At 44.2% G+C, this 72,089-nt stretch overlaps 2 protein-coding genes across 2 annotated transcripts; one reads left to right on the top strand and one right to left on the bottom strand.

The window, feature by feature from the left end:
• Positions 1-39,751: 39,751 nt before the first annotated feature.
• Positions 39,752-43,794, bottom strand: LOC123450602 (GDP-mannose 3,5-epimerase 1). Its single transcript, XM_045127770.1, has 7 exons — positions 43,637-43,794; positions 41,607-42,023; positions 41,113-41,206; positions 40,886-41,015; positions 40,685-40,817; positions 40,317-40,524; positions 39,752-40,152 (listed from the first exon to the last, which is right to left on the bottom strand). Exons 2-7 carry the CDS (start codon positions 42,020-42,022, stop codon positions 39,997-39,999), a joined length of 1,137 nt encoding a protein of 378 aa, XP_044983705.1. The 5' UTR covers position 42,023; positions 43,637-43,794; the 3' UTR covers positions 39,752-39,996.
• A 1,335-nt stretch (positions 43,795-45,129) lies between these two features.
• LOC123419911 (mediator of RNA polymerase II transcription subunit 10b-like) lies at positions 45,130-56,090 on the top strand. The gene is made up of 5 exons (XM_045107234.1): positions 45,130-45,359; positions 45,478-45,558; positions 45,656-45,758; positions 55,472-55,561; positions 56,019-56,090. The coding sequence occupies exons 1-5, from the start codon at positions 45,130-45,132 to the stop codon at positions 56,088-56,090; spliced, it is 576 nt and encodes a 191-aa protein (XP_044963169.1).
• The last annotated feature ends 15,999 nt before the right edge of the window (positions 56,091-72,089 follow it).

The raw sequence follows: 72,089 nt of genomic DNA, 5'->3' as shown, positions 1-72,089 counted from the left end.
CAAGGAAGTTGAGACTATCTCATATAAAATGGATGTAGAAAAACTATGTACACCCAAAGGAAAAGCTTACAATGAGGTGTACTCTCAGACTAAAGCTTACAAAGATAAAAAGAGAAATGAAAGCACATCCCCTATATTTGTTCAAAAGATCTATTGCTCTGGCTTACTGCAAGGCCATGATATTTCACACTCTGATACTGAAAATGAAGATGGAATTGAAGCCTCTGACATGGAGCTGTCAACAATTGCCGAACCTGTTGCTCAAGGATTGAAGATGTTAGCTCTAGAAAGATGCAACACTTCTCTATTTCAGGCATCTGGTGTGTCAACTCTAGAGAAAAAGAGGAAGGGAAATGATAGCCAGTGGGGTCCTCTAATCTCTCAAAGGCTAAGCACTAGGTTGCAGATATTTTTTTACGGAAAAAGGTGCAGCCTACAAGATGAAGAAAAACCTGGAAGTTCCTACTACTTCTAAAAGTAAGTCCTTTACCTCTGTCTCATGCTCTACTTTGGAGGAATATGTTGCTGCTGTGAATTTGAAAATTGGTGATAATGAAGAAGAGAAAGACTGTATTGTTAACAACATTATTAGGATTGAGAGTGAGAATTGCTTAGCTTTTACGACTTAGAAACATGAGATATCTTTACCTAATAGTATAGATGAATTCTTTTGTGATTCGGATGGAGTTTGTACTCCAGGAAAGGATAACAACTCATTTTCCCACATGCCAGGGGGCACTATTGGTTCATGTGGGGACTCTGGTGCTGTTAAGAAAGTTGGGCTATGTAGCTTGTCACACCCTTTTAAAATCTCATGATAGGTCTCGTCCGGAACATTAGAGGTGTGAGCCAAAAAAGGAAAATTATAGTGCCTATCTAACATTATTAATAAGAACAAACCAGATTTTGTTGGCTTTTAGGAAAAAAAGAAAGAAAAATTTGAGGATTCTTTCCAAAATACTATTGCTGGATCTATTCCATATGTATGGCATTGCCTACCTGCTATAGGCTCTGTAGGTGGTATTTTAGTTGGTATTAATAGTGATATTATGAACAATATTGGTGTCATGTGTAAGTGATACGTCCCAAACATATCTATGATTTCTGTTTGTTCCATGATCTTTTGGGTGACATTGTTATATGTTTTGCTACACTTTCATACCTTTTTACACATATTTGGACAAACCTACTAACTTAGTGCATCCAGTGCCAGTTTCTGTCTGCTGATGTCTTTCTTTGCAGGGACTTTTACCCCAATTTACCGAGTCCCAAAAATCCCGAGAAAAATATATAAAAATCAGCGTGACGGAAGCTTCGATAGCACCTAAGGCGGGCAAGAGGGGAGCCAGGTGTCGCCCTAGCGGCCTCCCTGCGCGGCCTACCCCCTGGCCGCGCCCACAGGCCGCTTGGGTAGGTCCCACCTCCTTTGGTGCCTTACTTTGGCTCCTATTTTTACCCCCATGGAGGAAACGCTGATTCCGGAACCCTTTTCTCTAGAAACAATTCCGATCTCCGTCGCCATCGCCAACAAGTTTCGGGGGACCAGAATTCCTGTGCCGGGACGGGGAAGTGCCCCCGGATTCATCTTCATCGACGTTGCTTCCTCCCTCCATGAAGCGGGAGTAGTTCCGGGGCTGAGGTCTTCTACAATAGCTATGTGGTTAATTCTCTCTCCCATGATGTGATCTTGATTGTGATCATAGGCTACTTTAACCTAGGATGATCTCATGATGTTTCCCCTTCTTCTATGTATTGGATTGATGTACTCACTTGATCTTATCTAGTATAATCCCCGAGACCATGGTGACAACGATCTATTGGACATGGATTAGTAGAATATTTTCATGAGTGATTTCCTCTTTTGTGAATTGATTGAAGATTGAGAGTCTATTGGTGCTTGTATTTGACTATCCTTGAGATACGTTGTGGTGATTGTGGTACTCTCTTTGAATGGCTGCGGTGACATTGGGAAATCCATAGATCAGAACTACGAACTCTGAGGTGTGCTTTTGTAGCCCTACATAATTCTCGTCCTCTCTTGATCACAAAGGAATGACCTTCGATTACGTCACCATTGCATGTTTTAGTGGAAATATCATATGATTAGACTATGTTAATGTTGTTGGGAGTTGCCACTAGTGAAAGTATGAAGCCTCGGCCTTGTTTCTCACCATTGTTACACCGTTTATGCTCACTTTTGTCACTTGCTACCTTTCTGCCATTTTTATTTCAGATTTACAATACCTTGTTTTACCATCCATATCACTTGTCTTTGAACATCTCTTCGCCGAACTAGTGCACCTATACAACTGACAATTGTATTAGGTGTGTTGGAGACACAAGAGACTTCTTGTATCTTAATTGCAGGGTTGCTTGAGAGAGACCATCTTCAACCTCTACTTTCCTGAGTTCGATAAACCTTACATCATCCACTTGATGGAAATTTCTCCTGTCCTACAAACCTCTGCGCTTGGAGGCCCAACATAGTCTACAAGAATAGAAGCATGTGTAGACATCAAGCTATTTTTGTCGCCGTTGCCGGGGTGGTGAGTGCTTGAAGGTATATCTTTAGATCTTGCAATTAAATCTTTTCGTTTCTTGTTTTTATTTTCGCTAGTTAGGCTTATGGAAAACTCTGCTCTTGGTTTGTTGCTTGCGGGGAACTGCCCCACCGCTATTGTGGTGGAGAAGCCTCCCCCACCTACGGAAATTGTGCCCTTTAAAATACCAACCGGTATTATTGATCGTGTCTTGGCTAATCGATATGCAGGAGATAGACACCCAGGCGAACACTTGCTATATCTTTCACAACTATGCTCCTTATTTAAGCTTGCAGGTATATCAATGGATTTTGTTATGAGAAAGTTATTCTCTCTATCATTAAAAGATAAGGCTTTGGATTGGTATAGGCTTCTTGATAACTTTCATTTACTAAATTGGCAAGATCTTATGCCTCTCTTTTACTCCAAGTTTTATCCTCTTCATGAAGTCCATGAGAATAGGAATTATGTTTATAATTTCTATCCTCATGGCGGAGAGAGCATAGCTCAAGCTTGGGGAAGACTAAAAACTTTAATGCTAAAATGTCCTAACCATGGGCTCCCCAAAGATTATGCTTATGTGGAGAGTAAGAGTACCTCTTTGCATGTGGATCATGGTAACAATGCTTTATGTGATACTTATATTGTTGAGTTTATTCATGATCCCACTAAAAATTATTATGAGAAGGGAACATATGCTTATAGATATTTCAATAATATCAAGTTCCCTCTCTTTATGTTGAAGGTTTTGAAGCTGCACTTGTTTTCCCTTCCTATGCTTATTTCTTTGCGCTTCAATGAATTATTCTATTGCAATATTCCTATGCATAGGAAGCATGTTAGACATAAATATGTTTGGTATTTGCTTCTTGCTGCTCTCTTTTGTTCTACAACTCTTATTCCTACGAGAGCATCATTAAAATCTTAAGCCTATCTTTATGGCTATAAAGAAAGAGCTCTAGGGAGACAACCCTTGTTATCTTTATTTTGAGTTTTTTACTTTCAGTTTTAGTGGTATTTATGCGTGTTACTACTATAGCAACATCATTGTATCTTTATTTTTAAGCTTTGTGCCAAGTTTTAGCCTCCGATTGCAAGAAAGTTTAAAAGTTGTGACATGCTGTCCAGAAACAGATTCTATGTGCTTAACGGACAAATTTGCCAAAAATCACCATATCATATTTTTGATCTGATTTTTTTTGAAAGCATGCTCTATATAATTGTCTTTCAGGCGTCTGTTCTGAGTTTTTTGATTTGAGTTGCAAAAGTGCCCTGAAAAAATTATTTACTACCTCCTCGTCTGTTTTTCACAGATTCTGCCACGTTTTGCGTTTTCATCGTTTTGCAAATCTTGAACTTGCTTTTCCTTTGCAAAAATATTTTGGCAATCACGAGAAACAGTATATTTTCATGAAAATCTTTATTTCCAGTAGGTAATAAATTATTTTATTATGGGTACTAACCACTCTAATCAGCTTATGATGAGTTTCGTATGAAGGGAGTTTTCAAGTATGCGATGGAAGATGATGAAAGAAGATCCAGAAGTGTCAAGCGCTCAAGCTTGGGGATGCCCCCATGCACCCCCAAGAAATAGTCAAGGAGACTCAAGCGTCTAAGCTTGGGGATGCCCCCATGCATCCCCTTCTCCATCAACAATCATCAGTTCGTCCATCTCCATGCTATATTTTTATCACTTCGTATGTTATGTGCTATGCTTGGAGCGTCCCGCTCTTTACTTTTTAGTTTGTTTTAGTTTTGCTTGCTGATCATAACAAGTCGGAACCTAGCCTTCTTTGTTTGGGACAGAAACACGCTCCACTCCACCCTAGAACACAACATAGATTTGCATGCTTATCTTTTTGTGTGTTCTTTATCTTTTCATAGGTACTGTCATGCTTAGCTCTTAGTTTTCATGCTTTATCTTTTAAGAGCTTTTATTTAGGTTTCTTTTGGAACTCTCTTGATTTATCATGCTTATCTTGTTTAGAGAGTTGGCTTGTTGCAGTGAGTTGTGTGTCTTGCATGAGTAGGTAATTAAGGTTGCTATTTAAGTATAGTAGTAACTTGCAATAGTTTCGAGGTATTGATTTGAGTAATGTTTGGACTATTGGTTCCAAGAGCTTGAGCCTATTAGTGATAGGTGTCGTATTTTGGAAAATCCGTGTGTTTTTCAAAAACTAAAAAAATAGTTGAGAACTCTAGCTGCTAAATTGATCGCTAACCTCTGAAGGGGTTGGAATATATAGAGTACCCTCACGTTATCATGGGTTGAGGACGCGCAAGGATAACCAAAACCCCAAACACTCCTCCTCGGGGTACTTGTCTCTTTGTGAATCACCTGACTAGATAGAGAGTTATCGATAATAAGTGCATGAGTTCTTCGGACTAATGTGAGTATTCGATTGTTGGCACTTCCACCATCCATATTTTGCTAGCCTCTTCGGTACGGTGCATTGCCCTTTATCATCTTGAGAGTTGGTGCAACCTTCGCCTGGTGCATCCAAACCCTTGGCATGATACTCTCTGTCATCATAAGCCTCATTATATCCTTCCTCAAAACATCCACCATGCCTACCTATTAAGGCATTTCCATAGCCTTTCCGAGATACATGGTCATGCAACATCCACCATCTCATGACTTGATCTTCATGTCATACATTCTTTTGCTTGATCAAGGAGCCGCATGCTAGTTGGGCCTTGCCCTTATTATTGCTACATGATGCGCTAGTATCATTGCATAACTTGCTACACTGGCAGAGGCATACATTTGCATGCATCATGATAGTTTTCATTTATCTTTATGTGAGTACTTCTTATAAAGTGTGAAGAATTTATTTTAATTATTGTAAAACATAAAGTGTTGCCCTTAAGTGAGGAAAAGATCCCAAAGAGGACAAATTAAAAGAACCCAAAGAGCAAAAATGAGAGATAAATAGAAAGAGCCGAAGAGGCCACAAAAAAGAAAAAAAGAAAAAAAAAGAGAGAAGGGGGCAACACTACTACTCCTTTTGAAAGATCCACACTAGTACTCCATTTTTATATTTGTACTACATAGAGATTATCATTCATGCATAACTATGTGGGGACCCTTACACTATAGAACTTGGCTTGTATATTCCAATGATGAGCCTCTTCAAATGAGCTCTAGGTCTTCATGAGAAAGCAAGTTGGATGCACCCCCACTAGTTCCATTGGAGAGCTTACCTTAGCTCATATGTGCATCCGTTGCATGGCAATCCCTACTCCTCACATCATATCTATCATTTGGATTTCTCTCGCCTATGGTTGTCCTCATTGATGTGAGCATTTCACACCTTTTTGTCTTCCTTCCTCATCATTATTCTCTTTGTCATCCTAAGTGCCAACATATCTTGCTTGCGCTCATCCATTGCATGAGTGCTCAAAGTCAAAAGGGAGAGGATCATTTTGACTTGTGCCTGACTAGCGGTCTGGGATGAGTCAAAATAAGATTCCGAAGAAGACCAAGTGTGAAGTTTAGTAGATTGAGTTCTCAATTAAAAAAATATGCTCTAAACTCATCTCCCGCTTCTTGCATGCAAACACCATTTCGAGACATTCGAGTCACGGACAGCGAGAGCTCTTGCACCTTTATGTTCTTACTTTGCTATTTTCAATACTAGATATAGACTCTTGCTTGTTATTGTCTTGACTTGAATTGCATATCTTACTTACTTTACTTTGAAGTTCTTATATGTGTTTTAGCATGTCACCACAGAAATTATTTGTGTTATCATTTACCTACTCGAGGACGAGCAAGAATTAAGCTTGGGGATGTTGATACTGTTGGGGAACGTCGCATGGGAAACAAAAAATTTCCTACGCGCACGAAGACCTATCATGGTGATGTCCATCTACGAGAGGGGATGAGTGATCTACGTACCCTTGTAGATCGTACAGCAGAAGCGTTAGAGAACGCGGTTGATGTAGTGGAACGTCCTCACGTCCCTCGATCCGCCCCGCGAACAATCCCGCGATCAGTCCCACGATCTAGTACCGAACGGACGGCACCTCCGCATTCAGCACACGTACAGCTCGACGATGATCTCGGCCTTCTTGATCCAGCAAGAGAGACGGAGAGGTAGAAGAGTTCTCCGGCAGCGAGACGGCGCTCCGTAGGTTGGTGATGACCTTGTCTCAGCAGGGCTCCGCCCAAGCTCCGCAGAAACGCGATCTAGAGGAAAAACCGTGGAGGTATGTGGTCGGGCTGCCGTGGAAAAGTCGTCTCAAATCAGCCCTAAAACCTCCGTATATATAGGTGGGAGGGAGGGGACCTTGCCTTGGGGCTCAAGGAGCCCCAAGGGGGTCGGCCGAGTCCAAGGGGGGAGGACTCCCCCCCAAACCGAGTTGGACTTGGTTTGGTGGGAGGGAGTCCCCCTTCCTTCCCACCTCCACCTCTTTTTTTTTTCTTTCCTCTTGATTTTCTTCTCCTTGGTGCATAGAGCCCTTTTGGGCTGTCCCACCAGCCCACTAAGGGCTGGTGTGCCACCCTCAAGGCCTATGGGCTTCCCCGGGGTGGGTTCCCAACCCCCCCCCGGTGAACTCCCGGAACCCATTCGTCATTCCCGGTACATTCCCGGTAACTCCGAAAACCTTCCGGTAATCAAATGAGGTCATCCTATATATCAATCTTCGTTTCCGGACCATTCCGGAAACCCTCGTGACGTCCGTGATCTCATCCGGGACTCCGAACAACATTCGGTAACCAACCATATAACTCAAATACGCATAAAACAACGTCGAACCTTAAGTGTGCAGACCCTGCGGGTTCGAGAACTATGTAGACATGACCCGAGAGACTCCTCGGTCAATATCCAATAGCGGGACCTGGATGCCCATATTGGATCCTACATATTCTACGAAGATCTTATCGTTTGAACCTCAGTGCCAAGGATTCATATAATACCGTATGTCATTCCCTTTGTCCTTCGGTATGTTACTTGCCCGAGATTCGATCGTCAGTATCCGTATACCTATTTCAATCTCGTTTACCGGCAAGTCTCTTTACTCGTTCCGTAATACAAGATCCCGCAACTTACACTAAGTTACATTGCTTGCAAGGCTTGTGTGTGATGTTGTATTACCGAGTGGGCCCCGAGATACCTCTCCGTTCACACGGAGTGACAAATCCCAGTCTTGATCCATCCTAACTCAACTAACACCTTCGGAGATACCTCTAGAGCATCTTTATAGTCACCCACTTACATTGCGACGTTTGATACACACAAAGCATTCCTCCGGTGTCAGTGAGTTATATGATCTCATGGTCATAGGAATAAATACTTGACACGCAGAAAACAGTAGCAACAAAATGACACGATCAACATGCTACGTCTATTAGTTTGGGTCTAGTCCATCACGTGATTCTCCTAATGACGTGATCCAGTTATCAAGCAACAACACCTTGTTCATAATCAGAAGACACTGACTATCTTTGATCAACTGGCTAGCCAACTAGAGGCTTGCTAGTGACGGTGTTTTGTCTATGTATCCACACATGTAAATGAGTCTTCATTCAATACAATTATAGCATGGATAATAAACGATTATCTTGATACAGGAATTATAATAATAACTATATTTATTATTGCCTCTAGGGCATAATTCCAACAGATACATCCCAAACGTATCTATAATTTCTGTTTGTTCCATGATCTTTTGGGTGACATTATTATATGTTTTGCTACACTTTCGTACCTTTTGCACATATTTGGACTAACCTACTAACTCAATGCACCCAGTGCCAATTTCTGTCTGCTGATGTCATTTTTTGCAGGGACTTTTACCCCACTTTACCGAGTCCCAAAAATCACGAGAAAAATATATAAAAATCAGCGCGACGGAAGCTTCGAGAGCACCAAAGGTGGGCCAGAGGGGAGCCAGGCGTCGCCCAGGCGGCCTCCATGCGCGGCCTACCCCCTGGTCGTGCCCATAGGCCGACTGGGTGGGGCCCACCTCCTCTGGTGCCCTACTTTGGCTCCTATTTTTACCCCCGTGGAGGAAACGCTGATTCCGGAACCCTTTCTCCAGAAACTATTCCGATCTCCGCCACCATCGCCAACAAGTTTTGGGGGACCAGAATTTCTGTATCGGCACCCTACAGGGATGGGGAAGTGCCCCCGGATTCATATCCATCGACGTTGCTTCCTCCCTCCATGAAGCGGGAGTAGTTCCTCCTCGGGGCTGAGGTCTTCTACAATAGCTATGTGGTCAATTCTCTCTCCCATGATGTGATCTTGATTGTGATCATAGGCTATGTTAACCTAGGGTGATCCCATGATGTTTCCCCTTCTTCTATGTATTAGATTGATGTACTCACTTGATCTTATCTAGTATAATCCCCGAGACCATGGTGATAGCGGTCTACTGGACATGGATTAGAAGAATATTTTCATGAGTGATTTCCTCTTTTGTGAATTGATTGAAGATTGACAGTCCCTTGGTGCTTGTCTTTGAATCCTCGAGATATGTTGTGGTGATTGTGGTACTCTCTTTGGATGGCCGCGGTGACATTGGAAATCCATAGATGAGAACTACGAACTCTGGGGGTGTGCTTTTGTAGCCCTACATAATTCTCGTCCTCTCTTGATCACAAAGGAATGACCTCCGAGTACGTCACCATTGCATGTTTTAGTGGAAATATCATGTGATTAGACTATGTTAATGTTGTTGGGAGTTGCCACTAGTGAAAGTATGAAGCCTCGGCCTTGTTTCTCACCATTGTTACACCGTTTATACTCACTTTTGTCACTTGCTACCTTGCTGCCATTTTTATTTCAGATTTACAATACCTTGTTTTACCATCCATATCACTTGTCTTTTAACATCTCTTCGCCGAATTAGTGCACCTATACAACTCACAATTGTATTAGGTGTGTCGGGGACACAAGAGACTTCTTGTATCTTAATTTCAGGGTTGCTTGAGAGAGACCATCTTCAACCTCTACTTCCCTGAGTTCGATAAACCTTATGTCATCCACTTGAGCGAAATTTTTGTTGTCCTACAAACCTCTGCGCTTGGAGGCCCAACATAGTCTACAAGAATAGAAGCGTGCGTAAACATCAGTAAGCAATATTGTCTGACCATCACCCTTAAAAATAAATTGGATCAGATGCGTTGGCACATTGTGGTGGTATATGGGACAACTTATGTTGTAGATAAGGTGGATTTTACAGCAGAACTTCATTCGGTGATGGAGGGGTTGTCTTATCTAGTCCTTCTGGGGGGTGATTTCAACCTAATCAGGGAATCTAGGGATAAATCTTCTGGTATTTTCAATAATTCTTGGGCTTTTATTTCTAATGATTGGATAAATAAATGGGGTCTCTTGGAGACTGCAAACAGGGTTTTTACGTGGAGCAATAATCAAGACAATCATGTTTTTGCTGTGATAGATAGAGTTTTCTCTTCTATTGATTGGGGCAGCCATTTTCCACTTACTACATTATGTGCCTTACTAGGGGTAGGGAGTGATCATGCCCCCCTCCTACTAGATACTGGTGCTAGGCGCAATAGGGTGGACAAAACTTTTAGGTTTGAAAAGTGGTGGCTAGATCAACTTGATTTTCCCTCCTTGGTGGAGAAAACCTGGTCTACCCTTTCTCCCTCCACTTCTGCCATTGACACTTGACAGTTTAAGACTAAATTATTAAGGAAAAGGTGAAGGGTTGGAGAATTAATATAGGTGTTGCTATGAATAAAAGAAAAAAAGATTTTCTACAAGAATTTGAAGTTTTCGATGTATTTTCTGAACAAAATAGAGTTTCAAATGAGGATGTCCTTACGATGAGAGAGATTAGGGCATAATTAGACAATATCTAGAAAAAAGAGGAGACTGCCATGTGGCAAAGATCTAGAGATAGGAATATTTTAGAAGGGGACAAGAATAGTGCATATTTTCATGCGGTTTATAACCAACGCAGAAGGAAAATCATCTTTGTGTGCTGGAAGGCCTGGATGGACGTGTTCATTCCACGAATAAGATATTGGGAGTGGCAACTATTTTTTATAAAAAGCTTTCTCGCTATGAAGATAAACCTAATCTACACCTTGATGACCATTTTTGGTTAGCAAAAGAGAAAGTCTTGGATGAAGAGAATGAGAAGTTAGAGAAACCTTTCTCGGGGGAGAAATTAAGGAAACCATTATGGGTTCGTATGCCTGCGGGGGCCCTGGCCTAGATGGCCTTTCTTTTCTTTGTTACCAAAGATTTTGGGATTCTTTATGGACCTGGTTAGAGACATTGAAAATGGTTCTTTACATATACAATGCCTCAACTTTTCCATTGTTACTCTTATTCCTAAAGAAACACATGCTAGACATATGAAGAAATTTAGGCCTATCTTTTTAAGTAACGTTTCGCTGAAAATTTTCAACAAGGCCATGGCAAACATGATTTCTCCCCTTGGCCAGCGACTGCTCTCACCTTGACAAACTGCGTTTGTCCAGGGTCGTTTTATTCTTGAAAGTGTTGTCACATCACATGAGGCTATCCATGAGGTGCATAAATCTAGGAAATCCGATGTTATCTTGAAATTAGATTATGAAAAAGCGTATGATAGGGTCAACTGGGTTTTGATAAACAGTTTTCGGCAAGGTAATAACTGCAAGCACTGAAAGTAGCGGTAACAAGTGATGGTGTAGTTAGGTGAAACGTAGCAAGTGAAAAGTAACAAGTAGTAGCAACGGTGCAGCAAAGTGGCCCAATCCCTTTTGTAGCTAGGGACAAGCCTGAACAAAGTCTTATAGGAGGAAAAACGCTCCCGAGGACACACGGGAATTTCTGTCATGCTAGTTTCATCATGTTCATGTGATTCGCGTTTGTTACTTTGATAGTTTGATATGTGGGTGGACCGACGCTTGGGTACTGCCCTTACTTGGACAAGCATCCCACTTATGATTAACCCCTCTCGCAAGCATCCGCAACTATGAAAGAAGAATTAAGACAACGTCTAACCATAGCATTAAACTAGTGGATCCAAATCAGCCCCTTACGAAGCAACGCATAGACTCGGGTTTAAGCTTCTGTCACTCTAGCAACCCATCATCTACTTACTACTCCCCAATGCCGTCCTCTAGGCCCAAATATGGTGAAGTGTTATGTAGTCGACGTTCACATAACACCACTAGAGGAAAAGACAACATACAGCATATCAAAATACCGAACGAATACCAAATTCACATGACTATTATCAGCATGACTTATCCCATGTCCTCGGGAACAAAAGTAACTACTCACAAAGCATAATCATAATCATGATCAGAGGTGTAATGAGTAGAATCAATGATCTGAACATAAACTCTTCCACCAAGTAATCCAACTAGCATCAACTACAAAGAGTAATCAACACTACTAGCAACCTTACAAGTGCCAATCGGAGTCGCGAGACGGAGATTGGTTACAAGAGATGAACTAGGGTTTGGAGAGGAGATGGTGCTGATGAAGATGTTGATGGAGATGACTCCCCTCCGACGAGAGGAGTGTTGGTGATGACGATGGCAACGATTTCCCCCTCCGGGAGGGAAGTTTCCCCGGCAGGATCGTCCTGCCGGAGCTCTAGATTGGATCTGCTCAAGTTCCGCCTCGTGGCGGCGGAGAATCCACGAAAAAGCTCCTCCTTGATTTTTTCTGGAACGAAACCCTTCATATAGCAAAATAGGGGGGCCAGTGGGCCGTCAGGGTGCCCACAAGCCCTGTAGCCGCCACCAGGGGGGCGGCGGCTACTAGGCTTGTGGGGCCCTGGTAGCTCCCCTCTGGTACTTCTTTCGCCCGGTATTGTTTATATATTCCCAAAAAATTCCACGTTGATTTTCAGGGCATTTGGAGTTGTGCAGAATAGAGGACTCAGACTTGCTCCTTTTCCAGTCCAGAATTCCAGCTGCCGGTATTCTCCCTCTTCAAATAAACCTTGCAAAATAAGAGAGAAAAGGCATAAGTATGGTACCACAAGGTAATATAACAGCCCATAAAGCGATAAATATCAACATGAAAGCATGATGCAAAATGGACGTATCAACTCCCCCAAGCTTAGACCTCGCTTTTCCTCAAGCGAAAACCAAGTTCGATAAACATGTCCACATGTTTAGGGATGAAGGTGTCGACAAAACATAATACGGTCATGAGGGCATCATGATCACACATAGAACAGCAATACATCATAAAGATTCTTATGGAAAAGTAACAATTCCTTCTCAAGGCAAAGTATGAAACAAAAACCTTACCGAGAAGTAGCCAACAACAGTCCATAGTCATTGAAGCAATTGCAATTTATCATAACATCAGAAAAAGTCAAATAAGAGCTAGTAAAGCAAACCCACATACTCAATCATCTCTTTTGTTTTCCACAATTGTTACAACTCACGTGGTACTAAAGGTATCAAAGTTTTAGCTGGACACAGAGGAAGATAGGGGCTTATAGTTTTGCCTCCCAACCACTTACCTCAAGGGTAAAGTCAACAATAATAAAGTATAAGTACTCATCTCCAAGTTGATATATGAATATAGATCTTTCCCAAGCATGCGATGGTAGCCAAGACAAAGGAAAAATAGGGAATTGGTGAAGATCACCATGACTCTTACAAGGGCAAAAAGTAAAGGTACAAGACAGGCCCTTTGCAGAGGGAAGCAGAGGTTGTCATGCGCTTTTGAGGTTTGGATGTGTGTCCTCTTAGTGCGGAGGAACATCACTTTATATTGCCTCCTGTGATAAAGAACTTTATTATGCAGTTTGTCGCTTTTATGTCTTCCTCAATAGCGGCAGATATTCGAGATGTATTAGTGATATTATATGATAATATTCGAGATGTATTAGTGATAATATTCGATAATATTCGATGAGGCATTAACTGGGTTATTCAAGATGTATTAGTTAAGCTATGGACCATTTTCTTATTGAATGCATTCTAATTTTATTATGGAAAGCATTCTAATTTGAATACTAAATTGTTTTATCTTTCTTCTGGATTAGTTAAGCTATGGACGATAGCGGCTAATACGACAATGATCAAGAGGATCTCCTCTTCGAAATGATACCCTCCCAAAACCCATAGAATGAAGTAGTAGATGACGACATACAGTATCTGAACGATTCCGGTGGGGGATATTTGAGGAAGAACAAAGAGACGAAGGACACACAAACAATGATGGAGAAGGATATGTTCTTCAATATATAAGGCCTCTCGTGATCTCATTACATATATTAACGAATATTTCTTCTTTTAGTCCTTCAGATCGAGCAAATCTTCTACACTCGTAGTACGAGGCCAGGCCAAAAAGTTGCCCGATGGCATAAAGTACAACGCCGATCAAGTCAAAGCAGATGGCCAACCGATTGGTCCTAAAAACAATACCTTAAATTTATAGGTCAGTGTGAAGTTATTGTTAGGGACAACATCGGGATCACCATTCAAGGATGGAATAAGCCAAGGGAAGATCGAGGATTTAGTTTTGTCGATGAAAGATCAAAAAAATATTTGGGACACGCTCATGTCACATTTTGACCTACCAGAGGGTTTCACAGATCACTATCGGTCGAGAGTCAAGTAGTTTTCTCTTAAGAAGATGGCCACACAATTCCAGACGTGGAAGAAAATATCATGGGCCAACTACGTCAGTGCAGGAAAGAAGACTTCAGAATTCACTAGAGCACTAGAGAAGGTAAAAGATCACTAGGACGCATTTGTGCAGTTCAAGGAATCGGAAGCAGCAAAGGAACGGTCAAGAAAAATTAATATAAATGTTGACAAAAAAAGTTCACTATGTTCTGGGGCCAGGTGGCTACAAGACTGCCCTCTCTAAGTGGGAAGAATCTGAGGCCAAGATGGTTGGTGGAGGGGTCACTCCAAAAGCAGTGGCTTGGCCCGACAGGTGCAGGAGTTGGTTTTATGCGCATGGGGGAAGTTGGACCCAAGGACATGGCAGATTATTGAAAAGGCAAATCTTAAAGATGCCTTGGATGCTTTAATTCAAGCAACAAAAGATGTTGTAACGGGGGCATTCCAGCACGATAGAGAGAACGACGAGCTTACACGCGCCTCGGGAAACCTGAACACCCAGGACGAACACGAGGGAAAGACGTTGTTCCGTGGTTTGAGGGGTTTGCGGAGTGAAACGAAACTTACAGAAGCCGTGCGAGAAAGAAGAAGTAGGATGCAGACCGGATTCAAAGGGTAGAAATAAGTAACCAGGAGTTATTCCGCATAGTAAAGCGGCAACAGGAGAAACTAGGAACAATTAGCGAGCAAAGAGAATCTCAGCGGCTGGAGCAAGTAGATCCATCATTGGACAATACTACCGTCCCATCTATGTGGAAAAGCAGTGTGGTTTCCACGGGGGTTCTTGTCGATGATGCACTCCGGGCTCGCTACCCCGTGGATGATATCAAAGAGACAACAAGTTGTGAGCTACACCGGAAAATGAAGAACATATCCACGAAGGTCGCGGTCGGCTTTGCTTTACCGAGTATAGTTGGAACAACCATCCATGGCAATCCGATTCCAGCTAGCTATGCAAAAGTTGAGGTGGATGACGTTCTGTCGGGATATGAGTCACTACAGCTTCACATTCCTAGAGGTCAAGGGGAGGAGAGACTAGGAGAGGTCGCACATTCTGTCATTTTATGGAGAACGGAATGCATAATGTTTCCAAACTCGGCGCCAAGGCCACCGACTCCCCCAAGTAGCAATACACCTCGATCTCCGCCGCATGAGCCGACTCCAGTACTCCACATCGATATCATGAAGCTCAGCGCGAGTCCACGTCGATCTCCGCCGCATGAGCCGACTCCAGTACCTACATTGATATCGTGAAGCCCAGCGCGAGTCCACGTCGATCTCCACCGTGTGAGTCGACTCCAGTACCCCACCCCAAGACGGAGCCCAGCGTGAGTCTGCAATTTTGATCTCTGCCGCGTCCGCGGACTCCAAAGTGGAAGAGAGCACCAAAAAATAAAACCGAGCCTCCTGCCAAAAATAAGTTGGCTTATGAAATGCCCAAGGAGGAAAACATGTTAATAGTGGATGCGGAAGTGAAGGCCCATTTCGCACCGAAACCGCCAAAGGAGAAAATACCCGAGGAAACCATAGACCGCGTTCTGCATGATCTAGACCGACCCCCGGCGCCAAGGCTATATGACAACTATGAACGCTTTATTAGCAAGTCATTTCATGCAAAGAAACATCAGCAGTCGAGCCTTACAAGTAGTAATAAAAGCGGGAAAACCGTTCCCTAGCTCAGAGAACAGGCAATTCAACCCCCCCCCCCCCGCTCAAGGTGAGTACACCGATAAGGAGACAACTGATGCTCTTGCTAAAGAATCAGGTCTCAGTGTTGATCAACTCCTAGGCATCGAGCCAATCCCCATAGCAACAAAATTTTCATGGAAATATGTCCCGGGGAAACCTCTGGTCAGGCCTGAGGAGGTATGCTATGGCAACAAAAGTCCTTCCTTGGCGCTAGGGATTCTTCTTGTTACTTCTCTGGTTTGCGTCGGTTTTTTCCTTGAAGAGGAAAGGCTGATGCAGCACATGAGCAGTAAGTATTTCCCTCAGTTTGAGAACCAAGGTATCGATCCAGAAGGAGGGTCTCGGCAAGTCTAAAGTACCTGCGCAAACACAAACAAGCTTGCACCCAACGCTTCAAAGGGGTTGTCAATCCCTTCAAGATTGTTTGCAAAGTGAGATCTGAAGGCGGAAAGTGCAACGAAGTAAAAAGTGTAAGGCTGAAAATATGGTGTGGAGTAGACCCGGGGGCCATAGTGTTCACTAGAGGCTTCTCTCAAAATAGCAAATATCACGGTGGGTGAACAAATTACTGTCGAGCAATTGATAGAACTGCGCAAAGTCATGACAATATCTAAGGCAATGATCATACATATAGGCATCACGTCCGAGACAAGTAGACCAATACTTTCTGCATCTACTACTATTACTCCACACATCAACCGCTATCCAGCATGCATCTAGTGTATTGAGTTCATGACGAACATAGTAACGCCTTACGCAAGATGACATGATGTAGAGGGATAATCTCAAACCAATGATGAAAACCCCATCTTTTTACCCTTGCTGGAAACAACACGATGCGTGCCTCGCTACCCCTTCTGTCACTGGGTGAGGTCACCGCACGGTATGAACCCAAAACCAAGCACTTCTCCCATTGCAAGAATCATAGATCTAGTTGGCCAGACAAAACCCACAACTCGAAGAGAATTACAAGGATATGAAATCATGCATAAGAGAGATCAGAAGAAACTCAAATAATATTCATAGATAATCTGATCATAAATCCATAATTCATCGGATCTCGACAAACACACCGCAAAAGAAGATTAGATCGGATAGATCTCCATGAAGATCATGGAGAACTTTGTATTGAAGATCCAAGAGAGAGAAGAAGACATCTAGTTACTAGCTATGGACCCGTAAGTCTATGGTGAACTACTCACGCATCATCGGAGAGGTCATGGTGTTGATGAAGAAGCCCTCCGTGTCCAAATCCCCCCCTTCGGCAGGGCACCAGAACGTGCCCCAGATGGGATCTTGCGGAGACAGAAGCTTGCGGCGGCGGAAAAGTACTTTCGATGATCTCCTGATTTTTTTGGGATTTTTAGGGAATATATAGGCGCAACCCCTAGGGCAGAGGGCGCTCAGGGGGGCCACAAGCCTGTGGGCCGCGGCCTCCCCCCCTTGACACGGGGTGGGGGCTTGTGGGGCCCCTGAGGCTCCCCTGCCTTGGCTCTCAAGCTTCCCGATCTTCTTCCATTATGGAAAAAATCTTTTCGGGGATTTTCTTCCGTTTGGACTCTGTTTCAAAATCTCCTCTAAAAGGGGTCAAAAACATGGAAAAAACAGGAACTGGCACTTGGCACTGAGTTAATAAGTTAGTCCCAGAAAATATATAAAAGGCATGCAAAACATCCAAAGTTTGGCAAGATAATATCATGAAACCATCAAAAATGATAGATACGTTGGAGACGTATCAAGGTACCGCTTCTATCAACACAGATGCACAAATTGCATGAGTAGTACCCGAGAGAAGTAAAGGCGGGGCGACAATGGCTCATGCTGAAAGTCCAGCAAGAGCATTACTTCCGTACAAAGGAGCTATGGATTGAGTTTTTAGAACTTTTTCAGCTATTCAATCAAGACACACTCGATTGTACTATCATGAGCTACTATGGTGTGTAAGTGATTTATTTCTGTAATTTAAGTCTCTAGCCCAGCTCGTTCATTGCGTGTAATTATCATTACTATATTCTTTTATGCGCTATTATGCAGAATGAAGATTTTTGAATGCAAAAAAGATGGAGTCTATGACATTGGATTCATTGACCCAAATACCGTTAATGAAATTACGTTAAAAACCACGCCAAAGACTCATGCATACTTGCTAAGATTTTTGAAGGAAGTAAATACCAAAAAAAAATACCATTTCCTTATAACTTCAAGTGAGTATTAATATCTTGTGGTACAAGTTCTATTTTTGCATACTTGATGTTAAGTGTAGTTGATGAGTTATATAGACGTGTGAGTAGTTTCCATTGGATCCCAGTAATCATTAGAGTTGACGATGGAAGTCCTCAAACATTGGACTCACTAGGTAAAGTCCCTACTAAATACAAGAGACTGGTTTTGATACTCGACAGGTAATTTCAATCATTATCACTCTTTAGTTAATTTCCTGATATCAAGTAATTAATAACTCATTTATTCATTTTCTTTGTCGGACAGGGTTTGGACAAAGTTCATCAAAGAGGAAGTCGGTGCATGGCAACCAAAACTGAAATGACGACGGACCAAGTTGGTAATTAAGTAGTACTAGTTATGTCCGCGCATCTCTTTAATTCTAGTTTCAATACCATTATCATGCTTGATTATTATCGGATTGAATTCTATTCTCGTAAAGTGCATGAAGCAGGAACAGGTAACCAATTTATGTGCATACTACGTTTGCGTGAACATTCATTTTATGACCGAACGGCACAGAGACGATACGTAAACACTATTAACAATTTTTTTATGATGATCTAATATATACACACATAACTAATATATTCATATTGATCTTCTTCTTTAAAGATGATGAAGATGCAGATAGGCTCCTACCAAGGGACCGCATACAAGCACTTCAAGAGAAAATTGCGGAATTTTTGGTTGAGCTGGTCATATCTCCCAACAAAGAATACCATTACAACTGATGCCTGCCTATATATATGTGTGTGTGTGTGTGAAAGTTTATAATATATATGGTTGGTCGTACGAAAAATTCTATTATATATGCATAACGTGTACAATATATGTAGTACATAAAATATGTCTGAGATAAAAAAGAATTAAGTGAAAAACACAAAAATAATAATAAAATAAACCATAAACCCAAAAAACCTAAACTCCTAAACCCCTAAAGCCCTAGTCCCGGTTGGTGACACCAACCGGAACTAAAGATCTTCAGCCCCCGACGCCCGCTATCTGCCACGTGGTGGAACTTTTAGTCCCGGTTCTTGGCAAACCGGGACTAAGGAGGGGGTTTTAGTCTCTAATCACCAACCGGGACTAAAAGCCCTTCCCAACCGGTACTACAACCATGTTTTCTACTAGTGACGAATCACTTCCTCACTCGAGCTCGACGCGACTCCATCGTTGATATGTATCTTTGTAGACCTTTAAGGTGGCTCACCAAAAATGAAACCCTTACCGTTGCACGAATCAGACCGGAAAATACACCCTGAACACGTCATCAAACTTCAGATGTGGCACCTCACCACGATTAAGACGTCGAAGGAAGAAATCATACTCGTCATCCATGAACTACGCACCGAGCACACATTCTATCTTTCAGATATAGTTGATGCAGACCACAATCTACATGTACTCCTGGACTACCTTTTAAGCTCCGTGGGTTTGTGAACAGAAAACGAGGAAGACCTTAACAATACGGGGTTTGGGCCGTATGGGCTTGGCTACCATTTTCTTTCGAATGCACTAAGGTATGGTCTTCACGTTTTGTCAATAGCTCGGGATCTGAAAGCTTGGTAGTGGAATCAGACTGCGTGGAGGTGATAAACACGATGCAGGAAAGGGGCCTCACTTCACTGCCTTGGGAGCACCTTCTATTTATTTTGATTGTCTTGTCCCTTCTTTGGGATATAATTTGATTTCTTTTGTTAATTGCCCAAGAGAGGAGAACATACTCTCTCATGAGTTAGCTAGGCGAACGTAATCTCTCATGAGAGGTGAAGACAATATTTTAACTATGCAAATATGTTTTTACATTGTATAAACATGCTTCTAAAAATACAACGAACATATTTTTCAAATATCACTTTTTTTTTAAATGTCACAAACACATTTTTGAAACACTTGAACAATTTTCAAAAATACCATGAGTAGTTTTTTAATAGCCCAAACATTTTTATGAACTACATGAACATTCTTTACAGTCTATATTTGTTTATAAAAACATCATGAACATATTATTCAAATGTGTTAATCATTTAAAATGTACCGGACATTTTTTTTCAAATGTGTGAATGGTACAAAATTTTGTTTAAAAATCTCAGGAAGAAATTTTCTACATTGGATGAACATTCTTTAAATGTGCTAGGGACACTTTTAAAGATTTAAATAAATTATTTTCTGAAATGTATATATTCAAAATATAAAAAAATTAAAAGAAGGAAAAATGAACAAACAAATAAAAAAAGAAACAAAAAATGACATGTGTCTCCTGAGCTACTAGACCGACCCACTAGGTAGCTGCTTAGGCAAGCGGTTCAAACGTCTCGTACCAAGCGAAACATAGACGCTCCCACTCCAGACCTGAACAATGTGGTAAGGCCGTGTCCGCTTGGCAATAGCCCACTTTTCTTTGAACATAAGTATGCACTTATTTTATTTTTTCCTTTTTGAAAAAATAAGTGCGCCAGGCCACCTTCGCCGCATGAGATATTGAGTGCTTATAAGAAAAGGAATGTTTTTTCTTTAAGGTTGAAAGACAAGAAAATGATGTCAACTCCTTTCATCGGAAGAAAAAGAATATTGTCCATATTATACACAAGGAGCCAAACTTCGGACGGTTGTTTCAAAGCAATTAAACAAGGAACCTGGTTTGAAAAATGTTCGAATTCCGATGGAGGGAGGGAGGGAGGGAGGGAGGGAGAAGATTCTGGAATGGATTTGCACGCGGCGGAACTATTTTGATTAAATGTACTACTCAAAGGCTCATACATTCATTAATGTCACCGTGCTAGGATAAGCTGCACTGGAGTACCACCTGTTCCATGAGACCATGTGGTTATGACCATATATCCTCCATCTCGTACGAGTGTGTTCCGCGCGTGACACACTCGTCTCCTCCGTCGCCGCTGCCAAGAGAGAGGGGAAGCGACCAGTTCTAAAGATTTATCATACTACTATCATACGCTCTGGTAAGCAAGCACGCGTCGATTGCTTCGTGTAGTTGTGTCGTCGCCTATCTCCTGTGTTTTAGATTGGAACCTGGGCCTCGCTGCTCCAGGTGCCGGCGGTGCTCGGTTCCTAGCTATTGGTCTACCTCTGCCACAACATAGGTTGTTCTAGTTGTGCATGTTTTCATTCGTGCTTGTTTGGGGGCGTAGTTAGTTGAATAGGGGCTTTAGTGGAGCATGAGATCATAGATTCATCTTCGTTCTCCGGTCTGTAGTTGGGTGGTGTTTTTCTTCTTTGTTTAGTCTTTGTACCGGGTGATGCGTGCAAATTCAAACGAGGCCCCGGTGTGTTTCCTCGCCTGATCTTGGGTGGGGATTTCTCCCGCGGATTTTTTTGATTACTTATGATTTGCTCTAGTTTATTAGTGACCTAGATAGGCCTTGGTATCTTTCTTTAGCATTGGATGCTTTTAATTGATGGTGTTTGGTGTTGAGCTACTTCAGGGTACGCAGGAAGCCCACCGGTTCAGCAGGAACTAAAGCCTCTCTCAGTACTTTTCCCTCAAGAGGCAAGCTAATGGGCGTGTTGTACTAACTGCCTATGTTCTAGTGTGTCTGAATAAGCCTTAACTAACTCCGGAATAACTGAGATTGTCCACATATGTATATTAACTGCGAATTCTATGAATTTGGATTTGCTTATTAAACTTTGATTTGTCTTTCAACGTAATTAAGGGAGATGTGTACGAGTCATGAGTATCTCTTACTTCTATTAGAAAGTTAGACATGGCTTGATCATATAAATATCTAAGCATATCTATGTCATGCTTGATGTGGATTGATTTGTCAAACCGTCTAACCTGTCTAGGGAAAAATAACTAACTCGTAAAGCAACACTTGATGTACTACCCCCGTCCCATAATATAAGACATTATTACATCCAATATGCTCACATACTGGATGTAATAACATCTTATATTATGGGGGGTGTAATACTTATGAACTTACTATCTACATGAAGAAGAGACCACATCTGGACGCCTCTACAAGGAAAGCGGCTCATATGTTTGAGCTTGTTGTCTTCACAGCTAGCATAATTTTTTAAGCAAACTAGTTGATTAATGCATTGGATCTCGAGAATAGACTGATATCATGACGTTTTTTCTAGGAGTCATACGTCTCGGTAGACGGAAGCTATCAGAAGGGTCTGACCATTATCGAAGCTGATCTTGCAAAGGTTGTGATAATTGACAATGGCCCAGAGGTAAGTTACTCTGAAACTCAAGTCCGGAGGTAATTATTCATAGTTAAGATTATAGTTCTATTGACTACTGTATTATTGAGATGAATTTGGAAACTTAGAATCTATGGTTTTGAGAAATTTCCATGACCGGCTGATGACTGCAACCCTTATCTTCACGCATGCCGCAGGTTTTCCAGCAACATGTGAATAATGTGATACCCATAAAGAGCTGATCAAGTGACCGTCTGACATTTATAAATGTTCATTCCATATTTTGGAAAATTTCCATCGCATAATCACCACATATTGAGAAAATATTGAGTTTCTATTAGAAAGAAATGTTTATCACCTTGAAAAATGTAAGTCGCATATTCGAAAAAATGTTTGGAGCATATTTGAAAAAAAAAAATCACGTCTCTAGGAAAAATGTTTATCTCGCACAAAAAATCTGGCTTAGTTATAAAATTATCATTCCTTATTAGAAAAAAAAGGTAATCATTTTCTAAAAAGGTGTTCTTGTTCTCGCATATTCTATAATATATGTTCATCGGGCATTGCAGAAGATGCTCACCACATATTATTAGAAGTAGTATTTGCATATAGAAACACGGAATGAAAAAGAAACACTGAATAGAAAATTTATATAAAAAGCAAAAAGGCATAAACCAGAATTTTTTGAAAAAAAATACAGAAAACAAAAGGTTGAAAAATAAAAGGGAAACCGGTACCCTAAGTTGGGCTGATGCATGAGCGCCGGTGAAGTTGTGCAGGAAAACAGTATTCCGCACCCTAGGCAAGGAATAGGAATTCCTCTACTACGTACATATCTCGAGTGCTACACCTAGGATCATCGAATCATGTTAGGTGTGAATTTGTAGCACCCAGGTGCAGAGACATGCAGCCCCCATTTTCTTTTGGCTTTCGACTTTGAATCTTTCATATCTTCTAAACCAAAAGTTCAAATCAAGTTGTTTTTTCATATTCGTGTTTCTGGTGACGGGGGATTTGAACGAACAATGAGACGCTCCCACTCCACAAGACCTGAACAATGTGGTATGACTGTGTTCGCTTGGCAATAACCCCCTTTTCTTCGAACATAAGTGTACACCGTGCTACTGATACTTCGGTATGGTAAATAAGTGTGCCAGGCCACCTTCACGGCATGAGATAATGACTGCATGTAAGAAGGGGAATGTTTTTTCTTTGAGGTTGAAAGACAAGAAGACGATGTCAACTCCTTGCATCGGAAGAAAAGAATATTGTCCATATTATACACAAGGAGCCAAACTTCAGATGGTTGTTTCAAAGCAATTACACAAGGAACCTGGTTTGGGAAATGTTCGAATTCTAATGGAGGGAGGGAGAAGATTCTGGAATGTATTTGCATGCGGCGGAACTATTTTGATTAAATGTACTGCTCAAAGGCTCATACATTCATTAATGTCATCGCGCTAGGATAAGCTGCACTAGAGTCCCACCTGCCCCGTGAGACGATGTGGTTATGACCATGTCTCCTCCGTCTCGTACGAGTGTGTTCCGCGCGTGACACACACGGCTCCTCCGTCGCCGCTGCCAAGAGGAGAGGGGAAGTGGCCAGTTTTAAAGATTTATGACACTACTGTCGTACGCTCTGGTAAGCAAGCACGCGTCGATTGCTTCGTTTAGTTGTGTCGTCGCCTATCTCCTGTGTTTTAAATCGAAACCTGGGCCTCGCTGCTCCGGGCGTCGGCGGTGCTTGGTTCCTAGCTATTGGTCTACCTCTGCCACGGCATAGGCTGTTCTAGCCGTGCATGTTTTCATTCGTGCTCGTTTTGGGGCGTAGTTAATTGAATGGGGGCTTCAGTGGAGCATGGCATCGGAGATTCATCTTCGTTCTCCGGTCCGCAGTTGGGTGGTGTTTTTCTTCTTTGTTTAGTCTTTGTACTGGGGGATGCTGCGAATTCAAATGAGATCCCGGTGTGTTTCCTCGCCTGATCTTGGGTGGGGATTTCTCCCGCAGATTGTTTTGATTACTTATGATTTTCTCTAGTTTATTAGTGACCTAGATAGGCCTTGGTATCTTTCTTTAGCATCGGATGCTTTAAATTGATGGTGTTTGGTGATGGGCTACTTCAGGGTACGCGGGAAGCCCACCGGTTTAGCAGGAACTAAAGCCTCTCTCAATACTTTTCCCTCATGAGGCAAGCTAATGGGTGTTTTGTACTAACTGCCTATGTTCTAGTGTTTTCGAACAAGCCTTAACTAACTCCGGAATAACTCAGATTGTCCATATATGTATATTAAATGCGAATTTAATGAATTTTGATTTGCTTATTAGACAGTGCTTTGTCTTTCAGTGTCATTAAGGGAGATGTTTGCGAGTCATGAGTATCTCTTACTTCTGTTAGAAAGTTAGACATGGCTTGATCATAAAACTATCTAAGCATACCTATGTCATGCTTGATGTGGATTGATTTATCAAACCGTCTAATCTGTCTATGGAAAAATAACTAACCCGTAAAGCAAGAATTGATGCACTTCATGGGAACTTAATATTTAGCAAACTGATTGAGCATAAGTCTGATATTGGTATATACTCCCTCCGTCTCATAATATAAGACGTTATTACAATAATATGCTCACATACTGGATGTAATAACATCTTATATTATGGGGCGGGGGAGTAATACTTATGAACTTACTATCTACGTGAAGAAGACACCACATCTAGACACCTCTGCAAGGAAAGCGGCTCATATGTTTGAGCTTGTTGTCTTCACAACTAGCATAATTTCTTATGCAAACCAGTTGATTAATGCACTGGATTCCAAGAACAGACTGATATCACGATGTTTTTTCTAGGAGTTATACGTCTTGGTAGATGGAAGCTATCAGAAGGATCTGACCATTATCGAAGCTGATCTTTCAAAGGGTGTAATAATTGACAATGGCCCAGAGGTGAGTTACTCTCAAACTCAATTCCGGAGGTCATTATTCATAGTTAAGATTATAGTTCTATTGACTACCATATTATTGAGATGAATTTGGAAACTTAGAATCTATGATTTTCAGAAATTTCCATGACCGACCGATGACTGCAACCCTTATCTTCACGCATGTCGCGGGTTTTCCAGCAACATGTGAATAATGCGATACCCATAAAGAGCTGATCAAGTGACCCGTTTGACATTTATAAATGTTCATTCCATATTTTGGAAATTTTCCGTCGCATAATCACCACGTATTGAGAAAATATTTACTTTCTATTAGAAATAAATGTTTATCACGTTGAAAAATGTAAGTTGCATATTTGAAAAATGTTTGGAGCATATTTGAAAAATATTTTTGACGTCTCTAGGAAAAATGTTTATCTCACACAAAAATTCTGGCATAGTTATAAAATGTTCATTCCTTATCAGAAAAAAAGGTAATCATTTTTCAAAAGTTGTTCTTGTTCTCGCATATTCTATAATATATGTTCATCGTGCATTACAAAAAATGCTCATCACATATTATTAGAAGTAGTATTTGCATATAGGAACACAGAATGTAAAAAACACTGAATAGACAATTTATACAAAAAGCAAAAAGGCATGAACCAGAATTTTTTGAAAGAAAAATACGGGAAAGAAAAAATTGAAAAATAAAAGGGAAATCGGTACCCTAAATTGGGCTGAGACATGAGCGTCGGTGAAGTTGCGCAGGAAAATACTACTCCGCACCCTAGGCAAGGAATAGCAATTCCCCTACTATGTACATATCTCGAGTGCTACACCTAGGATCGTCGAATCATGGTAGGTGTGAATTTGTAGCACCCGGGTGTAGAGACATGCAGCCCCATTTTCTTTTGGTTTTCGATACTCAATCTTTCATATCTTCTAAACCAAAAGTTCAAATCAAGTTGTTTTTTCATATTCGTGTTTCTGGTGACGAGGAATTTGAATAAACAATGTGACGCTCCCACTCCACAAGACATGAACAACGTGGTATGGCCGTGTCCGCTTGGCAATAGCCCCATTTCTTGAAATATAAGTATACACTATGCTACTGATACTTCGGTATGGTAAATAAGTGTGCCAGGCCACCTTCGCGGCATGAGATATTGACTGCTTGTAAGAAAAGGATGTTTTTTTCTTTGAGGTTGAAAGACAAGAAGACGCTGTCAACTCCTTGCATAGGAAGAAAAGGAATATTGTTAAAAGGAATGTTGTTTCAAAGCAATTACACAGAGAACCTGGTTTGGAAAATGTTCGGATTCTGATGGAGGGAGGGAGGGAGGGAGAAGATTCTGGAATGGATTTGCACGTGGCCGAATTATTTTGATTAAATGTACTGCTCAAAGGCTCGTAGATTCATTAATGTCACTGTGCTAGGATAAGCTGCACTGGAGTGCCACCTGCCCGGTGATACCATGTGGTTATGACCATGTCTCCTCCGTCTCGCACGAGTGTGTTCCGCGCATGACACACACATCCCCTCCGTTGCCGCTGCCAAGAGGAGAGGGGAAGCAGCCAGTTTTAAAGATTTATCATACTACTGTTGTACGCTCTCGTAAACAAGCACGCGTCAATTGCTTCGTGTTAGTTGTGTCGTCGCCTTTCTCCTATGTTTTAGATCGAAACCTAGGCCTCACTGCCCCGGGCGCCGACGGTGCTCGGTTCCTAGTTAATTATTGGTGTGCCTCTGCCACGGCATAGGCTGTTCTAGCCGTGCATGTTTTCATTCGTGCTCGTTTTGGGGCGTAGTTAATTGAATGGGGGCTTCAGTGGAGCATTGGATCAGAGATTCATCTTCGTTCTCCAGTCTACAGTTGGGTGGTGTTTTTCTTATTTGTTTAGTCTTTGTATCGGGGAACGCTGCGAATTCAAACGAGATCCCGGTGTGTTTCCTCGCTTGATCTTGGGTGGGGATTTCTCCCGCAGATTTTTTTGATCACTTATGATTTTATCTAGTTTATTAGTTACCTAGATAGGCCTTGGTATCTTTATTTAGCATTGGATGCTTCTAATTGATGGTGTTTGGTGTTGGGCTACTTCAGGGTACGCAGGAAGCCAACGGTTCAGCGGGAACTAAAGCCTCTCTCAATACTTTTCCCTCATGAGGCAAGCTAATGGGCGTGTTGTACTAACTGCCTATGTTCCCGTGTTTCCGAATAAGCCTTAACTAACTCCGGAATAACTCAGATTGTCCACATATGTATATTAACTGCAAATTTAATAAATTGTGATTTGCTTATTAAACTTTGCTTTGTCTTTCAACGTCATTAAGGGAGATGTGTACGAGTCATAAGTATCTCTTACTTCTGTTAGAAAGTTAGACATGGCTTGATCATAAAACTATCTAAGCATATCTATGTCATCTTTGATGTGGATTCATTTGTCAAACCGTCTTACCCGTCTAGGGAAAAATAACTAACTCGTAAAGCTACACTTGATGCACTTCATGGGAACTTAGTATTAAGCAAACTGATTGAGCAGAAGTCTGATATTATTATATACTCCCTTCGTCCCATAATATAAGACGTTATTACGTCCAATATGCTCACATACTGGATGTAATAACATCTTATATTATGGGGCGGGGGGAGTAATACCTATGAACTTACTACCTACGTGAAGAAGAGACCACATTTGGACGCCTCTGCAAGGAAAGCGGCTCATATGTTTGAGCTTGTTGTCTTCACGGCTAGCATAATTTCGTATGCAAACCAGTTGATTAATGCACTGGATCCCAAGAACAGACCGATATCACGATGTTTTTTCTAGGAGTCATAAGTCTCGGTAGATGAAAGCTATCAGAAGGATCTGACCATTATCGGAGCTGATCTTGCAAAGGTTGTGATAATTGACAATGGCCCAGAGGTGACTTACTCTGAAACTCAAGTCTGGAGGTCATTATTCATAGTTAAGATTATAGTTCTATTGCTTACCATATTATTGACATGAATATGGAAACTTAGAATCTATGATTTTGAGAAATTTTCATGACCGGTCGTTGACTGAAACCCTTATCTTCACGCATGTCGCAAGTTTTCCAGCAACATGTGAATAATGCGATACACATAATGAGCTGATCAAGTGACCCGTCTGACATTTATAAATGTTCATTCCATATTTTGGAAAGTTTCCATCGCATAATCACCACGTATTGAGAAAATATTGACTTTCCATTAGAAAGAAATGTTTATCACGTTAAAAAATGTAAGTCGCATATTTGAAAAATATTTTTGACGTCTCTAGGAAAAATGTTTATCTCGCACAAAAATTCTGGCATAGTTATAAAATGTTCATTCCTTATTAGAAAAAAGGTAATCATTTTTTAAAATTGTGTTCTTGTTCTCGCATATTCTATAATATATATTAATCGTGCATTGCAAAAAATGCTCATCATATATTATTTGAAGTAGTATTTGCATATAGAAACACAAAGTGAAAAAAAACACTGAATAGAACATTTATATAAAAAGCAAAAAGGCATAAACAAGAATTTTTTGAAATGAAATACAGGAAACAAAAAACTGAAAAATAAAAGGGAAACCAGTACCATAAATTGGGCTGACCCATGAGCGTCGGTGAAGTTGCACATCAAAACACTACTCCGCGCCCTAGGCAAGGAATAGGAATTCCCTACTATGTACATATCTCAAGTGCTACACCCACGATCGTCGAATCATGTTAGGTGTCAATTTGTAGCACCCAGGTGGAGAGACATGCATCCCCATTTTCTTTTGGCTTTCGGCTTTCAATCTTTCATATCTTCTAAACCAAAAGTTCAAATCAAGTTGTTTTTTTATATTCGTGTTTCTAGTGACGGGGGATTTGAAATGAACAGTGACACTCCCACTCCACAACTGAACAATGTGGTATGGTCGTGCCCGCTTGGCAATAGCCCCCTTTTCTTCGAACATAAGTATACACTCTGTACCTTCGTGGCAAGAGATATTAACTGCTTGGAAGAAAAGGAATATTTTTTCTTCGAGGTTGAAAGAAATGAAAATGTTGTCAACTCCTTGTCATCGAAAGAAAAAGAATATTGTCCATATCGTACACAAGGAGCCAAACTTTAGCCGGTTGTTTGAAAATGTTCGAATTCTGATAGAGGAAGGGAGAAGATTCTGGAAAGGATTTGCATGTTGAGGAACTATTTTGGTTAAATGTACTGTTCATAGCATCATACGTTCATTAATGTCATTGCGCTGGGATAAGCTGCATTGGAGTCCCATCTGACCCGTGAGACCATGTGGTTATGACCATGTCTCCTCCGTCTCGCACGAGTGTGTTATGCGCGTGACTCACTCGTCTCCTCCGTCGCCGCTCCCGAGAGGAGAGGGCAAGTGGCCAGTTTTAAAGATTTATCATACTACTGCCCCACGCTCTGGTAAGCTAGCAGGCATCAATTGCATCGTGTAGTAGTGTCATCGCCTATCTCCTGTGTTTTAGATTGGAACCTGGGCCTCGCTGCTCCGGGCGCCGGCGGTGCTCGGTTCCTAGCAGAGTTTTAAATTGTCGGCTATTATCAGCTATAGCTGCCGCTATTGTTGTTTCTGCAGTGTCCAACTATTTTGCTTTCTTTCACAATCTTGCCGCTATAGCCCGCTATAGCCTCAAATAACCCAGCTATAGCCCCAAATAGCTCAATGAAAAAGCCATCCGCTAAATTCAATAGCCGGCAATTTAAAACCTTGGTTCCTAGCCATTGGTCTACCTCTGCCATCGTATAGGCTGTTTGTAGCCGTGCATGTTTCCATTCGTGCTCGTTTTGGGGCGTAGTTAATTGGATGTGGGCTTCAGTGGAGCATGGGATTGCAGATTCATCTTCGTTCTCCGGTCTGCAATTGGGTGGTGTTTTTCTTCTTTCTTAGTCTTTGTATCGAGGGACGCGTGCGAATTCGAACGAGACCCCCTGTGTTTCCTCACTTGATCTTGGGTGGGATTTCTCCCGCGGATTTTTTTTATTACTTATGATTTTCTCTAGTTTATTAGTGACCTAGATAGGCCTTGGTATCTTTCTTTAGCATTGGATGCTTTTAGTTGATGGTGTTTGGTGTTGTGCTACATCACGCTACACAGGAAGCCCACCGGTTCAGCAGGAACTAAAGCCTCTCTCAATACTTTTCCCTCGTGAGGCAAGCTAATGAGTGTTTTGTACTAACTTCTTGTGTTCTAGTGTTTTTGAATAAGCCTTAACTAACCCCGTAAGAACTCAAATTACCTACATATGTCTATTAGCTGTGAATTTAATGAACTTTGATTTTTTTGATTAAACTTTGCTCTATCTTTCAACGTCATTAAGGGAGATGTGTATGGGTCATCAGCATCTCTTACTTCTGTTAGAAAGTTAGGCATGGCTTGATCATAAAACCATCTAAGCATATCTGTGTCATGCTTGATGTGGTTTATTTGTCAAACCGTCTAACCATTCTAGGGAAAAAATAACTAACCGGTAAAGCAACACTTGATGCACTTCATGGGAACTTAATATTAAGCAAAGTGTTGAGCATAAGTCTGATATTGTTATATACTGCACATAATATAAGACCTTTTTTTGCACTTCATGGGAGCATAAGTTTGATATTTTTATATGTGCTCACATTTGGATGTAATAACATCTTATATTATGGGGGGGGGTACTACTTATGAACTTACCATTGTGTTATGGTTTTCCTTGTGTTTTTTTTGAGATTGAGATGGAATTTTTAGAAGCACCTTCCTATTTTACTGATGGAGATGAAAATTTAGCAGGACCAAATCATGCTATCATGGATGGTAATGAAAAAACTCAGAGTCAGAGTTGCAGCCTGTTGTCCAGTTTCCCAGCTGAGGATTCTCCTCTTTATATGCTTAATACTTCAGATGGGTTCTAAGTAATAACTATGATATGGATGACATGAGAACAATGAGCGGTAGTCATGGAGTACTCCTTACCATTCATGAAAATGTAGGGGCCGGCAGTTTTGCCTTTGCTGGTACAACTGCAGACATGTGCTTTGATAATAACCAAAAGTCTCAATTCCTTGGTCAGCCTTCAACTTGCTCTTCACTTGAAATAATTGATCTTACTGAGATGGATGAAACTCAAGTACCAATGGAATTAACTCCTATAGCTGAATTAGTTGATCTCACTGGCGTCGATCTGATTGATGATATACCAATGTTACTAGCACCTAGGAAGAATATCACTCTTGCACTTGATCTTGATGGTAAGTTGTTAAATGCTTTTTTTTTGTCCTGTAGGTTTCTTTTCTTGAACTTAAGATTATTGACATGCTAATTTTCTGTTGCATAGGCACCCATATCCATTCGGCAAGCTACCACCATGGCGCGGACTTTTCGTTCCCTATGCACCGCGAAGAACAATAGTACACTATCTACGTGAAGAAGAGACCACATGTGGACGCCTTGCTTGCAGAGGCGGTTCATATGTTTGAGATTGTTGTCTTCACGGCTAGCATAAGTTCTTATGCAAACCAATTGATTAATGCACTGGATCCCAAGAACAGGCTTATATCATGACATTTTTTCCGGGAGTCATATGTCTAGGTAGATAGAAGCTATGAGAAAGATCTGACCATTATCGAAACTGATCTTTTAAAGGATGTGATAATTGACAATGCCCCAGAGGTGACCTACTCTGAAACTCAAGTCCAGAGGTTAGTATTAATAGTTACAATTGTTGTGTTATTGACTATCATTTTATTGAGATGAATTTGGAAACTTACAATCTATGAATTTTAGAAATCCAGACCGATGACTGAAACCCTTATCTTCACACATGTCGCAGGTTTTCCAGCAACATGTGAATAATGTGATCCCATAAAGAGCTAGTCAAGTGACCCGTCTGACATTTATAAATGTTCATCCCATATTTTGGAAAATTCACATCGCATAATCACCACGTATTGAGAAAATATTCACTTTCTGTTAGAAATAAATGTTCATCATGTTAAAAAAATGTAAGTCACATATTTGAAAAATGTTTGGCGCATATTTGAAAAATATTTGTCACGTCTCTAAGAAAAATGTTTATCTCGCACAAAAAATTCTTGCATGTTTAAAAAATGCTCATCCCATATTAGAAAAAAAAGGTAATCATTATCAAAAAAGTGGTTGTCACATATTCTATAACATATGTTCATCATGCATTGCAAAAATGTTCACCACATATTATTTGAAATAGTATTTGCATATAGAAATACAGAATGGAAAAAACATTGAATAGAAAATTTAAAATAAAAGGAAAAAAAATGCATAAACCACAATTTAAAAAAACAAAAAACAAAAAAAAAGGAAAATGAAAGGGAAACTGGTTCCCTAAATTGCGATGACCCATCAGTGCTGGTTAATTTGCACGGGAAAACACTACTCCACACCCTACGCAAGTAATAGTAATTGCCCTACTATGTACATATCGAGTGCTAGGATCATCGAATAATGTTGGGTGTGAATTTGTAGCACCCGGGAGAGAGACATGCAGCCCCCTTTTTCTTTTGGCTTTCGACTTTCAATCTTTCATATCTTCTAAACCAAAAGTCCAAATCAAGTTGTGTTTTCATATTTGTGTTTCTCGTGACGGGATTTGAAATGAGATCTGTATTGACTATTTTTTGATAAGTTGTCAAAATTCCGTTAAGTTTAAACTTTTGAAGTTGGTATGAGCAACTGACAAAATCTGATGCTTCAGAATCTGCGGCTGGCAAAATCGTAAGTTTTAAGTTTCACCTCTGAAACCTGGTACGAGCAACCGACAAATCATAAGTTTCAAAGTTGTGACTGACAAAACCATCAGTTTCAAAAACTACTACTTAAAGCTTGATGTGCCCTTGTGCGGGATCCAGCTGTCCCAGCCGCTCAATTGCCTCCTGACAATTCAAATTAAATTAAAGGATATATGTGCATAAACACTCTGTAGATAGGGCATCCATACTATTGTGTCAGCATGGCTGCCTGGTAGTTTTTTCACTAGGATATATGTGCTACTCCATCCTTGAAGATGTCTTGCCTTATATGGCACTAGTTTGCATGATGAAGCACCAATGGTTGCGCCTTTGAATCCGACCGCAGAGGTCTCAGCTAGTGGTGATACGGTCACTCAAACAATTTCTTCCTCATGGTCTAAAGAGAAAACCCTTGCCATATGGCCACTACTACGGACATTTCTACCATTAGATGGCACATCATTTGAATAGCATGGCTTCAAAGATTACTATTTTAATAGTTAGAACATTGCATGTGTTGTGTAGACTAGTATTTGCGAAGACATGATGTAAGGTCGATTGAATCGATGATTGTAAGTAGTCTAATTTATAAGCTCACAAAATCAGTTATTTGTTACAATTTCTAGAGTCCATAAGAACCATTTAGTCTAGTCCAAGAACACACCACAAAACCGAAAGTGAACCGAGTTAAAAACCGGATGTGAGCCATAGAGAAAACTGATGACACGTCTGAGCCAGGGAACAGCCAACGGCCAACAACTCAAACGCATGGGAGGAGCCCTAGCTTAGCCAACTTAATATATATAATATATATATATATATATATATATATATATATATATATATATATATATATATATATATATATATATATATATATATATGTATATATATATGTGTGTGTGTGTGTGTGTGTGTATGTATATGTACATGTATATATATGTATATGTATATGTTTTGTATTCAAAAGAGATGGTTAAGGTTAGACATTTGTTGAATAGCCAGTTCATGCTCTAAAACAAAAGAATGATCCTAGCTATACCCCTCTACAGCAAAGAGGCAAAAGAAAACTGAGCCTCGCATCTTTACATCTTCCAACCGAAGGAAAACTGCGAGAAGCTAGCTGATGCATGGGTTTGCTTGACCCATTAGCAGCAGTGCGTGGGAGGGCTGGATCCTGATTTCAGGTCGCCGAGCATGTCGATCACCATCCCGATGCCGTCCTTGAGCCAGGAGGCGTCGCCCTTCAACGCCCTCGCCGAGACAGGCGCCACAACGTTGAACATGTGCACCAAGAACACGACCAGCAGCACGATCCTCATCCACGCCGCCATCGCTCTTGTGGCGCTGCTGCCGCGCGCCGACAGGAGACGTACAACTGATTTTGATCTAGGAGGGAAAAGATTACCTTGCTTCGTGCCTAGTAGCTTCGGCTTCAGGTTCCGAGCTTCAGCAGGGCTTGTTTGCTGCTTTGTTTCTGCTAAAAATGGAGATGGGTGGATTTTCATGATGGCTCTCGGTTTATATAGAGAGAGATGATGCATGGGAGGAGCATGGGCATACGTGTGTTGCTTTGCCCGGCCGTGTAGAATCGGTCGCTTCTTCCGATCTCCCTTTGACCATTGGACGGAGACCTAAGAGATGGTCAGCAGCACACACAGTTGATTTGCCTACAACAACTGACGGGTAGTCTTGATGACGTCAACGCTGTACGGTCAATATTTCTCATTGACATCGGTTAGTCTACTTCAATCCGTGGCAAGGGCTAGCGACATCTAGTATAAGTGTACATCTAGTTTTTGTTTTAAGTCAAAATTAAAAAAATTAACCGAACTTATAGAAAAAAGTAGCAGCATTTATGACACTAAATTAGTATCATTATATTCGTTTTGAAATGTAGTTCCATAATGTAACAATTTGGTTTCATATATGCTACTATTTTTTCTATAAAATGGGTCAAACTTTGACTTTGGACAAAAGCTAGATGTACATTTATTCACAAACGGAGGGAGTATGTATGTATTGAGGATGAGGTATGCTTTGGTAAACCACCCCCTACCACCTCGTATTGTACACTAAAGGCCGTCGTATATATGCAATACGATGTGGGTATACGTACAACCTATAGCATATAATAATGTATAATAAGTGGTTGGTATATGTTTTCCTTTCTATGTTTTGTGAAGGAAGGGTCTACTGAATCAAAGGTGGTATGTATTCTGATTGGAACTCTATACACGGGATACATTTGGTCCAGTTCAGAGGAGCTATTTCTTGACTATGTACGGCAAGTGATCGATGAGCTGCTTCCGTTGGCTCCATTAACAAGGACGCTACGAGCAGGACCAGCCCGTCTACACGAGGAATTCCAGCTTCGTGTTGAACAAATAATATTCGTACGTGTTCTTGCTTTTGACCTAAATTCAGGGTTCAAACTTCAAAAGCATGCATTCCTCTAACGTTAGTGCAGGTTTCTGCGACACTTCCTGTGATGGTTGCTCCGTGTCGAACAAGCTGGAACGGTTCAATACCCGGCCGGAGTGTAGTATTATGGTCCGCTGGTCGATTAAGACCAAAACCCCACGTGTGGAGGTCGGAGACCAAATTAAAGGCTAAGTGTTCGAGATTTGACAACACACCGGAGATGTGACCAACCATTTTTGTGTGTGTGTGGGGGGGGGGGGGGGGTCAATTAGACGAACAACTTTGGTGTGGAATGTTTTTTTCAATTTGAAGTCATCTTGAGTAGATGGTAATGGATATCCATTACCCACGTGTCCTGCGGGTAAAAACCCTATTAAGATAAGAGTATGGAACAAAAAAAATTAGCGATGGATATATAAAAAGAAAAATCTGAAACCTATCGAATAGAGCGGATACAGGTATGGGATCATATAACCCATACCACATACCCATGTATCCATATAAAATCTTCGTAAACTCAATATTATCTCTATAATCTACACTATGTCAAGAGTTTGTGAAATGTTCCCGCAAAGAAAAAGAGTTTGTGAAATGAAAATGTATGACTATGTGTTGTTGCTTATGACTATATGATGTTGTTTATAAGTATACGTTGTTGTTATGATCTATTTTTACAAACTGTGACTATAAGTTGTTGTTTATGACTATAAGTTGTTCAAATTATTGATTCACAAACATGCATAATTTTACCCGTGGGTACCAGTCTACCATGTCGGATAACAGGTATGGATAAGGATGATGAGTAAGATCGGTGGACGAGTAAGAAAATGGGGTGGCTCCACTTATACCCATATCCTGCGGGTGCCATCCCTAATATTGAGGTCGCAATACGCCATACAAAAGTTGTTGTCAACAGAAGAACGTGCAGCCACAACCAATGAGATGTCCTAGCATGGAGGCAGCCAATATAGGAGCAAATAGGGAAGACATGTCATGTCCGGGCGCATGTATTGTCTCTAGAATTTATACACTACCTCGGATGGAGACGATCCAAAAATCAAAGACAAAGAATTTTCATGATGAGAGCATTTTCATTTGAAACCATCTTAATCATGCTTTTTGCCGTGCCAAAATATGGCGCCAATACATGCCCCCTATTTTTTGCAAAGCTAATGTGCTAAAAATTAATTTGCACTGTGCTTATTCTAAGGATGATATCAACGCTCCATCGACCATTTTATATGTGCTTAGGACGATAAGTATATATTAGCCATCTATACTTAGGGAGGTAAGTATATATTGTCTATTTAGATTACCAATAAGAGTGAAGCTAATCCAATGCATGGTGATTTGGTAATACCCTTTCATGATGCATGAAATTATATTACATCCATGGATCGAAATAAGCCCATGGAGAGTAAGCAATAACACCTGAAGATGAATTCCATGGCATAGGCATTAATGACATAGTTGAAGAATACGAATGATGTGTAAACTGAAGATTTCAATGTGCAAACCTTCGTCTTTGTTGTTCATAGTTTTATCTCTTTTTCTTCTTCACCTTTGTCTCACTTCTTGCAATGGAAGCTTGCACATCATTCTTCTTTTGAGTCCTTTCTTTTGGAATCCATGCCATGTTCCTCTTTTTCAACTCTTGTGCGCTAAGATTTTGCGACCTCTTATTTGGCCATTTTGACAAACTGAGTGAGCGCCTCGGCTGTAATTATGTTTCTTTTTTGTGGGAAGAGTGCATAAACACTGTGTAGAAGGCGTGCATCACACTGAATAAGAATGATTAGCTGGCAGATTGTTTCTTTATTTCAGGGAAATTAATTCATTGATAGATTCTTGTGTGCCATGTGAGCAAGATGTTAAAAGGAAGCTAGAGCAATAAATTTTAATAGAATTCAATCACACCAACTATTAAGGATGGAAATTTTACCCATGGGTAACCGACCCGCATGAGTAGGGTATGGGCACATTTTCGTACCCATGGGCAGTACCCAAATCCTACCTGACTAGTTGTGGGTAGAGCATGGGTATAATTTTGTGCCGATGGGTATGCTTAGAACCTACCCGATTATCTTGTCGGTGTGTCACATGTGTAATAAACTCTATGCTAGTGAGTCTTTGCATGTAATAAGCTTCATTTCTCACCTCATCCTCCTCCCAACAACCAATTCCTCAACCATACAAACCTCTCAGTGGCTGGAGTCTCCACCATACAATGGACTAGCAATCACACCACCATCCATCCATGTTGTGTTGAGCATCCCGATGAGTAGCCATCGGGTACATATACCTATAGGGTATGGGCATGGATATCTACCTGATGGGTAGGGTATGAGTACAATTTTATGCTCGTGAGAAACATGGGTATGGGTATTTTACCCGCACGATACCCTACCCATTGCCATCCTTACCAACATGTAAGAAGTCATGTCAATTGTACTAAATCTCTCAAATTCCACTCCTTATTATAGACCACAAGATCACGATTTATGTCTTACCGCCAACATCTATTATTGTATATCTCGGGTCCGGATGGACCCTCTCTCACAAATGAACAACTATGAGAATTCCCCCTCCGGCAGGGGGGCATGGAAGAAACATGTCTTTTGATTTCGTATGTTTTTCATGAATATTTTCTGGTGGTAGTGACAAAATAATGTAGAAAACTTATGGTACGCCTATATTTATAGATGGAGATTACGTGAGGGCGCCATTCTTTTGGCATCACTTCAGTATGAAGAGCCTGTAAAACTCTCCCACAAAAAGCGGGATGCATTCGTCTTGTTATTCCTCTGATAATATGGAAGTCATTGATACAATGAAGAATGGAGCACCATCTACGGGGGCGGTAGCGGCAGTTTTCAATTATTACTATTTTCTCTTGTGATTTTTCTCTCACTGGTTTTAAACATTGTAATAGGGAAAGCGAATAAGTTTGCCCAAGAACTGGCTAGGTTAACGAAATTTTCTGCAACAAGCGATTGTTTGATGAGCCTTTGAATGGTATTGTATCTCTTCTTATAGACGATGTAACCGTTATTTGCAATTAATAAAGCTATATTATTTTTCAAAAAAAAAAGGCTGTAAAACTGACTTGGCAAGGATTTCCTTGCTCGCTAGAGAGCTAGCTAAGAATATTATTTTAGCATTCTTGTGCAATGTAGTATCACTTAACTCCTAGAAAAAAGAGAAGGAAATGGTCACAGTGTACAAAAGTTGGCAATTATTGGGTTGCCGACTAGTGCAGCAGGAGCAACGTAACTGCAATGCAGTGTTGTACAGCCAACGGTGGCCATCGCCAATATCCATGAATTTTGAAAACACTAGAAAAAACAAAAGCACTGGAACTTGGAAAAGAAATAGTTGATGGGTTTTTTGGCATATATAAAATATGTATTATTGGGAAAAAAATCATGAACTTCTAAAATTGTTCATGAATTTAAAATTTTCATCATTTTTTTAAATGTTCGTGGATTTTAAAAATATTCATGATTTGTTTTGGAAAAAAATCATATATTAAAAAAGTTCATGAATTTTAAAAATGGGATCATGAAATTAAATTAATATAGTAAAAGTAAATGTAAAACCATGAATAAAAAGGTGAAAAATAAAAAGGAAGAAAACAGAAAAAGGAAAGGAAAAGCTACATGGGCCGGCCCAGGTAGCAGTGTTGTGAGCTACTGTAATTTGTAGTGTTGTTTCCTTCGTAAAGAACCAAGTGAAGCTTTGCTGCCTTCAGACTGGTTTCTTGACTTTTCTCAGAGAAGATCGTATTCATTAGCAGGTGAGCTGATATATCTGTGGTTCGCACCTCAGCTGACGGGATATCTTGTGTCTCAACCGTGACTAAGGGGTCATAGGATTATCCCAGCATTTTTCAACTCCGGAATGAGAAGTGGTTCAGGTCTGGTGATGATGATCCGCTGTTTGAGACGATAATTTGAGCAGACTTAACTCTTCAATTGAGCTACTACCATGCTTATCTATTGGTCTATAATAAATCCATGTACTTTGGCTTACATAACTTTCAGTTATATATATTCTACTTTTGCATAATGGGGTGATGATGATCCGCTGTTTGAGACGATAATTTGAGCAGACTTAACTCTTCAATTGAGCTACTACCATGCTTATCTATTGGTCTATAATAAATCCATATACTTTGGCTTACATAACTTTCAGTTATATATATTCTACTTTTGCATAATGGGCGCAACTGTGTCATGTAGTACAGAGAATATCTGCACCGGTGATGGCCCCATGAGCGAGTCGAGACTGCTCATGGCAACACGATGTTTCCGGAGCGAGGAACTCTGAAATGAAACAAAGCACAGATGACCAGACCAATTGGCTGACGACCAGATGGCCAGACCTGGACAACAAAGCACACAGGTGCATGCATACAGCTCAAAATTGTTTGACAAGAGAAAAGGGAATTTTATTGTGCATCCAATCAAAAGTGTGATGTACGAGGAATTCTGTTGACACGATGATAATAATTAATGGGGGTGACAATGAACAGGAGCACTAGAATCTGCTGAATCACACATGGGGTAGGCAGGGCAGGCTGTGCAATTCTCAAGTGTTTTCGCAACGAAGGATCCGATCGGTGGGCAATTGGGCAGTGGCATAATAGGCCTGGGGTTGATATGCATAGTTGTTTACTCCTTGCCGTCAGCCGCGCGGAGGGAGCCCAGCTGCACCGGTGCCTGTGTGGACACCACCTTGGATGATCCGTACCGGGCGACGTCCTTCCCCTCGGTCCTCTCCTTCTCGATCTGCTCCTTGATCCAGAAGTAGGTGAACCTTAGGCCATCCTGCACAGAATTCAGGGGTATTGTTAAATTATCTTCGACTTCCTGAGGTTTTTCTGCAGCCATCATAACAGGACCAGCCTGCATCTGTGCTAATGTAAAGAGCTTCAAGTGTTATTATCATGTGGGGTTGGAATTTTCAGTGTTCAACAATTAGGCTACATTACCTTGAGCTTCATTGTGGGGGCCCAGCCAAGCTTCTCCTTGATGAGGGTGTTGTCAGAGTTGCGGCCGCGGACACCCTCTGGACCAGGGATGTGGTGGATGGGTAGCTTCTTGTCCTCGAAGCCGAGAACAATCTCAGCCATCTCGTTCATGCTCACCATTTCATCACTTCCAATGTTCACGGGCTCGCAGAAGTCTGACTTTGTCAATCTGCAAAGTACAGTGTGTCAACATGTTAATTTTTCATTTCTACCAAGGCAGTAGTTTTAAATTCGTGTCTTCTTGATATTAATATATTCCCTTTATCGGCTAAAAATGGGTAGTTCTGTCTGCTACAATGTGGAGAATGTGAGGAGTAGTAGCTGCATACCTCAGAACACCCTCGACGCACTCGTCGATAAAAGTGAACGATCGAGTCTGTAGACCATCACCCCACATCTCAAACCGTTCGGTGGAGGTCTGAGCCTTTCTACAGAAGGCAGCTGGTGCCTTCTCGCGACCGCCTAACAAATTGCAAAATTGAATTATTTTGCCTCAGGGTGACATTATGATCGGGCTTGTGGATTTTTACCTTTCCATGTTCCAAAGGGACCATAAATGTTGTGAAAACGGCCAATACGGCACTCAATGTCAAAGTCCTTGGTGTAGTGCTTGCACAGCTCCTCGGTCGCGAGCTTCTCCAAGCCATAGGCATCTTGTGGCTGAATGGTAGTACATTAACAAAAGAAGTTAAAATCTGGGTGTTTGAACACATCTCTGAGTATAATAAAAAATGGCTTCAATTTCCTATGAACTCACCTCAGCAGGCCAGGCATCAGCTTCCTTCAAGCTCACATTTGTCTCAAGCTGTTTGAATTCAGGGTAGATGCATGCGCTCGAGGCATAGAAGAACCTGCAGGACCAAAGAAAAACAAAATCGAATCAATATGGGACACGTAAGTTATTTGGATTTGAGGCAATGTACTTGCACAGTAGACATGTGCTTGAAACAATTCGAACGGAAAACAGAGTTAATTCTGATATCGTAGCAGCACTACTGTTTTCTTAAGTTCAGTTTGGTAGTGTCATTATCAACTCGACAAGAAACAGATCTGGATATGCCACTAATGAATATATTTGTCAAATGCAAGCATCTTTAACAAAGCTTCTAAAGACCACCATGCACAATAAATGTTCTCCAGGTTTTATCACTTGCATGAGAAAGCTTTTCAAGTAATTTCTGAATTCCAAATAAACCCTTTCCAATAGACTTGGTTAAAAAACAGAATTATCTTGTAAATGAAGTTACAGACCTCTTCACACCGTTGATACGCCCGGCCTCAAGCATGTTGAAACTGATCATGGTGTTATTGTACATGATAACAGAGTGGTTGGACTGAATGAACCCCATGCCTCCCATATCAGCAGCAAGATTGAAGACATGGTCGACGTTGGTGGTGACCTTAAGGCAGTTGTCCATGACCCTGAGGTCAGCAAGGTGGAACTCATGGCAGAACATGTCCTCGGTCATATGCTCGTTCTTCTTCCAGTCAGAGGCAATGATGTAGTGCCCCTCACTCTTCAGGCGGCGAGCAATATGGGATCCAATGAAACCACCAGCTCCAGTAACCGAGATTCTCAGCTTCTCGGATGGCCAGTACAACTCCCTCTCCAGCTCAGCATAGGTGTACTCGCCATAGGGAGTTCCAGTCTCGTCGGTGCTCCCCATTCTATCATTTAAAGAATTTGAAATAAAAATGAGTATACTAGAAGTCAAATTGATATGAAGTATTAGTGAATTTCTCTTCAGATAGACACATAATTAGAATTAGGACACAAAGACAAAATAGAGTTAAGGAGAAAAACTGCTAGGATTGAAGACAGTGCATCAGTACACATCTATTGTTTAGAGGGCTGGTCATGAATTCCTTGTCATGTCTCAATCATTTCAATCAAATGGACATGTTCTGTGGAGCCATGGTCCAGCTGAATTTATGTTCAGCATACACATCTCCCCACAGATTTTACAGGAATCTGCGCCTGGCCGGCAAAGTAAAGCATGGGGGGAACCATCGACTGAAGGTTAGAACGCCTAGAGCCTCTAATTAAACCTATAGCAGGCCAGCACCGTAGGGAATAAAATATCCAACTTGCTTCGAACAACACTAATGCTGTGTCCCATGCACCAGCATTGTCCACATTAGTGCATTGCCTCGTTTTGTATGTCAACTGTGGCCATAATTGGACAGTACTGATAAGCTGAATTAGCATGATTTACCAGTAAACTGTCAAGGTCACTAGTCTCACCAGTAAACTGTCAAGGTCACTAGTCTCACCGTACGGCCTCAATTCGCCATGTATGGTTATACAAAAAGTTCTGCAGTGTGTTCAGCTTAACAGCATCAGATATCCTTCAAAAAATGTCACTTGTCTCACGGCCAATGCATTGGTGCTGTTAATTTGTTTTCATAGCAAATCATTCTGGACGGCCACACACGGAGATACAGAAAGTTCTGCAGTGTGTTGGTTCAGATTTTCATCATCGGTTATCCTTGAAAAACAGTTGTTTTGCATCAGCATGAGCTGGATCAGGTTTTTATTTAAAATGCAGGGAAAACTGAATTTACACCAGCTTTGTTTTCAGTAACTCTTTATGCCAGGAGTGTCGGCTCTATTGAACGCGATATCTTCCTTCGACGAAGTCAAAGAAAATATAGTTAGACGGATGAGACGACTTGGGAGGTATTCTCAGGTTCTCACAGCTGAACACAAGCTAAACCTGAAACTTTCTGTATGTTGAGGGAAGCCGAACAGCGCCGACAGGCATGACCGGAACATTATCAATTGTGGTAGTCAATCACGTTAAGAAGAAAAGGAGACTGGGAAGGCCTACGACTACGAGCAACCTGACGGAGGAGATATGGATTCAGGCGAACGGTGCAAGATCAAGAAATTTTGAAAAATGTTGACAGGGGCTGGATCCACATGTACTAGATCGGAGAGTGGGTTCGGGTCAAAGGAGGATTGTGGCTACACATGGTCTAACTAAGCAGGAGCACTCCTCCTTGAGTCTTGAGAGAATCTTGGGAGCTAATGGTGACACTAGCACGCATGAACAGCAAGCGCCCGCCTGCTGTCTGTCCAAAGTCAACCACTGAATTTCGCGTGATTCATAGCGCCTAAGGCGGTAGCACACGCCCACGCCCAGTACCAATTCATGGCAGCAGCAAATCGTGCACCAAGAACTACATGCATGCAAATTAGTACGAGGCAGTTCATAGTTCATAGTTCGTACTGCATACGCCCAAGCAGACTGAGAGAGCAATCCTGCAGAGGAGCTCACCTTGCGCTTGCGGGGGGAGGGGGTGCCGGCGGCGGTAACGAGGCGGGGGAGGTGGCGACTGGCGATGGCGATGGCGGCGTGGTCTCCCTTTTTCTCGTCGGGGTGGCGGGATAGGAGGCGGCGGTGTGCGGCCCTGGATGGATTGATGGGCTTCCCGCGATCTAGATCGGGTTATGTAGGGGTGCTCGGGATGGGTGGGTAGGTGGAGAGACCCAGGACCAGGAGGGAAGGAGACAAGACAAATACGGGAACGTGCGTCAGACTCGGCTGCACGTTGCCATCGGCTGCGCCAATGGCAGCGAGGGGCCGTGGCTTGGTGCACGTTACGTCCGGCTGCGCCGGTGGCTGCGAAGGGTCTGCGTTTCGTCCCGGTCTTCGCGGTGGTTTGCTACTAGTGGTATCGTGAGGTAGTACCCAAGTTGATGCATGTGGTGGTACAGTGCAGCCTTTTGACGATTGGGGGGTGTGATCATGATGGTGCCAAGGTGCCCATCATGGGGGCTTGATTAAAGGCCCTATTTCTTTAAAAAGTCCTAAGACTTTTTTTAGTCCCAACTAAAAAGTCTCTAGTCCCTACCCGTTTCTTTCCAAGGACTAAACATGGACTAGAGGTCATTAAATGACATGCAGAAAGACCATGTTATCTCTAGTAATATACTAGTAGTATAGTAGAGGTTATTAAATGACAATGTTACCCCTAGTAATATAGTAGAGGTTATTAAATAACATGCTAAAAGTAGGGGCACTGTTGGAAAAAGTGTCAAAAAAGTCCCTCCCATAGGGACTTCTTCATTTAGTCCCAAATACCCCCTTTTAGTCCCTAAAAGTCCCTCATGTTTCTTTCACATCTCCCCTAATAATAAAGCGCGGAGCGCTTCTGTCGTCCGTCGCGGTTATTTTACAAAAACACCCCTCGCTTTTCCAGTATTCAACCCACAGTCCTTTTTGAGTCAAAAAAACGAATCGTTTTTTGCATTTTACAGAAAACCCCCTTATGTTCTCCACCACCGGTCCCTTATCCGTGCGCGTTCTCCACCACAGGGGGCGGCTGGCCGCGGCGGGGGAGCTGGGCCACGCGCTGGAGGCCGTGCGCTGGCGCACGCCCGCCCCGACGTGCTCTACGTCAACGTCGGCGACGGTGACTCGGACCACGCGGGCGAGGGATGCGGCGCGCCAGAAGGCCCTGGTGGCCGGGTCGCCGAGGACGCGGCGCACGCCCCATGGCGCGCGGAAGGCGCACGCCACGCCTTCGACCCCGACCGCCGCTGCTGGCTCCGCCTCCCCTTCACCTCCTTCCTCCCCCACCAGGCCTTCTCCCCCGTCGCCTGCTCCGGCTCCCTCCTCTACCTCTGGATCGAGACTGGCCCACCCCCCGCGCCCCTCCCTTCCTCCTCCTCCTCAACGTCGTCGCCCGCAGCCAGCGCAGCCCACCCGCCCAAGGCGCTCGCCGTCTGCAACCCGCTGGCGGGCACCTACCGCCTGCTGACTTCGCCATGGACAGCACTACCCCGAACTCTTCTTCCGCCGCCGTCGTCGTCGTCGTCGCTGCGGCCGCGGTCGCTTCCGGTAACGGTGTACAAGGGGGAGCGGGAGGGGACCCGTCGAAGCAGAACCTGGCGCAGGTCACGGGCTTGATCCAAAAGACCCTGGGCCTGCTCCACCAGCTCAACCTCAACGTCTCCTCCTTCAGCTCCGTGTCCCAGCTCCCCCTCCTCCAGCGCCTGTAAGCTCCCTCGCTTCCCCGCACCACCCGCGGCAGACCTCCCCGGCGACCCCCTTTTAATCCCGTAGCTTTTCTGCGTGCGCGGATCCCTTAGGGTTTGGTGTGTTGTATGGTGCAGGAACGCGCTCGTGGCGGAGCTCGACACGATGCAGAAGCTCGCCGACGGGTGCAACATCCAGGTGCCCATGGAGGTCGTCAAGTGAGATCCTTTAGTCTCTTCTCTTGCTCTGTCGCTCATTGTTGTTGACCCTCTCGCCTGAACTGTGTGTGTTCCTGATTGTTGCTTGCGTTGTTAGTTTGATTGATGATGGGAAGAACCCCGATGAGTTCACCAAGGACGTGCTCAACAGCTGCATCGCCAAGAACCAGATCACCAAGGGCAGGACCGATGCTTTCAAGGTAAGTATGGATTGCATCGTTGTTAAGTGTGGACAAGTTCGTCTGTGAACCAATCGTACCCATAGATATGCTCGATACAGTTTGTAGTATTTTAGGACACAGTGGATGAAGATTAGCGACACTGACAAAGCTTGTTGATCTATTTCGAGTGGAACTTTTTGATGAAAACATAACTGGTATTACTGCCAGGGAAGTCTTCTTTTCATATAAGTCGACATTGGTGTAGTTTGAAGGGGATACATTGTGTTGGCCATGTGAAAAGGAACCAGCATAGCCCTGTCACTCGATATAGTTGCATCCAAACTACAATCACGGGAATCCATCTCTGTTTTCATGAATTAAATTCCATTATGCAATTCAGTTGCACTATGACAACTTATTCTCAGGAAAAACAGAATCACCCCCTTCCTATCCACCTTAAATTGGTAATGGTGTACAAACTACCGTCAATCAGTTCTTAACGAGACTTTCCATATTCGAAGCTTTCTGGTGTTCCATGTTACCCCCATTTACTGCCAGTAATCTGCCCTAACTGAATGTGGAATTGTAGGACCAGTGTTCATTGTTGTTGTTGATGCAGATTCCTGTCACTGTATTATCGAGCTTTATAAGAAGGGTAGATGCAATTTTATATCCAATACGTGTATATAATTTATGAAACTGATGTATACCTCAAACTCTAAGGCCTACCATTTTGTAGTGTTCGTTATGATATATTGGTGCACGGATAACCGTGAGTTCAGTTTGTGACAAGACTATCTTGGCCGTGATTAGGAGGGGCTACTTTTCATTTCACCGCCTCGTATCCTCATAGCTACGTTTGTACTACTTCTGATTATGATTCAAGCTGTGCATTCATTTCGCCAAGTTTACCCTGCCATTTTTCTTCTGTGATGTTTTTCTTCCAACTCTAGGCATTGAGTTCGTATGACTTTTGTACACTGATATATGTCCTGAACTCTTGATCAAAATAGACGCAAGAAGCTCGTATAATTGTTTCCTCTACGATTATGATACTTTTTGTCTGTGTTTTATACGATCTTCAAGAGGAGCTGGTGTTGGGGAACGTCGCATGGGAAACAAAAATTTTCCTACGCGCACGAAGACCTATCATGGTGATGTCCATCTACGAGAGGGGATGAGTGATCTACGTACCCTTGTAGATCGTACAGCAGAAGCGTTAGAGAACGCGGTTGATGTAGTGGAACGTCCTCACGTCCCTCGATCCGCCCCGCGAACAATCCCGCGATCAGTCCCACGATCTAGTACCGAACGGACGGCACCTCCGCGTTCAGCACACGTACAACTCGACGATGATCTCGGCCTTCTTGATCCAGCAAGAGAGACGGAGAGGTAGAAGAGTTCTCCGGCAGCGTGACGGCGCTCCGGAGGTTGGTGATGACCTTGTCTCAGCAGGGCTCTGCCCGAGCTCCGCAGAAACGCGATCTAGAGGAAAAACCGTGGAGGTATGTGGTCGGGCTGCCGTGGAAAAGTCGTCTCAAATCAGCCCTAAAACCTCCGTATATATAGGTGGGAGGGAGGGGAGGAGGCAGCCTCAAAACCTAAAGGTTTGGCCGAAATTGGAGGTGGAGGAGTCCTACTCCAATCCTACTTGGAGTAGGATTCCACCTTCCCACTTGGAAACTCTTTCCACCTTGTGTTTTTTCCTTCTCAAACCTTATGGGCCTTAGTGGGAACTTATTCCAGCCCACTAGGGGCTGGTTTATCTCTTCCCATAGCCCATGAGACCCCTTGGGGCGTGACACCCCTCCCGATGGTCCCCGGCACCCCTCCCGGCACTCCCGGTACACTACCGATGAGCCCGAAACTTTTCCGGTAATGCACGAAAACCTTCCGGTAACCAAATGAGGTCATCCTATATATCAATCTTCGTTTCCGGACCATTCCGGAAACCCTCGTGACGTCCGTGATCTCATCCGGGACTCCGAACAACATTCGGTAACCAACCATATAACTCAAATACGCATAAAACAACGTCGAACCTTAAGTGTGCAGACCCTGCGGGTTCGAGAACTATGTAGACATGACCCGAGAGACTCCTCGGTCAATATCCAATAGCGGGACCTGGATGCCCATATTGGATCCTACATATTCTACGAAGATCTTATCGTTTGAACCTCAGTGCCAAGGATTCATATAATCCCGTATGTCATTCCTTTTGTCCTTCGGTATGTTACTTGCCCGAGATTCGATCGTTAGTATCCGCATACCTATTTCAATCTCGTTCACCGGCAAGTCTCTTTACTCGTTCCGTAATACAAGATCCCGCAATTTACATTAAGTTACATTGCTTGCAAGGCTTGTGTGTGATGTTGTATTACCGAGTGGGCCCCGAGATACCTCTCCGTTCACACGGAGTGACAAATCCCAGTCTTGATCCATACTAACTCAACTAACACCTTCGGAGATACCTGTAGAGCATCTTTATAGTCACCCAGTTACGTTGCGACGTTTGATACACACAAAGCATTCCTCCGGTGTCAGTGAGTTATATGATCTCATGGTCATAGGAATAAATACTTGACACGCAGAAAACAGTAGCAACAAAATGACACGATCAACATGCTACGTCTATTAGTTTGGGTCTAGTCCATCACATGATTCTCCTAATGATGTGATCCCGTTATCAAGTGACAACACTTGCCTATGGCCAGGAAACCTTGACCATCTTTGATCAACGAGCTAGTCAACTAGAGGCTTACTAGGGACAATGTTTTGTCTATGTATCCACACAAGTATTGTGTTTCCAATCAATACAATTATAGCATGGATAATAAACGATTATCATGAACTAAGAAATATAATAATAACTAATTTATTATTGCCTCTAGGGCATATTTCCAACAGTCTCCCACTTGCACTAGAGTCAATAATCTAGTTCACATCACCATGTGATTCCAACGAATCCAACACCCATATAGTTATGGGGTCTGATCACGTCTTGCTCGTGAGAGAGGTTTTAGTCAACGGTTCTGAAACTTTCAGATCCGTGCGTTCTTTACAAATCTTGATGTCATCTTATAGATGCTGCTACTACGTGCTATTCGGAAATGCTCCAAATATCTACTCTACTATACGAATCCGTTTCACTACTCATAGTTATTCGGATTAGTGTCAAAGCTTGCATCAACGTAACCCTTTACGACGAACTCTTTAACCACCTCCATAATCGAGAAAAATTCCTTAGTCCATTAGTTACTAAGGATAAATTTTGACCGCTGCTAGTGATTCAATCATGGATCACTCTCTGTACCTCTCAAAATACTTTGAGTCAAGGCACACATCAGGTGCGGTACACAGCATGGCATACTTTAGATTCTACGGCTAAGGCATAGAAGACGACCTTCGTCTATTCTCTTTATTCTGCCGGGGTCGGGTTTTGAGTCTTACTCAAATTCACACCTCACAACGCAACCAAGAACTCCTTCTTTGCTGATCTATTTTGAACTCCTTCAAAAACTTGTCAAGGCATGCATCTTGTTGAAACTTCCATTAAGCGCTTTCGATCTATCTCCATAGATCTTTGATGCTCAACGTTCAAGTAGCTCAATCCAGGTATTCCTTTGAAAACTCCTTTCAAACAACCTTGTATGCTTTACAGAAATTCTACATTACTTCTGATCCACAATATGTCAATCACATATACTTATCAGAAATTCTATAGTGCTCCCACTCACTTCTTTGGAAACACAAGTTTCTCATAAACCTTGTATAAACCCAAAATCTTTGATCATCTCATCAAGTGTATATTCCAACTCCGAGATGCTTGCACCAGTCCATTGAAGGATCACTGGAGCTTGCATACTTGCTAGTATCTTTAGGATCGACAAAACCTTCTGGTTGTATCACATACAATGTTTGCTCAAGGAAACCGTCGAGAAAACAATGTTTTGACATCCTACGTGCAATATTTCATAAATAATGCATCAACAACTAACATAATTCTAACAGACCTTTAGCATCGCTACGAGTGAGAGAGTCTCATCATAGTCAACTGTTTGATCTTGTCGAAAACATTATTGCGACAAGTCGAGCTTTTCTTAATAGTGACTTATCACCATCATCGTCTGTCTTCTTTCAAAGATCCATTTTACTCAATAGTCCTATGACCATCAAGTAGTTCCACCAAAGTCTACACTTTGTATTCACACATGGATCCTCTCTTCGGATTTCATGGCTTCCAGCCATTTGTCGGAATCTGGGCCCACCATCGCTTTCTCCATAACTCGTAGGTTCACTGTTGCTCAACAACATGACCTCCAAGACAGGGTTACCGTACTACTCTGCAGCAGTACGCGACCTTGTCGACCTACGAGGTTTGTAGTAACTTGATTTGAAGCTTAATGATCATCATCATCAACTTCCACTTCAATTTGGTGTAGGCGCCACATGAACAACTTCCTGCGCCCTGCTACACACTGGTTGAAGTGATGGTTCAATAACCTCATCAAGTTCTACTACCCTCCCACTCAATTCTTTCGAGAGAAACCTTTCCTCGAGAAAGGATCCGTTTCTAGAAACAAACACTTTGCTTTCGGATCTGAGATAGGAGATGTACCCAACTGTTTTGGATATCCTATGAAGATGCATTTATCCGCTTTGGGTTCGAGCTTATCAGACTGAAACTTTTTCACATAAGTGTCGAAACCCCAAACTTTCAAGAAACGACAGTTTTAGATTTCTCTAAACCTCAGTCTATACTGTGTCATCTCAACGGAAATACGCGGTGCCCTATTTAAAGTGAGTGCGGTTGTCTCTAATGCATAACCCATAAACGATAGTGGTAATTCGATAAGAGACATCATAGTATGCACCATACCAAATAGTGCGTGGCTATGACGTTCAGACACATCATCACACTATGATGTTCCAGGTGGCATGAACTGCGAAACAATTTCCACATTGTCTTAACTGCGTACCAAAACTCGTAACTCAGATATTCATTTCTATGATCATATCGTAGACAGTTTATCCTTTTGTTACGACGAACTTCACTCTGAAACAGAATTGAACTTTTCAATATTTCAGACTTGTGACTCATTAAGTAAATACTCCTGTATCTACTCAAGTCATTAGTGAAGTAAGAACATAATGATATCCACTGCGTGCCTCAGCACTCATTGGACTACATACATCAAATGTATCACTTCCAACAAGTTACTATCTTGTTTCATCTCAATGAAAATAAGGCCTTGCTCATGTGGTATGATTTGCATGTCACTAGTGATTCAAAATCAAGTGAGTATAAAGATCCATCAGCATGGAGCCTCTTCATGCAATTTATACTAACATGACTCAAGCGGCAGTGCCACAAGTAAGTGGTACTATCATCATTACCTCGTATCTTTTGGCACCAATATTATGAACATGTGTAACACTACGATCGAGATTCAATAAACCATTAAAGGTGATTATTCAAGAAAACAGAGTAACCATTATTCTCTTTAAATGAATAATCGTATTGCAACAAACACGATCCAATCATGTTCATGCTTAACGCAAGCACCAAATAACAATTATTTAGGTTCAACACCAATCCCGATGGTAGAGGGAGCGTGCGACGTTTGATTATATCAACCTTGGAAACACTTCCAACACGTATCGTCACCTCGCCTTTAGCTAGTCTCCGTTTATACCGTAGCTTTCATTTCGCGTTACTAATCACTTAGCAACCGAACCGGTATCCAATACCCTCGTGCTACTAAGAGTACTAGTAAAGTACACATCAACATTATGTATATCACATATATACTTCTCTCGACTTTTGCCAGCCTTCTTATCCACCAAGTATCTAGAGTTGCTCCGCCTCAGTGACTGTTCCCCTTATTACAGAAGCACTTAGTCTCGGGTTTGGGTTTAATCTTGGGTCTCTTCATTAGTGCAGCAACTGTTTTGCCGTTTCACGAAGTATCCCTTCTAGCCCTTGCCTTTCTTGAAACTTAGTGGTTTTACTAACCATCAACTATTGATGCTCCTTCTTGATTTCTACTTTCGCAGTGTCAAACATCGCGAATCACTCAAAAGATCATAGTATCTATCCTTGATATGTTATAGTTCATCACGAAGCTCTCATAGCTTGGTGGCAGTGACTTTGGAGAACCATCACTATTTCATCTGGAAGATTAACTCCCACTTGATTCAAGCGATTGTCGTACTCAGACAATCTGAGCACACGCTCAACGATTGAGCTTTTCTCCTTTACTTTGTGGACAAAGATTCTTGTTTGGAGGTCTCGTACCTCTTAACAAGGGCACAAGCATGAAATCACAATTTCATCTCTTCGGAACATCACTTATGTTCCGTGACGTTTTACAACGTTTTCGGCGCCTTGCTTCTAAGCCATCAAGTATCTTGCACTGAACTATCGTGTAGTCATCAGTAACGTGTATGTCGGATGTTCATAGCATCCACAGACGACGCTCGAGGTGCAGCACACCGAGTGGTGCATTAAGGACATAAGCCTTCTGCATAGCAACGAGGACAATCCTTGGTTTTACAGACTCAGACTGCAAAGGTTGCTACTTTCAATTTTCAACTAAATTTTCTCTAGGAACATATAAAACAGTAGAGCTATAGCGCAAGCTACATCGTAATTCGCAAAGACCATTAGACTATGTTCATGACAATTAGTTCAATTAATCATATTACTTAAAGAACTCCCACTCAAAAAGTACATCTCTCTAGTCATTTGAGTGGTACATGATCCAAATCCGCTATCTCAAGTCCGATCATCACGTGAGTCGAGAATAGTTTCAGTGGTAAGCATCCCTATGCTAATCATATCAACTATACGATTCATGCTCGACCTTTCGGTCTCATGTGTTCCGAGGCCATGTCTTCACATGCTAGGCTCGTCAAGCTTAACCCGAGTGTTCCGCGTGTGCAACTGTTTTGCACCCGTTGTATGTGAACGTTGAGTCTATCACACCCGATCATCACGTGGTGTCTCGAAACGAAGAACTGTCGCAACGGTGCACAGTCGGGGAGAACACAATTTCGTCTTGAAATTTTAGTGAGAGATCACCTCATAATGCTACCGTCGTTCTAAGCAAAATAAGGTGCATAAAAGGATTAACATCACATGCAATTCATAAGTGACATGATATGGCCATCATCACGTGCTTCTTGATCTCCATCACCAAAGCACCGGCACGATCTTCTTGTCACCGGCGCCACACCATGATCATCCATCAACGTGTTGCCATCGGGGTTGTCGTGCTACTTATGCTATTACTACTAAAGCTACATCCTAGCAAAATAGTAAACGCATCTGCAAGCACAAACGTTAGTTATAAAGACAACCCTATGGCTCCTGCCGGTTGCCGTACCATCGACGTGCAAGTCGATATTATCTATTACAACATGATCATCTCATACATCCAATATATCACATCACATCATTGGCCATATCACATCACAAGCATACCCTGCAAAAACAAGTTAGACGTCCTCTAATTTTGTTGTGGCATGTTTTACGTGGTGACCATGGGTATCTAGTAGGATCGCATCTTACTTACGCAAACACCACAACGGAGATATATGAGTTGCTATTTAACCTCATCCAAGGACCTCCTCGGTCAAATCCGATTCAGCTAAAGTTGGAGAAACCGACACTTGCCAGTCATCTTTGAGCAACTGGGTTACTCGTAGCGATGAAACCAGTCTCTCGTAAGCGTACGAGTAATGTCGGTCCAAGCCGCTTCAATCCAACAATACCGCGGAATCAAGAAAAGACTAAGGAGGGCAGCAAAACGCACATCACCGCCCACAAAAACTTTTGTGTTCTACTCGAGAAGACATCTACGCATGAACCTAGCTCATGATGCCACTGTTGGGGAACGTCGCATGGGAAACAAAAAATTTCCTACGCGCACGAAGACCTATCATGGTGATGTCCATCTACGAGAGGGGATGAGTGATCTACGTACCCTTGTAGATCGTACAGCAGAAGCGTTAGAGAACGCGGTTGATGTAGTGGAACGTCCTCACGTCCCTCGATCCGCCCCGCGAACAATCCCGCGATCAGTCCCACGATCTAGTACCGAACGGACGGCACCTCCGCGTTCAGCACACGTACAACTCGACGATGATCTCGGCCTTCTTGATCCAGCAAGAGAGACGGAGAGGTAGAAGAGTTCTCCGGCAGCGTGACGGAGCTCCGGAGGTTGGTGATGACCTTGTCTCAGCAGGGCTCTGCCCGAGCTCCGCAGAAACGCGATCTAGAGGAAAAACCGTGGAGGTATGTGGTCGGGCTGCCGTGGAAAAGTCGTCTCAAATCAGCCCTAAAACCTCCGTATATATAGGTGGGAGGGAGGGGAGGAGGCAGCCTCAAAACCTAAAGGTTTGGCCGAAATTGGAGGTGGAGGAGTCCTACTCCAATCCTACTTGGAGTAGGATTCCACCTTCCCACTTGGAAACTCTTTCCACCTTGTGTTTTTTCCTTCTCAAACCTTATGGGCCTTAGTGGGAACTTATTCCAGCCCACTAGGGGCTGGTTTATCTCTTCCCATAGCCCATGAGACCCCTTGGGGCGTGACACCCCTCCCGATGGTCCCCGGCACCCCTCCCGGCACTCCCGGTACACTACCGATGAGCCCGAAACTTTTCCGGTAATGCACGAAAACCTTCCGGTAACCAAATGAGGTCATCCTATATATCAATCTTCTTTTCCGGACCATTCCGGAAACCCTCGTGACGTCCGTGATCTCATCCGGGACTCCGAACAACATTCGGTAACCAACCATATAACTCAAATACGCATAAAACAACGTCGAACCTTAAGTGTGCAGACCCTGCGGGTTCGAGAACTATGTAGACATGACCCGAGAGACTCCTCGGTCAATATCCAATAGCGGGACCTGGATGCCCATATTGGATCCTACATATTCTACGAAGATCTTATCGTTTGAACCTCAGTGCCAAGGATTCATATAATCCCGTATGTCATTCCTTTTGTCCTTCGGTATGTTATTTGCCCGAGATTCGATCGTTAGTATCCGCATACCTATTTCAATCTCGTTCACCGGCAAGTCTCTTTACTCGTTCCGTAATACAAGATCCCGCAACTTACATTAAGTTACATTGCTTGCAAGGCTTGTGTGTGATGTTGTATTACCGAGTGGGCCCCGAGATACCTCTCCGTTCACACGGAGTGACAAATCCCAGTCTTGATCCATACTAACTCAACTAACACCTTCGGAGATACCTGTAGAGCATCTTTATAGTCACCCAGTTACGTTGCGACATTTGATACACACAAAGCATTCCTCCGGTGTCAGTGAGTTATATGATCTCATGGTCATAGGAATAAATACTTGACACGCAGAAAACAGTAGCAACAAAATGACACGATCAACATGCTACGTCTATTAGTTTGGGTCTAGTCCATCACATGATTCTCCTAATGATGTGATCCCGTTATCAAGTGACAACACTTGCCTATGGCCAGGAAACCTTGACCATCTTTGATCAACGAGCTAGTCAACTAGAGGCTTACTAGGGACAATGTTTTGTCTATGTATCCACACAAGTATTGTGTTTCCAATCAATACAATTATAGCATGGATAATAAACGATTATCATGAACTAAGAAATATAATAATAACTAATTTATTATTGCCTCTAGGGCATATTTCCAACAGCTGGTTCACGATTACAATTGTGAAATAATATTGTCAATATGTTTGTCTCAGAGCCTAAGGAAGCATCTTCTTGAGGAGCTGGAAGAAGCTTTTCCAGACGACGTTGAAGCATACAGGCAGATACGTGCTACTTCTGCTGCTGTAAGTGGAAATACGCCTGCATTCTTAGGATCGGCTGTTCCTTCACATGTTTATCTTCACTGAAAATTTTGTTTAACTCTCATCTTCCAGTCGACCAGTAACAGTGTAGTGATCATATTTTACTACTTTAGCAATCATATGCAGCTCCATGTTTTAGTTATCACATCGCTCAATGCATCTTTCGCTCCCTTCCGGAAGTTGTGAGAGCAAGACCTATATATATCTATGTTTTGTTGGAACCTGCTACTTAAGCCGATTTTGGTGTCAGGACTTAATCTAGGTGAGGTCAGAATTTACTTTTGTGTTGGTGATACATTCTTTGTAGATTTACACAACTATGGTTTCGTCCTGCTAATTTTTAGCTTTCAGATTGGACTGTTAAATGAGCGTAAAATAATTCTTATTCATTCATTTGTATTTTGCTGCTTTAGCTTCTCATTGACTCATTTTTATCCAGGAGTCAAAGAGGTTGGCTCAGTCCCAAAGTGCTCTTCCTAATGGAGATGCCAAAGTGAAACCTGAGCATTGACAGAAGGACCCAAGTGCAAAGAGCAAGATCTTTCTTTATATTTGCTATAGTTTTTCTTAGGAAGGTTTTGTGAACCAACAACTGATATAACCTTGTATTCTCTGCTGCCCCCTCATAGGAGTGATCAATATTTGCTGTGAATTACCTGTATTGAAGTGAATAATTTGTGCCTATGAAACTAGCTACTCAGCTAGATTTGCATGGAATCTTATTTTGAAGGTCTCATTGGAACGAACCTAACGATGAAGACGAATCTTCAATCAAATTATTAATCTGTGAGATAAATCATTTTTAAAATTTTAAAAAACATTTAATACGATGATTTAATCATGAGGTAGAAGATTCTTGCAAGTGCATGAACCGCCACATGGGAGAGCTGTTATGCGGTGCTTCTTCTTAGATTTTTCCCTTTTCTAATATTGTGTGTGTTGTGTATAACGGGTCGTTATGTTTGTTCCAAGCACAAACAGTGCACAAAATTGCAAATGAAACTGTTAATCATAGAAAATCAATTAATTATAATAATAAAAATACAAAGATCGACTTTTATTAAATTTATAGCCCGTTGCAACGCACGGGCATTTGTACTAGTAGGACTAAAAGTGATTTTTTTTAGTCCCTACACCAAAAAGTCTGACGTGGGTATAAGCCTGACAGTAGATATGTAGGGTATGAAAAGGACGGGCAGAGTCCTAGCTACAGCGAGGTTGTATGAGTTCAGGCCCCTCTACGATGGAGGTAACAGCCCTACGTCTCAGTGCTCAAGGAGCTTTGTTGTCGAGTGGAATAGAGAATACAGTGAATTGCTAACCCCTTTACTAGTGAGGGAGGGTGGCTTATATAGAATACGCTGCCCTTCACAACGGTTCTGGTACAGGGGTGGAGTAGTGGCGATTGAATGTGTACGTTACAGGTAACGTATGCCCTTAATGCTAATAAATGCACTCGGAAACGTACGACCGTTTCCCTCCACGGGGGTACGATGTACCGAGTGGTAAACAGTCGGTTGACTCAACGTCCTCCGAATGCTAGTCACCGACTGGAGGGCCGAAGGTATGTTACCGACTGGAAGACAGGGATTCCTTAATTCAGTCGGAGTTGACTAAGGGTCTTGTCCTCTGTGGGGGGTAGTCCCTGAGTAGGACCTACAGGGCAGGCCTATGACCCTATCCTAGGACTATAACCCCATCATTAGTCCCCGAATGGATTGAGGTTGGAACGACGAAGCGATGTTTGAAGTTGAATCCGACTGGGACAGATTCGGCTTAGCCGTTGCTTGCCTCGGTCCATTTCGACTTTTCTGATCGTCGATCCGAGTGGAAGTACTCGCGGAACAGACTGTCGGGAGCCGAGTGCTTTCGCGGCATCTTCTGACGCGACCGGTCAACTGACAGCGGCGGATATTCCGGGATACTCAAATTTCGGTTTCCGCGCGCCCAGCGGGGATGATGCCAGCGCGCTCGAGTAGCGCCTGACGCCTCGATTCTCGCGCCTTCAACCCCTCCACTAATATCGCCGCGGTGGGTCGGGGGGATAAGGTTTCGGGGCCACCTGCCAGTGACCCAGTCGGAACCCTATTTAAATCTCGGCGGCGAGGCTTCTCCGATACGCTCGCCGAATCCTTTGCTCTCGCCTGCTCCGCCCTTCTCGCCACCTTCAGCGCTCCTATACTTCTCCCTTCTCCTTCCTCCCAACGGGCTCGCAGCCGCCGCCATGACCAAGGGCCAGACCAGCAAGATGGAGGCGAGGAAGAAGAAGGGGAAGACGGCGGCACCTGCTCAGCAGCGGCAGCGGCCGCTGCCGGCGGGATGGATCCAAGGCGACTTCCTCCCCTCCACGGTGACGGAGGGGGACCTGCTGCAGCTGGTGGAGCACGGGATGATCGTGCACAAGTCCTGGAGGCTGCCGGCGGAGAACGAGGTCGAGCCAGCGCCTCGGGAGGGGGAGCGCGTCCTGCTGCTCAGCCACGTCCACCGAGGTTTTTCTTTGCCCCCGCATCCTTTCTTCAAGGCATCATGAACCACTTCGGGGCCCAACTCCACCATTTTCCTCCGAATGCCATCGCCCATCTTTCTGCCTTTATAGTTTTGTGCGAGTGTTTCATCGGCTGCCCTCCCCATTGGGGTTTGTTCAAACACATCTTTTCCGCCAAATCCTAAACCATCAAATGACTTAGCCAGTCGGATGATAAGACGCATCTCCTCCAGCTCTGTGGGGGCTTAGGTTTCCAGAAAAAGAGTGGGAGTAGCTATCCTGCTCTCCAGTTAAGCGAGTCGGTTAGGAACTGGCAGTCGACGTGGTTCTACTGCCAGGATATCGCCTGTCCGAATGCGTCGACTGGGCTGCCTCCTTTTAGTCTAGATCGGCCCGCCCCGCCTAAGCAGCTCGCGCTCTCAAAGGCGAAGAAGAACGACATCCAGCCCTTGGTTGAGGCACTCGCGGACGTCGTCGGGAGGGGGGGTCACCGGCATAGACTTGCTGGAAGTCTTCCTTGGTCGGCGGTTCCAGCCTCTGCAGGCTCGCGATCATGCCATGTGGCATTACACGGGGCCCGAAGACTCCACTCGGACCATCATGGTGGGCGTGACTGAGGAGAGGGTGACCTCGTGGGTGCTCCAAATCACGGGCCCCTGCGAGAATCCCAAAGGAGCTCGGCGAGTGAAGCCTTACAGCGCGGATCATCCTCCACCGAATCAGGTGAGTGGTACTTGCCGAGTGCACTGAACTGTCTTAATTCCTGTCGTTTGTCCATATCTCCGTGTGATGTCTGATGTTTCGGACTGAAATTTATGCAGGCGTGGACCAACTGGTTCTCCCCCGTCTCGAATGGGAATCCGGAGGAGGAAGAGGAGGACAGCCAGGAGGGCAGTGTGGAGAGCGCTGAGTACGTCTCCGACAGTGGGGAATCGGAGGAGGAGAGCAGCGAGGAAGAGGAAGAAGACGAGGAGCAAGACTCGCCACCTCCACGACCAGAGCATCGGACCAAGCGCCGACATGAGCCCGCCGTCTCCTCGGCTCCTCCCGCGTCTTCGAGTGCTCCGCCTACTGCTCCAGTGGTCCCGAGTGTTCGAAGCACTAAGAGGACCAGGGATGCCGCCGCTGAGCCCGCGGGCCAATCTTCTAAGGCGCCCAAACCGAGTGGCCCTAAACCTCGGAAGGCTCTGCCGCGAATGAGGGTTGCCGTCCCCGTTACCTCCACGTAAGTGTATCCAGCTTTCCATTCTTTCTGATATCCGAATGAACTTCTGTTTACTGGCCGAATGGATTTCACTCGACAGGGTTGCTACCTCTGCCACCTCTCCGGCGCGCCAAGGAGACGATCCCATGGACACAGACAACGTCGTTTCGTCTCAGCCAGGTGCGTTGTAGGAGCGTCGAGTGTTCTATCCCATCGCGTCTCAAATTCCATCATAAGTCCTGCTTCTTTCTTTTTCTGAGACCTCATGTCGTTCGGCCTGTCAGGGGCGATCTGTCGGGACAAGGACGACCAGGGGAGGGCCGACCCAGCTGTGGAGCCGGTTCTTGAGGCTGCTCCTCCTGCTGCCGCTCCCGCCGCTGAAGTCCTGCCGACTGAGGCGCTGCCACAGACTGAACCAGTGCTGGTGGATGAGGAGCCGACTGGGGCGGACCTTGGGATGCCTCAGGAACCTCCGACGATTCCAGGTTTGTCGACTGCTGAATTCAGCATTCAGCGTCTTCCGGAGGAGCAGGTGGGAGCGGCCAAGGGGGCTATGGTGCAGGCGGAGCTGATGGCTGGAGAAGCCAAGAGGGCCTACGACTCTGTTGCGGCCTTGTACCAGCGGAGCTTGGAGCTGCGAGATGATATCCGAGTAAGTGGTCTAGTAAGTAATTACTTTTCTCTTGCAACCCACTGGGTGGTCTTGAATAACAGCTGTCTTTTGCAATGGGTTCACTCCGAGTGAACCCAGTGGGTGTAGTCCCCGAGACTTATGTCGAGTGCTTGCACCGACAGTTGTCCTTATACATATTGTCTTTACTTTGGTTGTGTCTATAAATAGTATGACTGAGTACGAGTAGTTGTTGCAGTCGGATTGCATTTACTGTAAGAGTCTCCGAGAGTAAGTTGTACTCAGGTCGGGTAGTATTAGCCTCGTAGGCGTAAGTTATAACATGCATCTCAATAGGGCAGGCCTGCTTGAGCTGCATGCCAGTGGGGTCACTCTGAGTGAACCCACTGGGTGTAGTCCCCGAGACCGCTGTCGACTGCTTGCGTCGGCAGGGGTCTAAAGAACTTAGACCTTTAACTGTTGAACTTTGTGATTGTCCCTTGGTGGTTGGTTGGCAGAAAACTTGTGAAATGGGGACGGCCTATGAGGCGCTCAGAGCGGAGAGAAACCAGTTCACTGGTGAGCTTGATGCGGCTATGCTCGCCATGGCCGGCATGAAGGATGCTCTGGAGGGACGAGAGAAGTCCTTGGAGGAGGCTCGGGAGGCGAACAAGGTGTTGATTGAGGAGGTGGAAAGAATGAAGAAACATAGGACTGCTCTCAACAATCAGATGGCCGTCTTGAATAGACGATGCATAGCTCAGGAGAAGTATGTCAACGACTGGGCTGGGCAGATGATGACGCGTCTGGCTGGTAAGTCGTATGTTATGTTGAGTGTTTGTACCGTGTGCGTTACACTCGGCGTTTATTGTATGCTTGCCCTTTTGTTGCAGACTTTTGCGTTGACGCTGAAGCTGAAGCAGCGAATGTGGAGCGGTCCATGCGCGAGAACGTGCCACTCGGCGAGGACGCTAATCGGGATCTTCTCCGGGCGCATATCCGCGTAGGCAAAGTGGGTCCTTTCATCGGTCAACTGAGAGAGGTCGTCGGCCGAATTGACAAGGAACTTTGGCCAGAAGATGAGTCGCGGCAGGAGATGGAGAGCCTGATGGCGCGACTGGAGGATATTCCGAACCGAGTGCAATCGTGGAAGAAATCGGCAGCGCGTTGCGGTGCTGATGTTTCCCTGTCCTTGGTCCGAGTCCATTGCAAGGAGGTGCGGGAAGAGAAGCTGAAGACACTGAAGGTCGCCAACACGAAGAAACTTCAATTCGAAGACTTCATGGAGACGTTCCTTGATAGTGCTACCCGCATCGCCGACGGAATCGACTTGGACACCTTCATGGAGTCCTCCAGTCCTGGCGCCGACCCAGCTGACGCGTAATAAAACTTTATCCTCGGTATGCCGAGTGTTTATCTGTAAGGTACTTTGGCCACTTCTGTTGGCCGTCACATTCTTAAATCGGTGCGGGTAAGCTTGATCCGCACCGAGTTAGCTATTGTTGCGAGGATTTTGGAATCCGAATAAAGCGTTTACTCTTTTGTTTGAATGTTGTTTCGAGTGTGACGTTTAGTGCACACTTCGGGGAAAGTGATTACTTAGGTGATTCTTGATCACATCTAAGTCCCTGAGTGCGACGTTTAGTGCAAACTCGGAGAGAGTTAGGACTTAAGTGATTCTTGATCACATCTAAGTCCCTGAGTGCGACGTGTAGCGCACACTCGGAGGAAGTTAGTACTTAGGTGATTCTTGATCACAGCTAAGTCTCCGAGTGCGACGTTTAGTGCACACTCGGAGGAAGTTATTACTTAGGTGATTCTTGATCACAGCTAAGTCCCCGAGTGTGACGTTTAGTGCACACTCGGAGGTAGTTATTACTTAGGTGATTGTTGACCACAGCTAAGTCCCCGAGTGCGACGTTTAGTGCACACTCGGAGGTAGTTATTACTTAGGTGATTGTTGACCACAGCTAAGTCTCCGAGTGCGACGTTTAGTGTACACTCGGAGGAAGTTATTACTTAGGTGATTCTTGACCACAGCTAAGTCCCCGAGTGCGACGTTTAGTGCACACTCGGAGGAAGTTATTACTTAGGTGATTCTTGATCACAGCTAAGTCCCCGAGTGCGACGTTTAGTGCACACTCGGAGAAAGTTAGTACTTAGGTGATTCTTGATCACAGCTAAGTCCCCGAGTGCGACGATTAGTGCACACTCGGAGGAAGTTATTACTTAGGTGATTCTTGATCACAGCTAAGTCTCCGAGTGCAATGTTTAGTGCACACTCGGAGAAAGTTAGTACTTAGGTGATTCTTGATCACAGCTAAGTCCCCGAGTGCGACGTTTAGTGCACACTCGGAGAAAGTTAGAACTTAGGTGATTCTTGATCACAGCTAAGTTTTTTTTTTGAGTGACCAGAGTCTGCAACTGTGGAAGAATTCTGAGACTGCAAAAACTGAATCCGCTTTATATTATTCCATCAATGCTAGTTCTTTACACTGCTTCAGTCGACGATCACGTGTAGAAGCGCTTCAAGAGGTCTCCGTTCCATGCGCGTGGCTCGTCTGTCTCCCTCTCGATGTTGTAGAGTCTGTATGCTCCATTGTTCAGCACCTTGGAAATGATGAAGGGTCCTTCCCAGGCCGGGGCCAACTTGTGAGGTCTTTGCTGATCCACTCGGAGCACCAGGTCGCCTGCTTGGAACGTGCGACTCCTGATGTGGCGTGCATGAAAACGTCGTAGATCTTGTTGATAAATGGTTGAGCGAGTCAGTGCCATCTCGCGCTCCTCCTCTAGAAGGTCAACTCCATCTTGCCTTGCTTGTTCTGCTTCAGCTTCGGAGAAGAGTTCGACTCGTGGAGCATTATGAAGCAAGTCACTCGGAAGGACCGCTTCTACTCCGTAAACGAGGAAAAACGGCGATCGCCCTGTAGATCTGTTCGGGGTTGTGCGAAGACCCCAAAGTACTGAAGGTAAATCGGTGACCCAAGCGCCAGCGGCATGTCCCACCTCTCACAGAAGTCAGGGCTTTAAACCCTGAAGAATAAGTCCATTTGCCCGCTGTGCTTGTCCATTGGATTGAGGATGTGCTACGGAAGCAAAATCCACTCGGATACCTTGGCTTGCACAGAAACCTTTGAATCTGTCCGAGTCAAAGTTTGTCCCGTTATCCGTGATTATGTTGTGAGGTACACCGAATCTGGAGATGATGTCCCTAACAAACTTGACGGCTGTTGAGGCGTCGAGTTTCTTGATGGGCTTGGCTTCTATCCATTTTGTGAACTTGTCGACTGCCACCAACAGATGAGTGTAGCCTCCTTGACCTGTCTTGAAGGGACCGACTATATCTAATCCCCAAACTGCAAACGGCCACACAAGCGGGATTGTCTTCAATGCAGAAGTTGGCTTGTGGGACTTGTTGGAGTAGAACTGACAGCCCTCGCATCGGTCGACCATGTCTTTAGCCATCTCATTTGCCTGTAGCCAGAAAAAACCAGCTCTGAACGCCTTGGCAACGATTGCTCTTGAAGAGGCGTGATGACCGCAGGTTCCCGAGTGAATCTCTTCCAGGATCAACTGCCCCTCCTCTGGGGAAATGCAGCGTTGAAGAATGCCTGAAACACTCTCCTTGTACAATTGGCCATCAATGACAGTGAATGCCTTCGACCTGCGGACTATCTGTCTGGCCTGAGCTTCGTCTTCTGGTAGTTCCTGTCTCAGAATATATGCAATGATCGGCACAGTCCACTCGGGGATGGCAGCGAGGATCTCCATAACCAGATCAACCACAGCAGGTACATCGACTTCAGTCGGATCTGTTGTGCTCTTGGGTTGTACTGGTTCTTCTGTGAAAGGATCTTCTTTGACTGAGGGAAGGTGGAGGTGCTTGAGGCAGACGTCACTCGGGACTGGTCTCCGAGTGGATCCGAGTTTTGCCAACTCATCAGCTGCTTGGTTCTTCAGTCTCGGAACATGGTGGAGCTCCAGACCTTCAAACTTCTTCTCCAGCTTCCTTACTGCATTGCAGTATGTGGTCATGGTGGGGTTCCTGACGTCCCACTCTTTCATCACTTGATTGACCACCAAATCTGAATCGTCGTAGACCATCAGGCGACGGACGCCGAGTGAGATGGCCATGCACAATCCGTAGAGGAGAGCTTCATACTTTGCCTCGTTGTTGGAGGAATCGAAGTGTATCTGTAGCACGTATTTGAGCTTGTCGCCCTTTGGTGAAATGATCACAACACCAGCGCCGGAGCCATTCAACATCTTAGACCCATCAAAGAACATTGTCCAATGAGCCGAGAAGATGTGGGTCGGTTGCTGTTGTTCTACCCATTCTGCTATAAAGTCAGCCAGGGCTTGAGACTTAATAGCTTTCTTGGCCTCGAACTTGATATCGCAATACAGCATCTCCATTGCCCACTTCGCCACTCGGCCTGACGCGTCCCGATTGTGGAGAATTTCCGACAATGGAGCATCAGAAACGACAGACACCGAGTGGTCTTGGAAATAATGAGCCACCTTCTTCGCAGTCATGTAAATCCCATAGATAAGTTTTTGATAGTGGGGATACCTCTGCTTGGAAGGAGTCAAGACTTCGGAGATGTAGTACACTGGCCGCTGAACCTTGTATGCTTTGCCTTCTTCTTCTCGTTCGACTGTAAGAACAGTACTGACGACTTGATTTGTAGCCGCGATATACAGAAGAAGGGGCTCTTTACTGAGCGGAGCAGTAAGAACCGGCTGGGTGGAAAGTAAGACTTTGAGGTCATCAAAAGCGACTTGGGCTTCGTCTATCCACTCGAAAGTATCTGATTTCTTCATGAGTCGGTACAGAGGAAGTGCTTTCTCGCTGAGTCAACTGATGAACCTGCTCAAAGCCGCTAGGCAAGCTGTGAGCCGTTGAACATCGTGTATTCTGACCGGCCTCTCCATTCGGACGATGGTCCCGATCTTTTCGGGGTTGACGTCGATCCCTCGTTCGGAAACAAAGAAACCGAGTAACTTTCCGCTGGGAACGCCGAATGAACATTTGGCTGGGTTGAGCTTGATATCGTATCTACGAAGATTGGCGAATGTTTCTGCCAAGTCTGTCAGCAGGTCGGAACCTTTGCGTGACTTGACTACGATGTCATCCATATATGCCTCCACATTCCGACCGATCTGGTCGAGGAGACATTTTTGGATCATGCGCATAAAGGTAGCTCCTGCATTCTTCAGACCGAAAGGCATAGTGATGTAGCAGAAGCACCCGAATGGGGTGATGAAGGCTGTTTTTAACTCATCGGGACCATACAGACGGATCTGATGATAGCCCGAGTATGCATCAAGAAATGACAAACACTCGCATCCCGCAGTGGAATCGACAATTTGATCTATGCGGGGGAGCGGAAAATGGTCTTTCGGGCAGACCTTATTGAGATGCTTGAAGTCGATGCACATTCGGAGCGACTTGTCCTTCTTGGGCACCATGACAACATTGGCGAGCCACTCGGAGTGGTGAACCTCGCGAATGAAGTTGGCGGCCAGCAGCTTGGCCACCTCTTCCCCGATTGCCTTCCTCTTGTGCGCGGCAGACTGGCGCAGGCGCTCTCGGACGGGTCGAGCGGCAGGATCCACAAGCAGTCGGTGCTCAGCCAACTCCCTGGGTACACCTGGCATGTCAGAGGGTTTCCATGCGAAGATGTCCCAGTTCTCACGGAGGAATTGGGTGAGCTCGGCTTCCTATTTAGGATCGAGGGTGGTGGAGATGTTCGTCGGGGCAGCAGAGTCGTCCGTCGGGTGGATGATGACCTTCTTCGTCTCTCCCGCCGACTGGAATGCGGAATCAGAAGCTGGTTTCTTTGAGCATATCAGGTCGGCAGGGTCGACTGTCTTCTTGTACTCGTCGAGCTCGAGAACAGCCATCTGCTGGTCGGCGATTCTTGATCCCTGCTGCAGACACTCTTCGGCTCGCTGACGATTGCCTGTGATGATGATCACGCCTTTCGGGCCTGGCATCTTCAACTTCAGGTATACATAGCATGGACGGGCCATGAAGCTCACATATGCTGGGCGGCCCAGAATCGCGTGGTAAGCGCTCTGGAAATCCACCACCTCAAATGTGAGTTTCTCCTTGCGAAAGTTCTTGTCGGAGCCGAAAACGACGTCCAACGCGATCTGGCCGAGTGACTTGGCCTTCCGTCCAGGGACGGCTCCGTGGAACTGAAACTGCTCTCGCTGAGTTTGGACATCGGAATGCCCATTCCCTTGAGAGTGTCGGCGTACATGATGTTCAACCCGCTGCCGCCGTCCATGAGGACTTTGCGCAGTCAAACTCCTTCCACCACCGGGTCGACGACCAGAGCCTGTCTTCCTGGGGTGGGGACATGCGCTGGATGATCTGACTGGTCAAAGGTGATCGCAGTCTGAGACCATTTAAGGAACTTGGGGCTGGTTGGAACGGCCATGTTGACCTCCATGTTCACCAACTTCAGTCGACTCTTGCTTTCGACGTCAGCAAAAATCATGAGTGTCGCAGGGACTTGGGGGAACGGATCCTCCTTATCCTCCTCATCCTGTTCACTGACCTTCTCACTCGGTTGTCCTTCGCCGAATCCCTGGATCAGGAGTCGGCACTGCCGAGTGGTATGCTTGGGATATATGGGGTTGCCCTCTTCGTCCACCTTCGTATGAACCGGGCATGGTTGGTCCAGGATGGGATTATTGAACGGCTTCTTCTTGGGGGTATACTGCGCCTTCCCTTTGCCTTTGAACTTGGCATTGGTCACAACTGCAGCTTCTGCCTGCGGAGTGGATGGAGCTTTTTGTTTTTGCTTCCGAGTGTTGCTTCCTTCTCCGTCGCCGACTGTCTTGTGTTTGCCGCTTCGGATACGGTCCTCTTCTTCGCCATTTGCGTAGCAAGCTGCTATCTCCATAATCTTGCTCATGGAGATGTCGCTTGTGCGGCCAAACTTCAGGTACAGCTCTCTGTACCTCACGCCTGCCTTGAAGGCGCAGACTGCTTGATGTTCGGTGACGTTCTCCACCGTGTGGTAGAGAGTCGTCCAGCGCTGGATGAAGTCGTGCAGGGGCTCATTCGGCTTCTGGACGCAATGCTGGAGCTCCACGAGGCCCGCAGGGCGCTTGCATGTCCCTTCAAAGGTCCGGATGAACACTCGGGCCAGATCCGCCCAACTATAAATGCTCGAGGGGGCTAGTTGATTCAGCCACGCTCGCGCCGAGCCGTCGAGCATCAAAGGGAGATGCTTCATGGCGACGTGGTCGTCCCCTCCTCCGATCTGGACTGCCACTCGGTAGTCGTCTAGCCATGTTTTAGGCTTGGACTCTCCCGTAAATTTACTGATTCCCGCTGCCAATCGGAAGTTGGGCGGGATGTCAGCCGAGCGGATGGCTCGACTAAAACACTCGGGGCCGGACACGATGGTCCTGCTTCCACTTGGACGGTCCATATCGTGACCATCGCGGTGGGCTCGACCCGTGTCGACTCTTCGCTGGGCGATTCGCCCTCTTGCGTCGGGTCTTGGGTCGTAAGTGTCGCCGACGGAACGCCGATCATCATGATGTCGGGACCCATAGGGCCCACCCCGCGGAGGGGTGCGTGAGCGGCAGCGATCTTCATGGATCATGGAACGGCTGCCTCCCGTGTGGCGCCGGTGGGAACCAGCGCTGTGAACCGACCGATGCGTATTCGCGTGGACGGAACTATTATAGATCCGGTTATGTGACTCGGAGACCGCTGAATTCTGCTGCTGCGCCGTGTGCAACAGGGCTCGGATCTGCTCGATCCCCCTTCCTGCCTCTGAATGAGTCGGCTGGAGGGAATCGGCAATCTTGGCAGCCGCAGCCAAGTTGAGGAGAGGTGTGCGGAACAACTCCACGTTGCTCCGCCGAGTGTGTCGACTGGCAGAACGGCGAGGTGGACGGCATGCACCGGATGCTTGACCGACCTCACGCTCGCTCCGGCCAACTTGACGGGGATCTTCATGGGAGTTGGCCATGTGTACTTCTGCTGCAGGCCCGCGACCCGCATACTCGGAAGGAAACTCAGTCGGAACCGAGTTCGAGTGCTGGGACAGCGGAGCAACCACAACGGACTCAAGAACTTCCACTTGCGAAGACGCGTTCTGGCGCGCTTGGGCATGCTGCACCCAACGTTGGAGCCGCGGACGGCGGGACCGCTTGCTGCGGCGCGTGGCAGCGGTGCAGGTCGACACCGGAGTCGACTGTTGGAGAAGAAGGATGCCGCAACCGCCGGCACGGAAGTGCGTAGCCCCGCGACGGGGAAGCGCCTCGACGTTGAGAGGGGCATCCCGAAGCCATGCCGAATCGTCGACGATGAAGGAGAGAGCGCCGAAGGAGATCTGGCGGCCCATGCTCGAACCTCCACCAGACGACATGACGAAAGGAAGTAGTCGCAAACTCGCCGGAAGTCGCTTAGACGCCTGCCCCACGGTGGGCGCCAACTGTCGTGGGTATAAGCCTGACAGTAGATATGTAGGGTACGAAAAGGACGGACAGAGTCCTAGCTACGGTGAGGTTGTATGAGTGCAGGCCCCTCTACGGTGGAGGTAACAACCCTACGTCTCAGTGCTCAGGGAGCTTTGTTGTCGAGTGGAATAGAGAATACAGTGAATTGCTAACCCCTTTACCAGTGAGGGAGGGTGGCTTATATAGAGTACGCTGCCCTCCACAACGGTTCTGGTATAGGGTGGAGTAGTGGCGATTGAATGTGTACGTTACAGGTAACGTATGCCCTTAATGCTAATAAATGCACCCGGAAACGTACGACCGTTTCCCTCCAGGGGGGTTATGATGTACCGAGTGGTAAACAGTCGGTTGACTCGACGTCCTCCGAATGCTAGTTGCCGACTGGAGGGCCGAAGGTATGTTAAAGACTGGAAGACAGGGATTCCTTAATTCAGTCGGAGTTGTCTAAGGGTCTTGTCCTCTGTGGGGGGTAGTCCCTGGGTAGGACCTACAGGGCAGACCTATGACCCTACCCTAGGATTGTAACCCCATCAAAGTCCATGGAAAGAAACACCCCCGAAATCTCTTCGGTGCTTCATGTGTGCGATGGCTTTTAAAGTAAAATATACTCCTTCCGTCCCGAAATATCTGTCGCAGCTGGTCATTTTGCATAAACAACCTCGCTTTTTTCCATAATCAATCCGCACTCCCGACTCGTCTCTGTCACTCTGCTCTCCACACTCACTCTCCTCACCCCTCTCAGCTATCGCCTCGCCGTCGTCCTCACCGGCCGTCGGGTTCCTCTCAGCTACCGCCACTCCCCTCACCTCTCCATGGCCGGCCGGCGTCCTCCTCTCAGATCCCGCCTCTCCCCTTGCCTCTCCGCCAGATTGCATCGCCTTGGCACCGCGGCCTCGGTTCGCCTCTCCAAACAGCTTCAAAAATGGAACCTTTTGTTCCAAGCCGGCGAAGAATCGACGGATCTGGCGTCAGCGACCTTCCTGCGACGGCGGCAGCGCCGCGCCAGCCGTAGGAGTGGGAGTGCGGCACCGGCACCGGCAGGCGGGGCTCGAGGAGGTGGTCGAGGAAGAAGGCGCGGGCGAGGGGCCATCGGCGCGGCGGGTTCTACGGGGCGCCGGAGGATGCCGCTGCTCCACGTCCCGCCGCGCGGCAGCGGCGCCCGCGGGGAGGACACCTCTGCGCTCACCAACTCCCTCGGCTCCCTCTGCAAGGCGTGCAAGCCCGAGGTGCGTGCCTCTGCTCCCTTCCCTTCTGCAAGTCACCTTCTTTTCTTTCATATGCACTGCACTGCTCTCGTTTTGGTCAAATACTCCATTAGTGTTATGCAGAATGCAGTAACTTAAGTTGCTTTACATTTCATTACTGCAATGGCATTAGTTTGTAATGGTTGTGGTTTTATTCTTGCTGCTACTTTGGCGCTGCCGGGTGCATTTCTCTTAGATGTAAGCGCTGCCGTTTGAAGTTTCAGTCATTCAGCAGGAAATGAACTTTGCAACATATGCACAGGTCGATATTTTTTGCTGCATTGACATGATCTTTTGGGATTTATTTTAATGGAGCACTGATAAGCTTGTGCTGGAAGACAGTGATAATCTTTAGTTAGGAGTTTACTGAAACTGTTGTATTCTACAACTGCTACTAATCTTCAGTTAGGAGTTTACCAAAACTGTTGTATTGTGCAACTGCTACTAATGTTCAGTTTGGAGTTGGGAGTTGTATGGACTGTTGTCTGTTCAAGGAGTTGAATAGAACTAGTTGGTATTTGCATTATGCCTGTTGTACAGATGCTAGAAGGTGATCGTTGTTGGGCAGAAAATCATTAGGCAAGAGTTAAGCTAGGTGTAGAGATGTACGTAGATCAGATCAGAACATTGATGAAAAGGAAAAGCAAGGGAATCATCATAGCCATCTTTTTATTCATGGATCATGGCAGGCCTAAAGCTAGAAAGGCCCCCTCAACTTCATCAATAAATTCCAACAACTTCAAATAAGTTCCAACAAAATTTCAGAAAATCTCACAAAATTTGCAGCCTAGTCTCTCTAGAAAACTTAAGGATGTTTTAAAAAATGAAGAATGCAAATAAATTCCAACAACTTCAAATAAGTTCCAACAAATCATATAAATACAAAAAAATTCAAATTAATCTGAATTCCTTTCTTTTCCTTTTCTTTCACAAGACATACACATAAACATACACACATACTCGAGTTGACACACACACACACATATACTCGAGTTGACATACACATAAACATCCCCTCTATTGCCCTTCTCCTATAAGGGCCCGAGTCTCAGCAACTAGCTCAGCACTGCAAGATAGAAAGATTATTGGCCTTCCCTCGTTCTGACGCCGAGATCTTTCCTCTTTCTGCCGCTTCTGCCCTTCTTCTTATTTGAGACATCCACTTGTAGGCCTTCCGCAATTTGTCGATTTGCATCAGACCATATTCTTTCTACCATTCGTACGGTCGTATTCAGCAGTGTTGCAACGAGCAGCTTGTCATCTGCGCAAATATCTCCATCTCTGCTCTTGATTACTCTCAAAGCAAAATAAACACCAAACCTTTGCTCATTTGTGAGGTTTACCGCACTTCTTCTTATTGCTTCCTCTTGAGCAATTGCTTCCTCCTGGAATTGTTGCCTCCTCATGAATTGCTTCTTCATGATCTCTTGGAGGACTGAAGTTGAGATCCAAGAACATCCCCTCTCCTGATGAAAAGGAGCAAGAGATAAGTCAATTCAGTTAACACCGACTGAAAATTCAATTAACACTTGAGCACATTTATAGTAATGTTACAACATGTTTTCATATTGTTGGAGTATTTACCTGCTGCATCCCCCTCTTGATGATTTTCCTCTTGATTTTCAGGTACTCCATCCTCCTCTTGTGGAGGAGTCAAGTTCAGATCTGCCATATCCATGACGATGAGTCGATCCTCCTCTTGATTTTCAGGTACTCCATCCTCCTCTTGTGGAGGAGTCAAGTTGAGATCTGCCATATCCATGACGATGAGTCGATCCTCCTCTTGATTTTCAGGTACTCCATCCTCCTCTTGTGGAGGAGTCAAGTTGAGATATGCCATATCCATGGCGATGTCCTTACAAAAATTTAACATTTAGTTAACTTAAGGAATTGAAAAAGGACATGAGTAGATTATTGTAAAAGGACATGAGTAGATTATGGTAGTACTCCAAATTGTAGTAGTGACCATGTAGTGTAGTGTAGTGTAGTGACCAGTACTATAGTGTAGTGAAATTTAGCCCAATTCTTTCTTCAGATTATGCAGTGAATTTGTAGACTTAAGAATCTTTCAGTCGCATTGTTCTTGAGTCATGACACGATCATTTTACTGTGAGTGAGGATGTCTTCTGAACTCTGGGGGCCTTTTCTACTTGCTCTGTTTTCACAAAGATGATGCTCTATTTTGACATACAGTAGATCAATGACACCATGCACTTGATTGTTTCCTTTGTCAGTTCTCTGACATTATAAAATGATACTCTTCATACATGTTGTGATGTCATACTCTTCATTCTTGCTGTGATGTCAGTGTGCAATCTGATTCGTTAATCTTTGGCCCCATTCCTAGACTTTTGTTTTGCCTCAGTTGTCTGGCTGGTTCACTTTCAGTTCAACCAAAGAGTACTCGAGACACCTTGGTACTGATTTTGTTTGAGATACATTTTTTATACAGTTGATGAAATTGATGACCAGTTCAA

This window comes from Hordeum vulgare, chromosome 1H (genome assembly GCF_904849725.1).
Source record: "Hordeum vulgare subsp. vulgare chromosome 1H, MorexV3_pseudomolecules_assembly, whole genome shotgun sequence".
Taxonomy (NCBI): Eukaryota; Viridiplantae; Streptophyta; class Magnoliopsida; order Poales; family Poaceae; genus Hordeum; species Hordeum vulgare.
The sequence above is the reverse complement of the archived record's forward strand: the minus strand, read 5'-3'. Positions and strand labels throughout refer to the sequence as shown.

What these genes read in the sequence shown, in the direction of transcription:
- LOC123419911 (XM_045107234.1), top strand. Translation starts at nt 45,130, where the DNA reads ATGGACAGCACTACCCCGAACTCTTCTTCCGCCGCCGTCGTCGTCGTC. An exon ending in GTGCCCATGGAGGTCGTCAA is followed by an intron (nt 45,559 to 45,655) that starts GTGAGATCCTTT and finishes TTGCGTTGTTAG; the next exon opens with TTTGATTGATGATGGGAAGA. An exon ending in TACGTGCTACTTCTGCTGCT is followed by an intron (nt 55,562 to 56,018) that starts GTAAGTGGAAAT and finishes ATTTTTATCCAG; the next exon opens with GAGTCAAAGAGGTTGGCTCA.
- LOC123450602 (XM_045127770.1), bottom strand. Translation starts at nt 42,022, where the DNA reads ATGGGGAGCACCGACGAGACTGGAACTCCCTATGGCGAGTACACCTAT. An exon ending in CTGATGCCTGGCCTGCTGAG is followed by an intron (nt 41,016 to 41,112) that starts GTGAGTTCATAG and finishes ACTACCATTCAG; the next exon opens with CCACAAGATGCCTATGGCTT. An exon ending in TGCGTCGAGGGTGTTCTGAG is followed by an intron (nt 40,525 to 40,684) that starts GTATGCAGCTAC and finishes TGTACTTTGCAG; the next exon opens with ATTGACAAAGTCAGACTTCT.